General features: G+C 44.8%; 4 protein-coding genes across 26 annotated transcripts; 2 read left to right on the top strand and 2 right to left on the bottom strand.

The window, feature by feature from the left end:
* Positions 1-13292: 13292 nt before the first annotated feature.
* LOC127308950 (uncharacterized) lies at positions 13293-27867 on the bottom strand. Of its 23 annotated transcripts, none has more exons than XM_071819281.1 (9): positions 27593-27867; positions 22753-25322; positions 22080-22243; positions 20942-21972; positions 20697-20785; positions 18951-19273; positions 16091-16177; positions 14579-15707; positions 13293-14280 (listed from the first exon to the last, which is right to left on the bottom strand). In XM_071819281.1, exon 2 carries the CDS (start codon positions 25216-25218, stop codon positions 23038-23040), a length of 2181 nt encoding a protein of 726 aa, XP_071675382.1. In that variant the 5' UTR covers positions 25219-25322; positions 27593-27867; the 3' UTR covers positions 13293-14280; positions 14579-15707; positions 16091-16177; positions 18951-19273; positions 20697-20785; positions 20942-21972; positions 22080-22243; positions 22753-23037. The 23 variants fall into 23 exon arrangements, 20 of the variants coding, with proteins under 20 accessions (XP_071675382.1, XP_071675417.1, XP_071675418.1 ...); XM_071819316.1 differs by having other exon boundaries at positions 13293-15442; positions 15517-15707; XM_071819317.1 differs by having other exon boundaries at positions 13293-15438; positions 15517-15707.
* An 8378-nt stretch (positions 27868-36245) lies between these two features.
* Positions 36246-37978, top strand: LOC127334672 (uncharacterized). Its single transcript, XM_051361198.2, has 6 exons — positions 36246-36587; positions 36681-36740; positions 36851-36963; positions 37127-37195; positions 37483-37534; positions 37610-37978. Exons 1-6 carry the CDS (start codon positions 36318-36320, stop codon positions 37724-37726), a joined length of 681 nt encoding a protein of 226 aa, XP_051217158.2. The 5' UTR covers positions 36246-36317; the 3' UTR covers positions 37727-37978.
* On the bottom strand, positions 37774-41739 carry LOC127308941 (putative glucuronosyltransferase PGSIP8). Its single transcript, XM_051339879.2, has 5 exons — positions 41209-41739; positions 40078-40339; positions 39287-39488; positions 39045-39192; positions 37774-38954 (listed from the first exon to the last, which is right to left on the bottom strand). The coding sequence occupies exons 1-5, from the start codon at positions 41547-41549 to the stop codon at positions 38411-38413; spliced, it is 1497 nt and encodes a 498-aa protein (XP_051195839.1). The 5' UTR covers positions 41550-41739; the 3' UTR covers positions 37774-38410.
* Positions 41740-47276: 5537 nt separating this feature from the next.
* LOC127334666 (uncharacterized) lies at positions 47277-48692 on the top strand. The gene has a single exon (XM_051361187.1). The coding sequence runs from the start codon at positions 47277-47279 to the stop codon at positions 48690-48692; it is 1416 nt and encodes a 471-aa protein (XP_051217147.1).
* Positions 48693-71822: the final 23130 nt, after the last annotated feature.

Raw genomic sequence — 71822 nt, 5'->3', positions numbered from 1 at the left:
TCGTACCAAACGATGCGCCTACTTTCGAATCTGTCAATAAACGAGTGAATCCTTAGTGAAACCAATATTATTAACCTCGTACCAAACCTCGATGAAACTACTTTGTGAATGCTCTAATTTGTGAAATCATCTTTAAACGAGTGAATGATAAGTGAAACCGATATAACCTCGTACCAAATCTCAAAGAAACTATTGTGAAACATGAAACTTTTGTAAAACTTCGATGCGTCAAACATCTGAATTTCTCGTACCAAACGATACACCTACTTTGCGGAACCATCTATAAACGAGTGAATCCAAAGTGAAACCAATATAACCTCGTACCAAACTACAATGAAACTATTGTGAAACATGAAACCTATGTGCAACCTGGATGCACCAATTGGTTGAATTTTCTCGTACAAAACGATGAACCCACTTTGCAAAACCATCTATAAAGGAGTGAATCCTAACTAAAAACCGATATAACCTCTCCAACACCTCAATGAAACTATTGTGAATCATGAACAATATGTGAAACCTTGACTAATCTTATTCGATACTTAAGTGAAATAGGGAATTTTTGCTACATACCACCGTTATTTTTGAACGTTTGCTGAAACACACCGCCCAATTATATCAGAACACACCACCTTGCTAAAAAAATGGTAAGTGTCCCACTCACAAAATACACAACTTACTCTTCACCCATTCCTCTCATAAATGTCGAGAACTATATAATGGTACTACATGGAGATTTAAAAAACAAATCAACTTATTTTTACTGGAAGTATCAAAATCTAGAAATTATAAAATGTACATGAGCGCATTGACGGATGGACAAATTTGCAAAAACTATTTATGAATTTCTTTCACCGGGTTAATACTGTGAAAATGTCAATTAGGTAATCATTTGATTTTGCTAGCCCCCAGAAGAAAATAGGCGCACGAAGAGATGCACATGTTGGTGTTTGACTCTCAGGTGCCAATTCTGAATCGACAGACATACAAAGGAAACCAAAAGATCGGTGGTATCTCATCTCAAAAAGTTCAGATAAACAAAAGCATGTGGACCTCTGACCAGTATCTCTTCTTTGATTTGCCAAGTATAGCTACGATAATCCCAACTAAAGGGAGGCATTTTGGTGACCGCATGCTGGTAGTGCGAGTAAGCGGCCTTCTCCTCGAGGACCGTCAGGTCGACGGCGGCGAGGTTATGCAGCTGCGAGCCATGCGCGTGGTGGTCGAGGTACATGACGAAGGGCCGCTTCTGGGCGTCGGGGGAAGGGCAGGGCTGGACAAGCAGCAGGGCTAAGAGGAGGAAGACGGCGACGCCGAAAAAAGCCATGAATCGCGGCAACCATGTGGAGGCGCAGGATGGGGTACCGGCGGCGGCGGACCGCGAGGTCACCGGACGCGGAACGCAGGTAGCGGTCTGGAGACGGTACGGCCGCCCAGACACGTCGAGGATGGCCGCGGAGAGGGTGCGCGGAGACCGCGGCGGGGAAGAGGCTGGAGTGGGATCTCCAGGGGAGAGAACAGAAAAAGGAAACCTGGATCTCGGGAAGAAGAAGACCATCGTGGGTAGGGACCACAACACAGGTTGATGGGACCTAACGATAGAGATACACGCGGGTGGGAATTGAATACACGCACTGGAAAGCTAGTACCGTACATATTGCGAATTCACCGCACGAATCTTAAAACAGAGGGATGGTGGATTCAACGCCTGCACCTACCGGCGCCGTTAAAAACAAGTTTTCGTTAAGCGCAGCTGTTGCAAAGGTGGATCAATGGAACACATACGTAAGACAGCACAAGCGTGCACACACGTACGTACTCGTAGTCTCGTACTACTTTGCCAACTTCATAAAGGCCTGGGCTTCCTAGCTACCATGCCGGCTTGACAAGTTGACATGCATAGTGTTGGTTCATGTCCATGTCACAAACCAAACAGGGGAAACATCTTCAGAAATATAGTTATGACAGCTACCGTGACAGTGCATACATCATCTTGATACCCGCTGGCGTGTGCCAAGTAGGTAAGAGGTTTCCAAAAGCTTTGTTGTTCATGTAGTACCCTATCACTTGGCTTTTGTTGGAAATAGACTTACTCTTTCTACAAACGCAATATAATAAACTAATAAAATGCTTATGCATCGATTGATGAACATGCCGGGCTGCCTCTTTTCAAACAAAAAAACTCCTTTCACAAAAAGGGTACTTAATTATTTATTTGGATCTCAGCATTCTACAAAGAGAAAATTCCTTATTTGACACTACCTTAAAATCGTCTTCCCTAGTTGGCCTTGGAAAAAAAATTCTTCCCATTTTGACACTTTGTCTAAATTTCTTTCCCTAAATGACACTATAGTGCATTTTGAGGACCAACGGTGTTAAACGGGAATATGAAAAGACTCTTTTACCCCTGATAAAGAATGTGAGAGAAAATCTCTGAATATGTTGCGACACACTGATCAAATGAGCACCATATGAGTCAGCTATTATACTTGCACCGATGGAAAGCTGCCTCCTGCTCACGTAATCAATTTGTATGTTGAAATTTAACAATTGGGCAGAACCTCCACAGTCGAGCCCGAGATCGAGTCCGCAGCATTCAACCTGGAGCCACACGCGTCGCAGCTGCGGCTTATAGCTGAACAACACAGCCACCCTTTGCCAGCCGCCGCATCCGGGCAAGGGTCACCAGCCGCCGCAGCCGCCGAGCCACGTCCTTGCCGCCCGCCGCCACGGTACCTGAGCCGCCCGCCTGGGCCGCCACCTACAGCCGCCCGTCCGTCGCCCTCAGCTGACGCCGCCGCCGCCTGCCCACTGCTCCGAGCCAGCGCGCCGTCCTCGGGTTCAGCGCCACGGGGTCCAAGAAAGGGAAGGGAGAGGAATTGTGTCGATCCCTTCGTGCTGTTTTGATTAAGGGTACTTCGGTCCACCAAAAAAATGTGATAGACGGAAAACATAATGATACCGACGGCAGTGTCAATAGAGGAAAGAAATCAAATTTAGATGTCAAATTGGGAAGATTTTTTTTCCAAGGGCCAAATAGGGAAGCTGATTTTAAGGCAGTGTCAAATAGGGAATTCTCTCTTCTACAAATGCTTACCGGCACAAGGAAAGAAACAGCGAAGATTAATCAGCTCCACAGGACTTGCTTCGGAGCTCAAGGAAACCAACTCATGCAATATGCTCTGAGGACCGAGGTGATGCGTTGTGAAGCCTTACTTTTCATCAGTACCATCCGGCACATTGGCAACGACATCACAGCTACTGTGCTACAAATACCATGATGCTGGCAGAGGTGGGGGATGTCAACGTGGTTCACTCGGAAGGCTAGAGGGTCTCGATGGCTCATGTGGACACTGCTGGGTGATGATGAAAGTAGGGATTTCGATGAGATGAAAACATTGTTTCACAAACCGTTGTGTTAATATAGTTCTGTTTGTGGGGCACTATACATATCAAAACCGTACGCATGATGGTTGTGACAAGGGGCCATTGGGTGACTTTGTTTTTGGTGATGCTCTTCATTACCGAGCTTCGATCTCTAAGGTGCAAGTAAGTCTGAGTTTTATTGGTTGTACTTGCCAATGACAGATTTCTTCTCGTTTTTCTTGTTGAATGCATGGTTTGGAGAGCTTAGGCTTGCTCTAGCGTGAAAACAAATGATCTGACCTTGTGGTTAGACTGGGCGACAACAACACTTGTACACTGTATGCGTTGTTGGAGAACCTTCTTTGCAATCCGGGTGTTGGAATGGTGGTTGTTTGTTCCTGGTGCTACGAGGCATACTCTCGCAGAATTACATTACATACCCAACTCTTTAGCCCTGGCGTAAGACCATATCACCACCTCTTATTTGATGCTTGCCACTGCCATGACTTTCCTCGATTGTCCTCATTTTCGTGATAAAAGTGCTCCACCATCCTTTTATGTGTTGAACAACACGCCAATCATCGGTGTGACATCATGAAGGCCATGCCAATCCTTAAAATTTCACCACAGCCTCCTTGTGAAGCTGATAAGTGCAAAGGAGATGGGTTGCGGATTCTTGGACTTGGTTGACCTTGCATCTTCCATAATTTTGCCATCCACGGCTTTCCAATTTGTCAACCATTCAAAATTCTATTTTGAAGCACTAACCACGTGAATATTTCGCTCCAAATTCTAGCATTGAAAATGACACAACCTGTCCCTGCCCATGCCAACCCGTTCCGATCGAGATCGGTATTCCCCAAGAAATTGGGAAGGGCCTGATACGATGAGACGAGCAGAGCACATTAGCATCCATCCAAAGCAACCTAACGGCAGGCGCTGCCTCCTGGGCCCTTCCAAATAAAAGCTTAGCTCACTCTGTAGACTGCAGCTAGCACAACGAACGCACCAACCATTTCAGCTCAATTGCCTGCTGGTCATGATCCGAAATACTGTAGCAATTACTTCCTCTGTTTTAAAATAATTTTCTTAACTTTTCTAGATACGAATATACTTATAACTGACATACGTCTATATACTTTCTATCTAGACATACAATTTTACAACCGCAGAGCTAGTCCAATGAGTCAAAAAAATATACCCCACTGCTGCGAGGTGGATTCAGTAGCCGAGAAATCAAACACTATCTAGATGCAGATCGTGCGTCCGGTTAGCTTGATCGAAGTGGAGGGTAACCACACATTGTTAAAGAATGGCGCTACTCCAGTAGTCCAGTATACTATCATGGGAGGTGGTGTGAGCTGCAGGGCAGCAGCAGTACGGATCGTCGTTGGGATGGGACTCTGCGTTGCACATTTGCACGCACGCAAGTTAGTTAGCTGTCGGGTGTCGGCTGGGAGTGAGGTGAAAGACGATCGAGAGAGGGCCGAGCGAAATCGATCGAGTGCAGCGTGCAGGATGGCAACTTTAGGGGTCTTATTGTGCACTCAACCACATCTATCATTAAGGACAGAAACCATCTTAGTGATGCTACTACCAACTCTCAGAACATCATAGCAAAAAATGTCGTTCCAAGAAACAAAGTTGTACAGTGCATCCTGCTTTCAGCTCACAACAGCATAATCAATCAAGCCAAGGATCATGTGCTTCATCATATGGGAAAAGGGTTGCAGACTGCTCTCAACCCGAAGCAATCTTCTTTCACGAGGTGAACTCTAAGAGATCAGATCGAGGGGGAAACCAGATCAAAGAGTAACCGGCAATGGAGTTGCGTGACAGGCAGAGGCGTGTACACGAACTCTCCCGCTGTTGGGAAATTGGAGCCGGCCAAAGGAGGAGAATACATATCGAAATGCTCTGGAATATTGGTTAGAAAAAATGTGGTGAAAAAGATTGAAACTTAAAGATACAAAATCTGATGACGAGATCACCGGGAATCATCACAATTAAAACTTCGAACCATTACTGGACGAAACGCTCATCAACAACAATGTGTGTTGACTTCATGTGCATCGTGGAAGGAAGGCCCAAAGCACTACTAACGATGTGGTTCTCGCATTCCTTCTCAAGCGGGCCAACGCAGCAATTGACCGTTTCGCCGCTACAACGTTAGTGAAACCTGTGTCTGTTAATCCGGTTAGAGCACCTCCACCGTTGTTGCCCAAATAGACGTCGGTAAGTGCATCAGCAGCGCGGAGGCGTCGGCACCTGCTTCACAATTTAGGAAGAGGCTATACACACCGGTGATTCTGATAAGAAACCCTAAAAAGAACAAAATAAATTTTAATTAAGATAGAAATATTACATAGCCTTTATTTTAATATAGGAACGTTACTTATGCTTCATTTTACATAGTTGCAAAATGTGAAATATCAATGAAACCTATATTGGAGGCTGCTGATGGCATTCGACTTCTTCGCTGTAAAGAAAGAACAACCAGTTACCCCAAACTAGTGGGTTATGGTTCCACATCCATGAGGAAGAACATCCAGAAAAGTGACTTTAATTGGCACTCACCATCTTCGCTGTAAAGAAAAGCATCCGGAAACCCAAACTACTGGCTTGTGCTCATCGTCGTTGCCATCGTCACCGTTGTCGCCGTGGTAGTGCCTATGACAGGATGTGTTATCAAACACCTTCACCCTAAGCTCGTCGTCGCCTTCCCATTTGATGTTCACCAAGCAGCCGACCTCGAGGTTGTGGGCGCTAGCAAACTTCTCCCAGCAAGTGTGGAGGAACATGTGGCCTTCCCCGTCAAACAACACCTCGACAGGCCACCGGCAAAAGCCGCAATTGGCTTCCCGCAAGTGCATGCTACCTGGCTCCCGGCCAGTGAGATATTGCGCGAACTTCCCTAGGAGCCTTTTTAAACTGAAATGGTCCTCCTTGATGAGGACGACGAACTTGAAGAACTCGTGGAAAACGTTCATGGGGTGGGGATCGTGCACCCCGGCCTTTGCCTCGGCGGCCACGTCCGCGACCGTGACTGCGGACCATAGAATCGGCCATGGAGCGCTTGGGGGAGATGGTGGACGGTCGCGGTGGTGCTAGGGCTTTTGTGAGGAGGAGCCGGTGCCCGAGCACCCTGTTTTATACCCGGAGGCAAGTGTGGGAGCGCTGGTGCACAATTATCGCTTGTCCAGAGGTAGGTGAAGGTAGGTGGGTGGTGGCGCCATTAATCTATGGCACGCATGGCTAGGTTATTACCCCGGAAACTCATTCAGCGGCTGCCAGGCGGGGCCGAGGGCTTCCATCCAACGTGGCGCGAGGCGTTGGCGCGCCCGCTCGGCAGCCCACGCGAAGGGGCCGACACAGGGTTGCTGGAGATTGTATTGAGCTCTAAAATTGGATGGTTACTTTTGCAGCGCACCGGTGTGGCCTAAAAATCGCGCCAAACCCCCATATAGCTATTGGGGTCGCTATGGAGCGCACCGGTGGAGATGCTCAATGTCCAACTTCTATGTCCACAGTAGTAAGGGTAGGTTTAGGTGACTGGATATACGCATGGAACATTAGTGCTACCAAAGTTAGAGCTCAGAAATATGAATAGCAGAAAGAGTAAATTTCACATACCTTTTAGGGTTGGAGGAACAAAATATCTTAAGAGCATCCCCACTCGTTGGCGCTCCCCACGCCCAAATCCGGCGAAATTTTCGTCCGGATTGGAGGAAGATTTGGCGTGGGGAGCGCCGAAGTTCCAGCCGTCCCCCCGGCAGGAAACCCCCAACCTCGACCATTTGACATATTTCAAACAAATTTAACATAAAATTTAACAAGTTCGGCGACCAAAAGTACGAAAATTGCTGAAACAAATTCGGCGATAATCAGTACAATGTTTAACAAGTGCTGAAACAAATGAAGCACACAATTTCACAGTTTTTCAAACAAATTAAGACAGACTAGTTGGCGTCGGCGTTGGCGTTGCCTCGGAGCCTCCATATGTGCTCCACCAGATCATCTTGCAGCAGCTGATGCATTGTAGAGTCTCGAATCTCCTGGCGCATAGCAAAGAAGGCGGCCCATGATGGAGGCACCTGGTGATTAGGCTGTGCAAGAGGACACTCTCTCTCATATGGTGCTTCTTGCTCAGCCAGAGGAACCGGATGCTTTCGCTCATTTTCAATAATCATATTGTGTACGCACACACAGCAGTTCATCACCTCCCACATCTGATCTTTGCACTAAGTCATAGCGGGGAACCGGACGACAGCAAATCTCTGCTGGAGGACACCAAATGCACGCTCGACGTCTTTTCGGCAAGCTTCTTGTTTCTTGACAAACTCGCAAAGTTTGGGGGTGCTAGGGTTGGAGATAGTCTTCACAAATGTTGCCCACTTTGGATAGATACCGTCTGCAAGGTAGTATCCTTTGTTGTAGTGCCGACCATTGATCACATAGTCCACCGGGGGAGCATGACCCTCAACAAGCTTGGAAAAGACCGGGGAGCAGTTTAGGACGTTGATGTCATTGTTGGATCCAGGCATACCAAAGAAAGAGTGCCAAATCCAGAGATCATGGGTAGCCACTGCTTCAAGTATCACAGTGCAGCCTTTTTTGTGACCCTTGTACATTCCCTGCCACGCAAACAGACAGTTCTTCCATTGCCAATGCATGCAGTCAATGCTTCCAAGCATCCCTGGAAAACCCCTAGCTTCATTTGTTGCAAGGATCCTCTGAGTGTCTTCGACAGTGGGTGATCTCAAGTAATAGTCCCCGAACACTGCTATGACGGCCCTGCAGAACCGGTAGAAACAATCAAGGGCGGTGGACTCCGCCATCCGAAGATAGTCATCTGCAGTATCACCGGGAGCTCCATACGCCAGCATCCTCATAGCCACTGTGCACTTCTGCAGTGACGAAAATCCAACCAAACCAGTGCAATCCGCCTTGCATCTGAAGTAGGGATCAAAGTCTCGGATGGCATACACAATTTGCAGAAATAGCTTTCTGCTCATCCTGAAACGACGCCGGAAAACACTCTCACCGTGCAATGGATTGTCGGCGAAGTAGTCGGCGTACAACATGCAGTAGCCCTCCATTCGCTGTCTCGGCTTGCACTTCCGGCGACCTGGTGCCGACCCACCACGTCGACCAGTTGCCAGTCCGGCGTACATGCTTGCCAAGCAACCGAGGATCATCATGTGCTCGTCGTCTTGGGCGGCTGCTGCCATCTCTTCTTGTATAAGCTCGACGAACATCTGCTCCTCCTCTTCGTCCGAGTCCATGGCCGGCGAGGCAAATGGACGAACACCTGACGGGCGTGGTCGAGGCAACCCGAGCCGCGAGCGATGAGGAGCAGGCCAAAGTCGGAAAACAGGCCGGCGGAAGAGCAGCCAGATAGGCTGTCGTCCAAAGACGGCGGAATATAGGCAGGTGGGGAAGGGGGGGGGCGGCGGAATCTGGGCAACAAGCCGGCGGGGTGGTGCCGGCGGCGAGAGAGATACGAGGGGTGGGGGAGATTTTGAGCGACGTGGCGGTGGGGTTCGTGCGTCGAGTCACCGACAGATCGGGCCCTTCCCCGCTTTTCACTCGTCCGGAGTCCCCGAGCGCGCCCCGGGGGGCCGGGGATGGCGTGGGCTCGCCGGATGGATGAAGGGCCAAATCCGGACGAAAACGAGGAACCGGGGACGCGACTGGGCCGAATTTCGCCGTCCGGATGGGAAAAACGTCGCTCGGGGGCCTCGTCGGGGGGACGAGTGGAGATGCTCTAAGGCTTCGCAACATGAACCAACTATTGAGGCTAGTTATAGCCGTACCCTAAATCTACACGAATTAACATATTGAGGTCAAATATAACATGTGGGCCCATAATGAGCACTTTTGGTCAAAATATGCCAAAAAAATAGAAGTCTTAGAAAAATTCACGACAATACCTGAAAATGAACTATAATGTGCTGAGTAAACTTGGTTTTTAGCTAAATCTGAACATAACATCCAATCTTTTATTTTATTTTGAACATACTAACGTTTTTGTGTAAAAGATGTAGTACGTCAATCTCTTAAAAAAGTTAAAACCTATCTGGAAGATGAATCTTAATGTGATAAGTAAACTGGAATATTTGAGCATCCCAATGCCCAATTATTAGATAAAACTGGTGAACAGAATATGAGTTTCCTTTTGCCCACATGAGCTAATTTGTATTGATTTGGGGTATGTGTTATATTAGGCTCAATGTTGATGTGTTCATTACAAAGTCTCAAGAGTTGTGTTTCTTGCTACTCCATCCCAGCAGGCCTGTCTTTGTGTAATTTACTCTATAGAAAACACCACATAGAAAAACACATGTCATTACCATGTTTCTTTTTATAGAGAATTTCGTCCATTACAACACATGAAAACCTAGAAAGACAGAACTTTCAAAACTTTTGCACAATTAATATACCATAGAAAAAGAATAATTGCAAAAAATACTCATATTCGGCTTGCGATGATGGAGTCGTTTCCTTCTTTGGAGCATTATTCTTAAAGTTGGCTCTAACTAGGGAAGACCAGTGGTTGGTGGCTTGTCAAAGCAGATGCTTAGTCAGCTGCCTCACATACTTGGTGTTGTGACCTTGTTTGGAAGCGATGATAGTAGAGTGGAGTTGTGTGGTGACGTGGCCTTACAATCAATGTGGGTCGAGCATCATAATATTGGCAAGGCCTCGTGGAAGATATTGTATGTAGGCAATCTCTAGCAAGCCTTACAGCATTTTCAAGACATATCGATAGAATCAGAGATGCCTGGACCTCAATGTGATGTGGATTGTTTGGTAAGATTGGTGTGAGTTCAGTCTGACCCATACGTTGAATGTTGTTCGAGATGTAGTCGAATATGTCAAATCTACAAGTGTGGATGATGCTGATGATGATGCTAGACAACCTCAGTATCGTCTCATCTTGTATATGTTTGTGTGGCGACTGTGTTGACGTACATGCCGACCCCAAGTCCCTTTTGTTGTGTTGTCATGTTCCATAATTGTCGCGTGAAGGTATTGCAATCTTGATTTTGGCCCAACTTTACTCTAATTAACAAGACAATATTAGTTTTTAACTTTTAGAGAAAAGGTTTCCACGATTTCATTAATGAAATCAAAATATACATGGTTATTTTTGCACAAAATTATGTAGATTTTGGTTCCAACATGAAAACGCCAACAAATTGGAAGAAACTAAATGCATCCCCCCCCCCCCCCCCCCACCACTCTCTCTTCCTTATATCATGTAGTTTTACCGCCTTGTTCTTTCTCCTCGGTGTTCCCTTAGAGTTCCAACCATGGTATCCATAGCGCCCAGTGCTCAGTTCCATGCATGGAAAACAAAAAAACGTTCTACACGAAACACCAAAATCTATTTATGGAGATGCAATAAAGAGATTGGATCTAGATTAAACTCACCAAGCAAACACTACAAGGAAAAGCCTTATTGCCGGCGCACCAAAAACGGCTATTGCCGGCGCACCAGAGCCCGCCGGTGATAATGAGTTACCGCCGGCGCACCAGCATGTGCGCCAGCAGTAACATGAATTATCCCCGGCGAACCAGGCCTGGTGCACCGGCGGTATGTTTTTTCGAAATTCAAAAAAAAGCCCGATCCAGATCTAGATCTAGATCTAGATCTAGCTCGGGTTCATCTAGCTCGGGTCCTCGAAAACAGTGGCCGTGCGTTGCCTTGTCGTCGTTGCCGCACCGGTGTAGGAGGAGGAGAATGAGGCCGGAGGTGGTGGTTTAGGAGGAGGAGGAGGAGGAGGAGGAGGAGGAGATGGCCGGAGGTGAAGGTGGTGGAAGAGGAGAAGGAGAAGGCGGAGATGGAGGTAGAGTCCCGAGGTGGAGGAGTTTAGCGGAGGAGGAGGAGGTCACCGGAGTAGGAGGAGGTCACCGGAGTAGTAGTCATCTTCGGAGGCTGTCGGTGAGTATTGCAAGGAGAAGAGCAGGAGGGAAAGAGAAGAAGGGGGAGAAGTGAGGAAGGAGAAGAGGGATGAGGGCAGGCTTGACTATATAGTGTGGGTTACCGCCGGCGCACCAAGTAGGGTGGTGCGCCGGGGGTAATTTTTTATTTTTTTCACCCAAATCTTAAATCTCAAAAAAGTCCTGTTTCTGTTTTCCAAATAACGAATCCATTTTTTCTCCAAACGGCCGTAGGCAGTTGGATTCGAATAGGAAATTTCGTGTAGATCGATTTTGATATAAAAAAGTTTTTCATCGAAGGTCGTATGCAACCAGAAAACCCGTTTTACCGAAAGATGGCGCCATTTTGCATAATATATCGAAATTCATTTTTTTCAATTTTCATGAAAGCTAGATTACATAATACATGGGCAGTTCAAAGTATTTTATTTTTTGAATTTTCTTTTATTTTTTCGAAAACTGAAAAGGCGATTCCCGGGAGGGGGGGGGGGGGGGGGTGGACAGAAAAATCTAGGGACCACCACAGAAAAATTGTCTACCACCGGCGCACCACCACAGAGGTGCGCCGGGGCTAAGGTGCCCAGATTTTCTGTTTTCGGCCAGAACTCTTCGAATTTTATTTCCGGCGCACTAAATTTTCATGTGCGCCGGCAGTATAGGTTCTTCCCCGGCGCGGTCTAACATGGCTCGCCGGCGGTATTTTGCCACCGGCGCGCGTCAATGATGGTGCGCCGGGAATGTTCCGTGCAGCTATAGCCCTTTTCCTAGTAGTGAAATTGAGGAAGGATCGGTGAACAATCTAAACGCAGTGATCCCCACAGCTAGGTTTATCCCTCCAAACCATGAGGATCTAGTCATTCTCGCTCCTAGGATCAAATGGATGATCCCTTCGCATGTATCCACGTGTACGCCAATTCAATCCAACAATGTTCCACCATCTCGGGCCTAGCGATGTCGGTGAGAGTTGTGCAACCTTTTGGCGTATATGTGGAGAACTTCACGAGGGAGAGTGAGAGAGGATCCAACACGTGGACTTGTGTGATATAGGAACGGGAGTGCCTCTCTTTTCATAGGAGGAAGGGGAAGGGGATCAACTTGGAAAGGTGCTGCCCTTAGGCATCGCCCTCCCCTCCTTGGCCACCCCAAAGTGGGGTTGGCCAGCCTCCTAATTCATAGGGGCCCTCATTCATAGTCTGCCAAGGTGCAGCCATAGGGGAGGGCTTTGGGGCTCTAGCCGCCAGCCTACATGGGCCCTCCTAGAGAATTGTGGCCTTTTGGCCACCCTTTCAGCGTCCCAACACTCATCCGGTACTTTCTAATAAAGCCCAGAGTTCAAATTTCTCATAAAATTTCCTAGAACAATTTCAATGAATTTCAAAACAATTTCAATAACTCCAAAATGCTTCCGATATTCTCTATCAACCCTATAGATGTCCCGAAACAATTCTGATGCTTCTCCGAAACTATTGGTGTAACACCATAATTGCTCTAATGCTTCCCTGAAACTATTTTGATGTCGCAAAACTATTTCAAATAATTCTCTCTACCACATACCATAAATAAAGCTCACACAATAGATTGGATTTCTTCAAGTGTGTGACATAGCAGGCTCGATAATATGTAGACATGACTCTAAAATCCTTTAGGATCAATAAACAACATTGGGACCATGGACGTCCTTGATTGCTCCCACGTGTAAACAAATAACTTCCGGACATACTCGGTTATCAAGTGAGATTCCGGGCTACGTGGCACAGCAAACATCAGACTGGTGTTCTTATCAGTCGGTACCGGGAGGAGCGGCAGCCATGGTTGATTTAAACTTCAAGGAGTCTATCCAGGTGTACACAATGGAGCACGGATTGTTGTTTATGCCTAGACTTTGCAAATTCTACAATGGCTTTTAGGTGTACCAGTTTGGCACAGCGAGTATCTACATAGACTCGGTCAAGGGGCTTCATTTGCACAACATCGAGAGGGAAAGGACGGTCTACAGAATTGTTAAAAATCAGCTGGCAAAACCATGCTAGTATAGCTTGCCAGAGCTTCAAGTTTCAAAGCATTACCCTTTTTACACTTGTGAAACTAGAACGCCACACAGCTGCCTTTTAGATGGCTGATGTGATACTCTTTTGTTGCTTCATAATTGACCTGCTCTTGAATATTGGTGGCATTTCATCTTGACTTGGACATCTTGTCTTCTTCAACCTATGGCTTCCCCGCAAAATGGACAAGGAAATCTCGAAGTGACAGGGATCTGAACTCTGGGAAGGGCAACAAGGCCAGCCGTTGGACACAGGCACACAGCAGAATGGGCGGGATTATCCAGGAAAGACCTGAAGGACTGAAGCTCTCAACTATAAGAGACATTCACAGTTCCAGTACTTGTCCAGGAAGCGTCGTAACTGGGTTTGCTATCCAAATCAACTACCCGCGCATTTTCCTTTGTACATCCTTTCTTTTCAAACCACTCAGCCTTTGAACTGCTTGAATGATGAATATCTTCTTTTTTATAACAAAATCAGGTCATGGCACTAGCTAAATCTCTTATGCACCGTGTATTTTACCTTCAAGTAACCACAGTTCCAAAAAAAAAAAGGTAGGCAAAACACTGCAACCACTGCATTTAGCTTTCTGTGCTGTGTTGTATATAACATAAATCGAGGTCACCAGTGAATATGGAAGAGCTGAAAATCCCCTCTGTTGAAGGTAGTTGAAACACGGTACTCTTAAATATTAACCTTCATACAACTCTACAAAACCCCCTTATGCGAAGCTCGCAGCCAACAAACCAAAAGCCCTTGAGAACGCGGCAACTCGACTCGTTTCCCAGACTCCCATGATCACAACTGACACATCACCTCGCATGTGAGGTTATTGGTGTACAGTGCCTCTGACATAAATGTTTTAAGGGAGAGGCTTAGAGCTACCATCCAGATTGTTGCTCAATGAACCCAATTAGATATTCTGGAAAGGGATCACCCAACTGTATTAAATCAAGTAGTGTTTCGGAACGGTTCCTTAATACAGTAAAGATTGAACACAATGTAATGGCGAGTAGCAAAATGAATATGAATATTTAAGTTTGGTGTTGAACGCTAAATTCACCATGACAACCTGCAACTATTGTTAAATGGAATGAGCTAGAAATCAACATGTACCATGGAATTTAGACTATAAATCTCACCTATATTATTTACAAAAAAGTATGTTATCTATCATGAATGTATCCACATGATGCAACATCTTGAAGAAATAGTGGTACCTGGAGAATTCATCAGTGTTTTGGGTGAATGTATCCACATGCTGCAACATCTTGAAGAAATGGTGGTCCTGGAGCATTCATCAGTGTTTTGGGTGCACTTTGGAGTAGCAAAATGAATATGAATATTTAAGTTCGGTATTGAACGCTAAATTCACCATGACAACCTGCAACTGCTATTAAATGGAATGAGGTAGAAATCAACATGTACCATGGAATTTAGACTATTAGTCTCAGCTATATTATTTACAAAAAAGTACTTGGACCTAGAACATAGCAGGCACATGTTATCAATCATGAATGTATCCACATGCTGCAACATCTTGAAGAAATGGTGGTAACTGGAGCATTCATCAGTGTTTTGGGTGCAATTTGGATGCTGTGTGAACAGTTGGTTTGTTTGTTTCGTTCTCTTTGATAGTGCAACCTGATACGGGTGCTCCTCCCTGGTGTGAATGGCTCTGCTCCTCCATGGTGTGAACTAGAAGAACCTGGCGCGCTCTGCCGCGCCCATTGTTTTGTTGATGTCTTTTTTCTTTCGAGCAATTGTTTTGTTAGGGTGTTAGCGGATGAAAGGTACAAACTTGATATTTATACTGAGAAGCCGAAGAATTAGGCACTTCACTGGACATTACATGACCAAACTGATAACGTCTATGACAAATTTACAATGTACATAAATCATATGAAAATATTCTTAATATGCATATAAAAACAACACATATTATCACTCCCATGGCCTGAACCATGTTGTATCTTACATGTAATCAAAGAGTTGTATTTCCTATGGGGCTCACTGCATGATATCCATCTGTGAAGGGAAGTAATCGATTTTCACATGGCTTCTGCACTGCATAATCACTCTACCTGAATGACATAGTAGTTACGAAGACCAGGAAATACCATCCATCGATTGATGCTAAAATTAGGAAACAACATACGGGGTTTAGAGGTACCATCAGCACAGAATGGATCACCCCACAGTAGAACCAGCAATGGTGGCTGTGGCCCCGGAAAGTAGAGCACTGGAGGCGATCACAACCGATCAGATCAATGACAGCTCGACAGAAACGATCAAGCGGCTCCTCCTTTTCCCACCCCTTCCTCTGTAGCCTTATTTGATGTTACAACACTGTCCTGGTCAAGATAATTGTCTTCTTAGGAGCACATGAGTTGTGTATGATGTATCATACTATTTCATTGGTCACTATCTATGTACATCCACCGCTATGTATCGTTTTGGAAAAATAAATGCTTGAACAAATCAAGATTAAAAATAATTAATGTAAAGAATGTAAAGCTTGACTGGGAACAAACTATCAGTCTATAATTAGCTTAGTAACATGTAGATCTGTTATGTCCAATCTATACTTGCCACAAATCATCCAATAAATGAGAGGAAAGTTTCAAAAAAGGAAATGGCCGAGCTGTTTTACAAAGTAATATGATGTGCCGAATCATCCATTGCTAGATTCAAATAATATACTAAACAGCATGTACTGGATCAACCATCACCTGATTGTAACCCTGTAGATTTGTCACGGCCTACTCAACAACTCATACCTCGGGGTGGAAGGCTCATGAAAGATGGAGCATACCCTCCTTATGCATAGAAAGAAACATACATACTTTCAGTTTATTGACCATGGTGGCTATCTAGCGGAGTAAAATCCAGCAAGGAAAAGCAATGAATGAACAAACCGAAATCGCTGATTCTCTAACATGTAGAACTATCTAGCAGACAAAAAGGCACATAGATGTGCTAACGATGTATTCATGATGGATGAAGTCAACCACATATGTCTCCCTATATTTTCGCACGCCTTGTAAGAATGATTGTTACACCATGGACATCAAGTTGATGGCGTACGTATGACCAACTCTTTTGTTTCTACCTATGAGAAAATGCAAGGCCTATGTTCATAAAAAATATTTTGACACCATACCTGATCTAAGACAAAACCAAGCGACCATGTAATTTGACGGACCTATAGTGTGTTCGTACCATGTGAAATTAATTAAATTAGGAGAGCTTAGTTTTTCAAAAGGGATTAGACATCCTACAATAATGTTTTTTTTTCCATCAGCCACAACCTAACATCACTGATAGATAGAAAAACATTCCTAAACTAAAGAGACCAACTCGATGCAAATCCAGCATACCTTTTAAGTATGAGAAAGTGCCAAACTGGCTACAGCAAGGAAATGAGAGGACATCCACATGTACTTCAAGATAGCCCATTGGAACATATACTGTAGTACTCTTCACCATCCACACGTGCGCATGGTAAACATCAGAAAATACATGGGCAAGATAGTTGATGTAAAATTAGGGAAACAGTACATGTCATGGAGTAGTAGATGACTACATGTTCCAGTACCAGAAATATAGATGAATTTTATCAGAATCTTCTCTATCTTAATAGATGGCCCCATTTTAGAGCCCTCTCATGCGTCCACGTCATCACTAATTCTGCCTCCCGTTGCCTATCGTTCGACCGTGCTCGCTCTCTGCCTCTCCCGATTTTTCTCGACATTGGGCTAGACGTCACACATATCTGTACGTGGCCTGGGCATGTCCACTTGAGCTTCTATTTGGGCTAGAAGAGACAGCCGTACATGCCGCTCGCCATTAAATCTTCTTTAATTTTCCACCGCCGCAGAGATTCATGGTCATAATTGCTTGTGAAACCGCTCTATGGTGCCCATCATTCATCAGCCATCATTAAATACAGAAAAAGCTGCTTCTAGATCAAACTTAACCGGAGCGCAGCTAGGTTGAACTGAACCGGCGCGCCTTGATCTTTAAGAAGCTCCCCGTGGTTCCATGTAGATCCCGAGCGCCGGCCTGCTCACGTCCGTCTTTGGTAGAGGTCTCCGGTTTGGTTGCTGTCCGGCCAGATTCTCCTTCTCCCTTTCTTTTTATCCCCTCACTTATTTTGTCAATCTGCTAGGTTGACCTCCCGCTCGAAACCTGCTCAAGGTTTTGCCTGCTCCGATTTGATTGGAATTTTATTCATTCAAGGTTGGTTCATGTTGGTTGGATTGCAGGTAGTCTAGCTGCTGGCCTTTGAAATGGTTCCCACTCTTCTCTGCTATCAATGGCGCTTACTCTGCCTAGAACGTGCCACCTCAAGGTTAGATTTTCTAAATCAGATTTGAAAGTTAATGTTCAATGTCCTTCCTTTGTGAGCAGGGAGGTGGAGCTATGCAAATGTCAATTGCCTGTAAGTGCGATCCTGGCCTTAGATCTTATTCTCTAGATCGTTCTCTTTTTTCGAAACAAAATTACTTCGTGGTATAGAACTATGATGAATAGTATTTTATTGTGGCAGATCTGTTGTAAAGCTCAGAGTATAGAGATATAGAGCGTCCAGATGTGCATTCACTATTATTATCAATTTGCGGCAATTCATCTTCAGGTCTATACAAGCTAAAATAGTAAAGTTACAGTGTTTATATTGTGATGAACACTGATATATTATGGTAAGCCAATTGGTCAGTCCTGCAGCTATTGATGCCCTGGCTTCCAGCACCCGATCTATTTCAGGAATAATGTTTCTTGCATCTTGAAGACTCAAGAATATGAGCTATTGGTTCTTAAACTAATAATGGTCAGTTGATTTTACTTCTAGAATCGGATCTATTTCATGAATCCTGTTTATTAAACTAATGGTCAATTAACTTTAGTAGAAGAGGCTATAAGAATTCACTTCCCATTCACTCATTATGCAATAATAACATTTTGGATCTGAAAAATAAGCATCCACTTCTTTTTTTTGCATGATCCTATTATTTACTGATGTCATTGTTTCTCACTGCAAATATTACAGGTGAACTCGGGACATAGACAATGCCAGTTTGCTTGGGAGCATTATGTCTGTACAGTAGACACACAAAAGCAGAAATTCCAAAGATATGTACGATCATCATAGAGCCAAATAGTATTTCGTTCCCTTTCCTATTCCCGCATGAAGTTTGTAGCCACTTGAAGGACATCCTTCCCAGCCAAAAAATAAATATTGAAAGGACATGCTCTGTGATTTTTTCTAGAAGTTTTTTATGTTGAAGTTTGTGATGTATTTAGGCAGCGATTGTTAGATTCTTATATGGATTTTTATGCATGTGCTATCAAAAACGAATTATATACATGTTTGCTCTAAGCATCTCTTAATTTAACAATTTCATCTAATGTTTCCGCAGCAACACGCGGGAAATTATCTAGTTTAGAAACAATGGCCCCCTGTTCTACTCACTCTTACACTCTCGTAGAAGCCGGCTCACAAAGCAGCACAAACACAATCAGAAACCATTGACATGACCACAAGCCGTTTTATTTTAAAATCAACATATTAGCTAGGAGCAGAGGACTTACCTATGGCAATGGCGATGCAGACTTCCAGTATAACCTCTATAGTCGCAAGAAGCAACAATAAAATTCTCAAATAATAGAAGACAGTCCATCAGACTGAGAATTGTATACTTGCAACCATTGGAGGATCTTCCAGCAGCTGGATTGTCACCCTCTCAGTTCTTAGCACTTATTGCACCGGGGCTGCTATCGTGGGCCTCGTCGCCGTGGAAGGCATACATGATGTTCACCAAGCACACGCTGCGGAATTACTTCCCATGCCCTTCCTTTCCAGTCCACAAAGCCAACTTGTCTTGGTACACCAGCGTGTCCGGCAGCAGCTTCACCTGAGCATAAACATACAGATCATAGTAAGATCTACAGCCAAAAGCTTGTCTGAAATCATGCCTAAACGTTGATCAACAGAAATCGTGCATAACTAAAATATTTTTGTGCAATTTCTTGCAGGGGTGCCCTGGCCGACTAAGTGCTTGATGGCTTTGTTGATGATCATGTTCACTGGTGCAAATGCAGGTTATGCTTCCTACGCACAGAAAGATCATGCTCTTGTGAGGAGCTCAAGTTTCAAAGAAAACAAAACACACACAAAATAATGAGAGTAAGCACCACGTCAACAACCAACCCGAGTGCACACAAAGGAGCAAAGCCAAATTTAATAGCAGCCCAAGACAAAGCAGTCCACCGCCTCCCCAATCGCACCCAAATCATATCCTCAACAATGGCAACGACCACCTTCTCAACAAAACAAAAATAACACCGACTTTCCAAAGCGCCCTAATCATGGCCAAAACTGGTGTAACCACCAGAGCCTCCATGCAGCAGGTACGATACAAACATAGTATTGCAGATAAATTAGAGGAGGAAATAACAAAACAGGAAAATAGACCAGATAAAAATGGGGCGCTAGCGTGGCAACAGCTCAGACGAACACAGCAGAAGGAGTCAGGACTAACAAACTGGAAGATGAAGATGATTCATAAACCCTTGACAATGTTGCAAATATAATTTTCCAAGCACAACTGCAACAAAAGAATAAACCTAGGCCTCAAGCAATTAACACATATGCTAAAATAGGAAAACTGCAGTAAGCACATAAAAATGTATCAAAGTGAACTGCAAGACAACATTTATTTTACAAGGAATTCAGAACCCGTTAAAAAATCATGAAGATTTCTAGAAAAATATTGTTATTCAGTAATCAGTATGCACTACATTAGTAGTCTACTTTGAATATAGATCTGTAATAAATGAATAGATTAAGTAGCACATAAAAAATAGTATGAAATTCATGTGAGGATCCAGACATTACTCATGATAAAAATGTCGGTCTACCTCAAAAAACATAACTACTTGATTCTGAAAGATCGGCCAACTAAATACCGATTATGTACTGGACATTAGTATTTACATAGATAGCAACATGTACTTTTAATTTCCTTGCCTGGTGCAACAGATATATAACTGAGTAATGCTGCTTGCTAAATAGTACTATACCTGGTGAAAAAACAACCAGGTTTAGAGAATCAAACAACCCTATTTGGTAACAATTTATTCATCTGATTCCAAGTAAAGGAAACATGCATTTCATTTCTGAATATTAGTGCAGATTGCAAAAATGTTTATCACGAATTCTATATACCAACAATTTTGTACATGTATGGGAGTGTCTCCCATATAAGAAACACTTCCAAAACCATCGATAATCCAAGTAAAGGTCACAAGGCAACCCATATATATCTCACAAATTACCGATATGAGCAGAAAAATAAACCAATCATTCACCATGGTAGTGGAAGAAGAGCCCGCAATCACCAGGTGTTAGTGTACCATCATCCATTCTGAAAAAAATGTAAGTTCAGTAATGCATTTACAAAGATCACCAATTTCTTCTACTCCACCGAAGCTCTATCTTCCAACGCAAAACAAAACCTGGTAAAGGTCTGCGGCCAGAGAGGAGATGCAAGATAGGAAGAAGGTGAGAATGTGAGAATCACCTACTCGCTTCGCTTCACTGCTCCTTCATCTTCTCCGTGACAGACCGTCCCAGCATCCATTTGCTGCTCATCGTCGCCGGCGTAGTCAAGGATGCACAACCTCGCGACCTTGTTCCCAAAATTGGCTAGAGACGTCGGCACCGGAGAGGCTTTGCCTCTGGATAGATTGCGATCGCTATCACCGGTGCGTTGCCGCTAGGTCACGCATCCTCGTGGATCCGGGGCTCCGGCAACAGCACGGCCTTTCACGGCCTCGCCTATGTCTTTGACAGATCAGGCGCGGCTCCGCTACCTCCACAAACGGGAGTGGCTGGATGGTTGTGGCAATCAGTAGTTAGGGGGGAGGGTAGAAGAGGACGTGGCGCCCTTCCCTTGGGGAGCGGAAGAGGAGGCTGGACTGCCGGCGGCCAGACCTGTGGGAGTGGAAGAGGAGGCTGCAGCGCCGGCGGGCAGACCTGCGGGGGTGGCCATCTGTGGACTGAGCGGAAGATTTTGCTTCTTTTTTCTTTTTTCTTGTGATGATGGAAAGCAAGGGTGGACCAAACGGACAGAAGCTTTTACGTGTAGCCTGAACCGACTGAATGTATGCCTGACACTCGTCCGATCTTGATCGAACGACTACAAACATGTAAAACCTGTGGAGCAACCACAAGCCTTCGGAACCCTGGGAGCTTAGAGCTCTTATAAGATGGCTCTGCTTCAGGGCATGGCGTGGAGATGGACTCAGTTTCCCTGCACCTTCTCAAGGCAAGTTACTGAAAAAAACATCTGCAGCTGAACCCGTCTTTCTCAAAGCCTTCGGGATTTCACCCTCTGAGCTCTCGGTGGACGATGGCGCCGCTCAAGAGTTCAGGGCACTCTTTGACTCTCCGCTATGGGAGCAACATCTATGAGCCATCACGGCCAGTGTTTCGAGTGGACTTTGGGTGCTGGGTGAACAGTTGGTTCTTCTGTTTTGTTATCTCAATGATAGTGGAACCCAACCTTTTCAAGGTCATATGGAGAAAACAAATCCCGAGCATGCTCATTATCTGCAGCACCGAATTTAGCTTTAGATACAAGAAAGAAGCTATATTGCCAAGTATGCATCAGTTAATGTACACTGGAGATGATGCAGAATGAAGACAGAAAGACCTGCCTTAGCATCTTCACATTCTGAAATCTGCCCACTAAGTGGGCTTTAACAATCAAGAGAGGCTACCTCTCTGACAGTATGCCTAGTGAAAGAATTTGAACACATAGGACTACCAGCACTACATACTCATGCAATCTACTCGGATTCTTGTCGACTTCTTTGACATCCTGAAATCATTTTTTACATGCACATCAGGTAACGAAAATGGAATCAATAAAGGGCAGACAAAAAAGAGGCAACTAGATGCACAAGTACTCTTGCTCCCCTAATATATTATATTGTAAGTTCTCTGTGTGAGGAAATGGTTCCAGGATATATCAAAATGCGCGGAAGTGGGGTTTGCAGTAGTGCTGAAGTTCTATTTTGCAAGGACCTATATTCTTCACTATAGCAGTCAATATGTGTGGTGCCCTGTAATGGTTTTCTGCTTCTTTCCATTGTTTTCTTTCTTAGTAAGGTGGATGTGAATGGAGTGGATGTACATTGCATACCAGCCAAGTTGGTCTTGATGGATGCATGTGAACGTTTCAGTTGATACTCAACCAAACTTGCAAAGAAAACAAGAAATACAAGACCATAATTGTGAAACTAATCATACATTGACTTCAAGGTAGTGCACTGCAGAGGAACTTCTTGAAAACCATGAAAAGGAAGGATAAATGAAATGGTGGCATACCTCTGATATGGCTCCATCTCAACTATCAATTCATAACACAAATTGGCTTTATACAATCATCTTTGTCATATTCAAAGTAAGCATTGCAATGTTCAACACTTACTCGTGTAACAAGAAATAGCTTCATCCTTGGAAGTTCTCATTCTCTTCATGGACATAATAGCAATGAAGTACATCAGCACCAACAACTCAAAAGGGCTAGGTTCAGCTTGACTGATTATTAGAGCTCATCGCCATTATGAAATCAGTCTGTTGATCAAGTTAATATATCTTTATTTGAAAAACCTATAATACGCCCTTCTGTTTCTGAGAATCCTCAAAATCATCTTCACAATTGTCAAGGCCCAGTATACACATCATCTTGGCATCCGGTGTAATGCCTGCCTGGAGCATACTCTTGTACATCATCTTAGCTTTCCTCTCATCTCCAGTTTTGTAATATCCTATTATGAGATCTGTATAAGTTACTACAGTAGGTGTAAGCCCCCTATTTATCATTTCTTCCATCAACATGTTTGCACCATCCATTGCAAGCACTTTACTGAAGCCACCAATTAAACAAGTATAAACAAAAGCATCTGCTGGCAAACCCCCTTTTTCCATCTCTCTGAATATTTCCAGAGCTGCCTTCATGTTTGAGCGCTTACAATAGCATGCAATTAGAGACGTATATAAAATCATGTCCGGTCTTATACCCTTCCCAATCATATGATTAAACAATGTCATAACTTCCGGAAGTCTATCATCATGGCACAGACCATTTATCAGGCTCGTATACGTAAAGATATTAGGTTTTGTCCCCTCATCCACCATTTTATGATACAACCTGAAAGCCTCATGCAGATCCAAAGCTTTGACAAAACCATCAATAATAATACTGTAAATCACAGTATCAGGAACATATCCCCTTTTTATCATATCCCCGAAAATTCCCCATACATCATCAGATTTGTTGACCTTACACAGGCCATTGATGATAACCCTGTATGTACAAAGGTTGGGGACAATTCCAAACTGACGCACTTTGTCCAGGAATATGAAGGCTTCAGCAATCCGCCCAGTGTTGCAGAAGCCGTTGACAAGAATTGTGCAGGTCACAATGTTGGGACTTATCCCATTATCGAGCATGAGCTCAAATGCCCTCAATGCTTCTTCAAGGTTCCCATGTCTACAGTATGCAAATATCAGACTAGTGTAATTGTAGACATCTGGAACAAAATTATGATGAACCATGTCATTCCAAAGGTCACAGGTAATGTCTAGATCCAAATGTTGGCAACAACCATGAAGAACAATGCTGTACACAATGTGGTCAGGCTTGACGCCATGGTCTTTGAGCCTCTTAAAAAGCTCAAATGCCAATTCAATATTTCCAACTCGGCAAAGACCATGCAAAAGCGAACTGTAACTCGCCAGAGTAGGGGCAATTCCATTATTTGCCATTTCAACAAGCATGTAATAGCCTGTCAACAGATCCCCTTGTTTGCATAACCCATCAAGTAATATGCTGTAGCTATGGGCATCTGGGACAAACCCACCCTTCTTCATCACATCAAACACCTCTATAGCTTTCTTAACCTGATTCTGATGACAGAAACCATGAATCACTGCATTAAAACAGTAAATGTTGCAAGGGTCGCCTTTCTGACAAATCAGTTGAAGAAAGTTCCATGCAGATGTCACCTGTCTGGCACGGCAAAGCCCATAAAGGTAAGTACCAAAGATTACAGCATTCGGCCTCACGCCTTTTGTTTCCATTTCACAAAGAAGCTCAAAGGCTTCCTCCAAGCATAACTTATCTCCATGCGTATACGCACTCATCAAAATTGAATAAGAGTAGACATTTGGTGAAGGACCAGAACTCTTCATATCATCAAACAAACTCCTTGCGTGCAGGATTTGTTTCTTTTCAACTAAGCTCTTCAGTAAGAAGTTGCAAACTCGCAACTCAAGTCCAACCTTCTTGGCCTCAATGTAAGTGAGAAGAGCATCCTCAAACATTGACAGATCTACAAAAATCCGCATGATTGTGGCATAAACTTGTACCAACGTCATCGACCCACCCATATTGCTGACCAACATAGGTGCCAACTCAAACAACTCTGGCCCGGCATCCCCGCAGTAATCAACAATGCTCTGAATCAAGCACCGGATCTCTGTGATTCCATGCGGCAAGAATGACCGCATAAGCAATGCAAACAACCGAACTGACTGGGATAGCCCATATAACCTGACACACTCCCTGAAGGTGATCTTTCTGGCCTCATCCAAATTCGATGTCCGGACTGCTAGTGTGATCAAAGGATGAATGCACCGGCTTCTATACTCGCTGCAAAAAGGGCTTCGACTGGGTTCTTGATAATCTAAGCTCTTAAAGCAACAAGCCAGAGAGGAAAGGCACAACACCGGGGGCCGATTTCTGTTTATAAGAACTCGGTGCAGGAACCCTGGCACTGCTCGGTGCATAGACGATGAATGCCAACCCGTCTTTACATTGATGGCACCAGTCAAAGAAGGAAGATCCCACAAAAAGATTGCACTTCATATACCAAGCTTCCTTTTTCAGTTCACTGAGAGGAAAACCAAGAAAGAATAAAATAAGCTTACAAGTTTATATCAGAATTTCCTGCAAGAAACAATCAAAATTATTTTCCTCTTTTTCTGTCCAGATAAAAAGGCAGAGCTGCTGCTGTTGTTCAAAAAGAAAAAAAGAAAAATCTAACTGGGGAGATACAACATCAACATAACACCAAAGTACAAATATCTATCAAACGTATGCATTGAATGAAACTTCGAAGAACAAATCAACATGAATCTTTATCTAGCATTGCTTCTGAGTAGAAATTATAAAGCTCTAGTAAAAGAGCACAGGGCAATCACACTGGTAACGGCGGCGCGGCGCCCTTCCAAGTTGTACGCGCTGGATGGAGGTAGGGTAGGAGGGAGGGAGCGTGCAGCAGGGGATCTGCGGCTGCAGGGTCACGGGGAGCTGGGAAGAGAGAGCAAGCTCGCAGCGGCGGCGCGAGGAAGGAAGACGGCAGCGAGTGGTGCGAGGCAGAGTGGAGGTCTGATTGTTCATTCTGTTTCAAGATGGGAATGGGCCAGCCCGGACCTGGCGACTGGTGTTGGACTTAGTCCCATGGCCTCAAGTCCAATTTTATGGGCCACGGGTCAACCCATTTCGAGAAAATCATGGTCTCGCTGGCCCATTGGGTACCGCAGGGCCGACCCAAAATCCAGCTAGAATACACAGTTTTTCAGCTCTGTATACTATACACACAGAATATTTTCTAAAAGATATTATTACAAGATAACATATCAGATCGACTTAAACAGAGGTTGCAAAGGAAGCACCCGTCCAATTTCAACTCATTTACGCGGCAATCATCTAGATTCATTGAGATATTACAGGTCAGCTAGGGAATCAACTCACAGAGCAGTACTTACATAGTTGGACGTTCTCTCATCAAATAAAACTAAAAATAAAGAGTGGAGAGGAAATGGGCTAGTATCCTGCAATCGAGTGTCCAGTGTTTCCTTTCAGTGAGTTGGCAATCATACTATCCAGTGAGAAGGCTTACAACTTTCCTTGCAATGAGTTGTTAATCAGGATCTTGATGCAACTTCTGAGTATGATGAATGTAGAGGCATATGAAGTCATCATCCAAATCAGACACACTGAGTTTTAGAAACTTCAGAATAATGTGTAGGACTCGAAAGAGGCAGTTATTATCAGCCTACTGGTACTGACACATCGTAGGTTAAGTACTACCATAAAGCTTGTAATGCTGGTGCCAGAATTTGAAACCTGATTTTTTTTAAAAAATTAATTTGAAACCTGATTAAAAAACATCCGAGTCTGTGTGAAAAATACTTGTGCCAGAATTTGAACCCTGCCAGGAGCCGGTGATTGTTACTGGCAGGAGCCACAGATTGCAAGTATGTCTAATAAAAAGATATGCTACTGATCTCGGATATGATCAATTTTATTTAGTTGGTCCATATGTACACAGCAGAAACAAGTGTTGGAAAGTCAAGGAATGCAATCGATCGATGTGACTAACACAGGAAGCACCATCTCCAGCCATGCAATTTTTTCCTAAAAGCATCAAGCTCCTAACAAGCGCACACGCACATATACTGACTAGCTAGAGCACTAACCAAGAACTAATCGTGGGGATTAGCGAGGATTGAAGCACTAACCGTGGGGAATGGGAGGAAAACGAGCAAGCCGACCAGAGAGAGAGCACAATCTTGGAGCAGGACGATCCAGAGAAGGAACAGGACGACGACTAGGACAAGCTGGGCGACCGCGGAGACGTCGAGATGGATGGCGACCGGGAGCTGAAGGAAGCGCCGGCGGCGGCAGAGGTGGGCAGGGGCGGCGACAGAGAACTCGCTCAAATATTTGGGCATGCCTCTGAAATTTGAGGTAGTCTATGATTCTAGAGAGAATAACCAAAATACCACTAGTGAAAACCGAACATGCCAAAATACCACTAGTGAAAACCAACTTGCCAAAATAACACTCACTTCAGTTTTTGTAGCCAAAATACCACTAGCGTTTAACTGAGACTAACATCATTCAAGAAAGCCCTATGCCCTTGTCTCTTCACAACGTTTCAACAACAGATCAACAGAAAACAATACTCCGTACAACACTATCTCAGCTCACTTTAACAGCATTTCGACACAACTTTCAAATAAGATTGGACGTCTATTTCTACTTTGAAATCGTCCATCAGATCGACTCTGAAACACATAAACACAGCAAATTCTGAATTTGCTGCAATTGCAATGAATATATTGGGAACAAACAGGGGAACAAGGGCCGGCTCACCAAGGGAGGGTTCCTGTGGAGGTGTGCCGGAGCTTTGCCACACGGCCACGGCTCACCGCGGGCAGAGGGCGTCGAGCGAAGGGCGGCGCGCGACGGGCGGAGGGCGGAGGGGCGGCGCGCGGTGGTGGAGGGGGTCGGGCGGAGGAAAGCTAGAGGGGGAGGGGAGTGGCAGGGAGGCGCGGGTGTGGGGTGGTTCGTCCCGCCGCCATGGCTGCTCTGTGCGGCGGCTCTGCTCGTGAGGAATTTGGACTGGAGGAGATAGAAGTTTGCAGGGGTAATTTTGGAATACCAAATAAACTGATAGGGTACTAACGGTTTGACTCACTGAGTTTCTTTGACATATGACGGTAGTGTTCAGTTTTGACTAGTAGTATTTTGGCTATTCTCTCTCACTTAAACACACCGCTTCATTAGTCAGTACTATGTACTACGGCTTCTTCCTCCCTTCTAGATTCTTGGTGCAGTGGGTACGATCCTCCTTGTAGGACGGAGGGAGTAGGTCCGTAAGTTGTTTTCCATAGATATTAGCCCATAGGTGTAGTGTTACTCGAGTAGAATTCTAGTCCTACACGGACTATGTCTACAACACACCACCTCAGCCCTCTGATAGAGATCTCAAAATTTAAACACGAGTCTTCCCAAGGCCTAGCAATAATCATGGTTTCCATAGACAAGCAGCAGTCTAACAGATTTGTCCTCCGATCTTTGAGTGACTCTCTTTCAAAAGTCCATGCCGATGGGTGGTATTCGATCGATTTCATTCCATGATGAACTCTTTTTTTTTTTTTTTTTTGCGATAAAGGACTGATGATATTAAGCCAAAGTTCTTACAGAAAGGTCCCTAACAAACTGAAAAATTACAGATAAGGCCAACAGGACCCCGACTGCATCGACGACGACGAGGACGTATGACGGCGCGCCGCCGCTGCTTCTCCTCACTGACCCTGGAACGGGAGAAGACCCTCTTGCGGCCGGGAAGTCGACAAACTCAGCTCCGAGGAACCTCCGCCCAGCACCGCCGACATCGTCGCTTTGCTCAACATCACCAAGACCTTCAAGCTCTTCAGACGTCCGGCTCCACCGCACCATGGACACCGGCGAGGGAACGCCATGCAGCACAGCTCCAAGGACCTGCACACATGGCCAAAGTAGTCGATCTGCAGAGAGGCTCCACCGAGCCGCACTGCCGGAGAGGCCGACCGCCACCACAAAACTCCGCCCCGACCGCGCCGCCCACTCCTCGACGCCGCCGGCAGGAGACCTACCAAACCCTACTCTATACACACTGCAAGACGGGATCCCCAACCTCCCGCCGCCGGAGCGGCCGACGGAGGCGGGGATCCGGCGAATCGACGGTGGCTTAGTGGATTGGCCGGCGGGATCCAGAAAATCGCCCCTGCTACAGTGACGGTAGGGGGAAAGCGTCCAGGCTCGCTTTTTTTTCTCATTCCATGATGAACTCGATAGGCGTGCAACCGCGATCTTGGCCATGAGTCCACAACCTTCATGGATTAGGGTGGATCCTCATGGGCACGAGTTGACCTTCGTCGGTGGTTTCTTTGAATGCAGCCACATCGTCACCGCTGGGAGTGTGCACTCGCTCACCTTGTTGTATACATGCGACAACCGCCGCAAACCCTTCTTGCTACTGGCGGGTATCGTCAACAGGTGGATCACGTCTCACAAACAGATCAAGAGAACTCAATAGGAAAGTAGCGCTCTAAATTATTTTAATGTTGTATGTTGGTGGCTTGTTTTTTTCCTTGCCGATGTTATAATCTCGGAGGCAGATGCTATCAAAAATTTATATAAATTTTACTTCCGAAAATATAAGTTTTTTTTTCAGAAAGTGAGCAATGTGAAAGTTATGTGTACTGCACATCGCTAGATGAGAGAACATGAACAAAGGAGCAATCAAAAGTAATATGAAAAATAATGAGAAACCCACTAGCATCCACAGAGGCTCTCATTCCCACCCCCTCTCTCTCTCCACCCCTCTCATCTGAGAGCGTCCTTAGTCGCCTCGGCGCTCCTCCCCCTTTCCTCCGGTGGCTCTGCCGACCGGAGTGGATGGGGGAGGAGAGGCCGACCCTCTCTCATGTATAGCTGTAGGATTAGGTGGTCTACCTATCTGGAGTCTGGCGTTATGCCATTAGAGTGAAGCGGTTTGCTGGATCTGTCCAGCCAGATCGGGTGTTGTTTAGGGTTCCTCCTTCTCGTATGGTTGCTCTGGTGGCCGGAGTTGCTTGAGAGGAAGAGGAACACCGTCTCCTTCAATAAAGACAGTGTTTGTGGTGGAGGTTTTTCGGAGAAGGGGGAGCTGTGCTCTCTTGTTGTCGATGTCCTGCCGGGTTGGCGAGGGGAGACGGGAGAGAGGAGTTTTGCTCTTCTTCAGGCGGCACCTACGTACACGATGGCGGTGGTTCTGCTTCGATGTGTGCATCCAAGCTAGAGGTATCTCTACCTCTGCTATCCATGGCCGGCATGGCGGTCCATCATAAACAACCTCCAGATCGGAGGCCCTGCTTCGTCCTAGTTGCTGGATCTTAACGCTTTGTTGCTACCAAGTGATGCGTCCCCGGTGGCCTCAAGGCGTCCAACGGCGACGGATCTACGCCGGAAAGGGGTGTTCGAGTGTTTGCGCCCTGTTCCTCGGCGGCGACGCCTTGAGGACGCCGGTGTCTGGTGGCGGAGGCACCCAGGGACTCGACTGCATTTCTATCTTAAGTTCTAGGGTGTTTTTTGTATATTGGCAGGCCTTATCCTCAAATTTTTAGTTCTTTAGTGCGAGTGTTGTAAAAGGGTATGTCTGTAAACTTACCTGCCACGTCTTTCAACAGAGGTTCTTTCGGGGTCTTCTAGACCCCTTCTTTGTGCAAAAAAAAAGAGAAACCCACCAACGAAAAAGTAGATAGTAAAGTTCCCCAAAATAAATTGATCCATTTACCGAAAACACCTAGAAGAAAGTGAGCAATGAGAATTTTAGACATTCATGTAAAACTAAAAATAAATTGAATTTTCTGAATTAACTAAGTTCAGATAAATTTCTTATAATTTTTAACAACCGAATCTACATCTCTTTCCCTTGGTTTGGATGGTGTTGACCTTGTCATATCCTCCACATTATTGTGTTTTTTTTTTACGTTTATAGAACGAAATTGAGCGTCCGTAACAACGCACGGTCATTTACCGTGATCGCTCTGTTACTGACAACATCTGATAACAACCAAAGTACACCTTCTTGAGCATAATCGATATTCTCATGGGCTAAGGATTTATACATAAAACAACATGATGTACTAAAAACACATGACGATACACTACTAGAAAAAATAGCTAGCCATCGGTTTGCTAGTGGCACATAGTGTTAGTGGAGCACCACTGCTATATTGTTGTGGCCCACCACTAGCATGTGTGCCGCTGCTAGAAACTTACAGGTGACACACTAGGTTAGGGCGTGCGCCACTGCTATATAACACATCAGTGGCACACCTAGATATGGTGCACCACTGGTATGTCTAGCGGGGCTAGAGATTTTTGTCCCCCGTGGATCGCCTTTTCATTTTAAAAATAAAATAAAAAATAATGATAGAAATTTTAAAATCATTTGAGATGGCTATGTGTTATGTGTTCTAGTTGTTATAAAAAATAACAAATCTTAATTTTTATTATATTTTTCAAAATGGCTCCATGTTTCGGTAAAATGGTTCTAGATTTTGCATACGACTTCCGATGAAAAAGTTCTTTTTAGATGAAAATGTATCTACAATAAAAAAATACGTCCGATTTCAACCCCTACAGTTGTTTACCGTTTTTTAGATTCCTCAAAATCAAAAAGGAAAATATAGATTCGGAGGATTTAGATTTCTACGAAAAGATTCACAAAAAATAGAAGTGACGCATCTAGTACCGGTGTGCTACTACTAGGTTTGAAATTATCGGTCGGCCACCTAAGCCCGCTTCCCTTCATCCTTAACCACCCTCCTCTCCTTCATCCTCCCCCACTCCCCTCCTCACCTCCTACAGCTCCCTCCTCCCTCACTCCCCTCCTCACCTCCTACGTCTCCTCCCTCCTCTCCTCCATGAATCCTTCTCCCCCTCCATCCTCACCTCCCTCTTCTCCTCCATGAACCCTCCTCTCTCCTCTCCTCCCTCCTCACCTCCCTCCTCTTTTCCCTCCTCTCTGGCCGCCGGCCCATCCCTCCTCACCGGATGTATGTGGAGCTCCCCTTCACAGATAACATTTAATAAAAAATCGTTAAAAGAATCGTAAAAAATGGTGCTAGATCTAGATCTTAGATTTCAAAATTTTACCAGTGGTGCACCAAGTTTTCTACCAGTGGCGCGCCACTACTAGTTGTTAGCAGTGGCACACCACTAATAGCCAAAAGTGGTGCGCCACTGCTAAGCATTTTCCTAGTAGTTATACTATCTCGTAGTATATCATAGAATTGGATCGGAGCGAGTAGTACCTATAAGCTTGGTAAACAAACTAGTCCTAGTGGGCCAGGCCAAAACCGACAAGTGTTTTTTCCTACTGAGCTCCACCAAAAAAATCTTGGGACTAATCAACTTTGGCCAGACCGATTTAGAACTAATTGGTTTTAGCGAGGCCAACTAGTAATAGTTGATTTTCAGAAGCTGATAAGTTACAGCCGGCTTCGGCCAGCCCGAGGTCGTATTATTTTCAAAATTTTGTAAAAATATGCATTTTCTCTAAAACTAAAGAAAATAGCAATAATATTTTAGAGAATTATGTTAAAATGAATTGACCCATGGCCTCTTAAATTGGTGTGGAGGTCAATAGGGCCAAGTCCGACGCCAGGTCCAAGCCGGCCAGTTCCCATCGGGAGCAGCTAACCATCACCCATTAGCTATGGTTATAAACCATTGCTAATGGGAAACAGTTAATGGGCCTGGCACATTAGTTCGGTTGTTTCAAAAATTCCTAAATTCAAAATTTCTTTAGATTTGAAATTTGCTCGAAATTGAAATTTTCTAATATTCCAAAATTCTTAGATTTCAAATTTGCCCAGATTCCAATTTTGCTTAGATTTAAAAATTGCCCAAATTCAAAAGATGGTCAGATTTGAAATTTGCTCGGATTAAAAATTTTCTTACTTTGAAATTTGTTCAAATTTGAAATTTGCTTAACTTTAAAATTTGCACGACTTTAAAATTTGTTTAAAAGGAAAAACAGAAAAAAGAAAAATCGAAGACCAAGAAAAATCGAAAACCAAGAAAAATAGAAAAAAACTCGACAAAACCAGAAAAACCCGAGGCCTACTAGCTCCCTGCCTGTTGATGGGCCGCGGCCCAAAACTCCCCGTTAGCTCAAACCACGCAGCATTGTGTTATTGATAGCGGTAATTAGGTGCACAACACCGAAAATACAAGTACGAACACTCGAACTCAAGCGGGCTGAGAGCTATCAACAGCTCACTACCACGAGGGTGTGCCTTGGTTCACTTCCCATCCTAAATGTAGGCAGTCCCGTCCAGGTTGATGGTGGGTGTGTGGAGGCCCGCCCGTCCATGTGCAGCTTGCCCCTGCGCCCGTGGTTGCAGCCCCTATTGCAATCGATGTCGATGAGGTCGAAGAAGTGCTCGCCCCGCCGATGGTGCGGCCTGCTGCTGACGACGGTTAGGCCGGTGAAGGGGCGCTGCCACTTGCTGCTGTGCCCTGGCTTGCTTCTTGGGTGTCCGCTGCGGACAACGACGATGAGGACGACGAAGATGAATTGGTTCCCCGGACACCGCCAGCCACCAAGTCCTTCGATGGTGCTGCTGTTGACAAGGTTGTTCGCAAGGAGGTGGAGTGTGTGGTGGACGAGCGTGATTGCTGGAAGGAGGTGATGCCGCAGCGCGGCCCGCGCCGCTCGGCTCTGCCAGCCCCGCCATTTGTTCGCCGTGCTATCCCTGCTTGGCTCAGGGGTAGATGTTGCAGGTGCCTCGCTCGTGGTCACCGTGACGTGGTCTGCTGTAACCCCTTCAAGTGCTCTCGATGCCTCGAGGACGGTCATTGGGCACGTGACTGCCGTAATGCTTGGCGTCCTCTCAGCTTGTTGGAAAGCCCTATCGTGTCGCCGCCTCGCCATGCGAAGGCTTCTCGCCGGGCCCAGGTTGAGGTCTTACTCTCGTCCGATGTGCCTCGTCGTCGGTCCTGGGCGTCAGTTGTTTCTGCTCCTATTGGTTCTTTGGCCCCAAAGGACATGCAATGCGCATTGGAGAAGCAGGCGGAGTTATTTCAGTAGGCCGCCCGTCCTCTTCACGAGGCCGTTTTCTCCTTGCACGGCTGGATGTTAGCGATTGGAGGCTTTCTGGAGCGAGCGGAAGCTGCGTTGGGTAGGCTCTCCCGGATGCTTGCCGATCCTGTGGCTCTGCCTGATGTTGGCAAAGTGGGTGCGAGTGGAGTGGGCCTTCATGGTTGTTTCTCTCCTCGTGCTAGGGTGAGCTCGGCTCCGGTCTTGCATATCATGCCTGAGCTTCTGGAGTTGTGTAGTGGTGTGCTTATACCTCCTTCCGTTGAGGAAGTGAGGCCCGACTCGCATGGGTTCTCGGATGTGGCTTCACCGCTGTGTCAGACACCTGGCTTTGAGAAGTCTGGTGTTGATGACGCTTGCTTGTGACGGTAAAGCACACGTCCGTTGGGAACCCCAAGAGGAAGGTGTGATGCGTACAGCAGCAAGTTTTCCCTCAGTAAGAAACCAAGGTTATCGAACCAGTAGGAGATGAAGGCCACGTGAAGGTTGTTGGTGGAGGAGTGTAGTGCGGCGCAACACCAGGGATTCCGGCGCCAACGTGGAACCTGCACAACACAATCAAAATACTTTGCCCCAACTTAACAGTGAGGTTGTCAATCTCGCCGGCTTGCTGTAAACAAATGATTAAACGTATGGTATGGAGACTGATGTTTGTTTGCGAAGAACAGCAGAGAACAGTGATTGCAGTAGATTGTATTTCAGATGTAAAAGAATGGACCGGGGTCCACAGTTCACTAGTGGTGTCTCTCCAATAAGATAAATAGCATGTTGGGTGAACAAATTACAGTTGGGCAATTGACAAATAGAGAGGGCATAACAATGCACATACATATCATGATGACTAATATGAGATTTACTTAGAACATTACGACAAAGAACATAGACCGCTATCCAGCATGCATCGATGCCTAAAAAGTCCACCTTCGGGTTAGCATCTGCACCTCTTCCAGTATTAAGTTGAAAACAACAGACAATTGCATTAAGTACTGTGCGTAACGTAAACAATACAAATATCCTTAGACAAAGCATTGATGTTTTATCCCTAGTGGCAACAGCACATCCATAACCTTAGAACTTTCTGTCACATCGTCCGCATTCAATGGAGACATGAACCCACTATCGAGCATAAATACTCCCTCTTGGAGTCACAAGTATCAACTTGGCCAGAGCCTCTACTAGCAACGGAGAGCATACAAGATCATAAACAACACATATATGATAGATCAATAATCAACTTGACATAGTATTCCATATTCATCGGATCCCAACAAACACAACATGTAGCATTACAATAAGATGATCTTGATCATGATAGGCAGCTCACAAGATGTAAACATGATAGCACAAGAGAGAAGACAACCATCTAGCTACTGCTATGGTCTCATAGTCCAAGGATGAACTACTCACGCATCAGTCCGGAGGCGGGCATGGTGATGTAGAGTCCTCTGGTGATGATTCCCCTCTCCGGCAGGGTGCCGGAGGCGATCTTCAGAAATCCCCGAGATGGGATTGACGGCGGCGGCGTCTCTGAAACTTTTCTTGTATCGTGGCTCTCGGTACTAGGGTTTTCGCGACGGAGAGATTATATAGGCGAAGGGGCGGAGTCGGGGGACGCTCGAGGGGCCCACCCCATAAGGCGGCGCGGCCAGGGATGGGGCCGCGCCCTTCTATGGTGTGGCCGCCTCGTCGCCCCTCTTCGTCTCCTCTTCGGACTTCTGGAAGGCTCCGTGGAAAATAAGACCGTGGTCTTTTGTTTCGTCCAATTCCGAGAATATTTCCTGTGTATGATTTCTGAAACCAAAAACAGCAGAAAACAGAACTGGCGCTTCGGCATCTTATTAATAGGTTAGTGCCGGAAAATGCATCAAAATGGTATAAAGTGTATATAAAACATGTGAGTATTGTCATAAAACTAGCATGGAACATAAGAAATTATAGATACATTTGAGACGTATCAACGCTCCAGTCTCTCCCTCGCCTGAGTCCGCCATGCAGGTGGTTCCTATTGGTGATGGAGTTGCCAAGTCTGGGCTATTGCCAACGGTACCCGGAGCTGTCGTCGCCAGAGAGGTTTGCGATTTTCTCGCCACCTTGGCTGCTGCCTTCCCTGGATCCGCAGTTGGTTGACAGGTGCCTCCAAATATCATGGCATGTCTTTTTTTGGTGTGGTGTTGGAGTGTCGTGCTCGACTATTTGTTAGTGTTGCCTTGTGTTCTCTGTTAGGTTTGGTTGTGGACGTGTGTGGGCGCGGTGTTTGTGCGAGCTTGTTCATGTAGGTTTTCTCCCGATTTTCTCCTAAAAATTGACACCTCGAACGAGGCACTTTTGCCTCCGTTTTGAAAAAAAAAATGTAGGCAGTACAGACGTAGAGCCCAATGCTAGGGCCCCAGCCTCAGTTCCCTATCCGAAAAGTTAAAAAAGCGCAGGTCGCATTGCCGCACCGTTCCTCTCCGCGGCTCCACCATGGCAACCGCGAAGCCGGTGGCGCCGGTGCCGCTCACCCGAATTCTTCCCCTGCGCCCGCCACGCCGCTGGAGGGCCGAGTCCGCCAGGGCCGTACCTCCTTCCATCGCCTGCAGCGCCGACGCTGGTGGCGAGCTTCCTGCCCGGCTCCGGCCGAACGCGCGGCGGCCGCTCTGGCACGGCGGCGGGTTCAGCCTCGGCGTTGACCTGGGCGCCGCCCGCACGGGGCTCGCCGTAGGCCGGGGCATCACCCAACCCCGCCCCCTCACTGTACGCGCCCTCGAACTCGCGCTCGAAATTTGTTGTCGTTCGCCTCAGTTTGGGTGACTTACGATCTGAAGATGCGTCGGTGGATTCCGCCAGGTTCTGAAGCTGCGGGGGGAGAAGCTGGTGCTGATGCTGCTCGATGTGGCTCTGCAGCAGGTTGAAATTTACTTCATGTTTTTTTAATTGGTTATTATTATCTTCTCCGTGACCTGAATCTGTGCGACATTTCAAATTTGTGAATTTACCATGCCTGCTCTGCTTCGCAGGAGGCGGACGAGCTGATCATCGGTCTGCCGGTCTCGGCGGATGGGAGCGAGACGCCACAGTCCAACAAGGTGCGGAGCGTCGTCGGAAGGCTCGCCGTGCAAGCGGCCGACAGGTGCGTGCGCTTCTTTGAGTTTCAGATTTCCAGTCACACAATCGTCAATTTGTCAGCGCAATAGTAATCAGGATAAGAGACAGTGTTCTTCAGGCTGGTACACAGGTGGTTCAGTGTTCATCAGTGAGTGAGTCGTCTCAGTGCGTTTATTTGAACAGTGCAGGGGCTTGAGGGTTTATCTGCAGGACGAGCATGGAACGTCAATTGATGCCCTTGGCTACATGATCTCAACGTAAGTTCTACTCTGAACATGGAACATGGAACATGGACGCAGCTTGGCCTTGTTAGATATTTCTGTTTACTTTTAAATTGGATCACTGACTCAAGTCTCTACTGAAAACAAATGCATTACCATCCATACAAAATTATTCTGACTAATTAACCTAATTGCTCAGATTGGCTTATCCTTGACAATGCCAAATTCATTGAACAGCATGCTGTTGACTATTTGAACTCAACTTTATTTCGAAAGCAAAGTTCAATTGGGAAATTCTCTCAGTCTGAAACCTATTTTTTCAGGGGTGTTAAAAGGTCCGCCCGCGACGTCAAATCTGACGCTTATGCTGCTGTGGTATGCATCACTCTGCCACATTCTACACGTTAGTAGTATATGTGTTGGGACTTCACTAATTTACTTTGGTTGCAGATGATTTTGGAGAGATATTTTTCTTCATCGGGTCAAGGTGCTCAGATTGTTCTTCCTAGGCAGCAAGAGCTACAGGATAAGTTAATACTAAAATTGAGCAAATATGCTGAATTTTAGGATAGCATGTCTAATTTTTCCAACTTACAACACATTACCTTGTACTAGTGGCGTTAAATCCTGAATATATAGTGCGATCAGCTAACTTCCATTGTTTGTACGGTTGTACCATCTCATCGTCAGGTCTTATATGTATCGTTGGTACATATCATCTTCCACTTCCAGATATCTGTGTATCTGATTCATAGCTCTGTAATGTATGTTGTTGCTGTACTGTTATCCACTTGAAATTGGATATTCTGAGTAATCAAATCAGTGCTGTCCGCGGCCCCTCTCATTTTGATTTAGAAATTCACTAACAAGCTTTCAACTGGACGGGTTATGTGTGTAGTTCTAACCGATACAAGAAATGGCTTTTGAATTTTGATCAAATCAGAATATAACAGCCAGAGCTAGCAAGAAAGGCAATTTTTACAACGGTCCCTTCACCACTACATGCAATGAAAAGATGTCCCTCTACAGTTCACTACAACTGATCTATCTTTCCTGTATATGCATCAAAAATGATTGCTGCAAGCAATGTTTACATAATACTTCTTCTGATACAAACTGCATTGCCTAAGACGAAATTATCAAAACGAATAAGAACCAACCAATCTGGATTAGCTATCCATATGAATGATGATGGTGCATCTCAAACTCCATATGAATCATGATGATGCATCTCAAACCTATACAAAAGAATCAGAACAGCTTGCTGAATTCAGTCTCCTGTGCTGGCTCACTAAGTCTGGGGAAGTATGGATCCCTCTCGAGCATTGTTTGTAATGAGTCTATCACCCTCACGAGGGATGCCCACAAGAATGGTGCAGAGCAGAACGCGTATGCGACGACTACCAGAATCCTCGCGATGCCATCATGGTACCATGGGTATGCCATAACAAAGAGCATCCCAACCATCCCGAGCCAGGCAGTCAGCACCGCAAGCGGCGGCAGCAGGAATGCATTGATCACAGCCGATGAGAAGGCGAGGACACCAAACAAGTACAAGGACCAGCCAATAATTGGATGAACCGTGCATGGGATTATGAAGAATGGGATGGTATATGCTGCCACCATGGCCACAATCGCAGCCAGCTTGATTAGTCCCTGTACCAGGGCGCCTTGTTTCTCAGGTCGCCGATTATAGCACAGTTTTGTCATCTGTGGCCTTGCTAATCTGGTGATGGCTATGATCGCAATGTACATCAGCAGCTCTATAAGGACCACCGGAATCTCAGCAGCATAACTGTGAAATATGGACAGGAGAAGGTAACGTTAGGAAGCAGAAACTGAATGCACAAAGATATGACATACGGATTCTGTTGCTTTTACTCACCCAAGATCATCCCATCGTTGCTTGTGCCATGAAAGGCCCAATGGCAAGATTGGCCAGGACCACCAGTACCAAGGTTTGAACCAAGGGGCACTAGGGAATGTGATCACGCTGTTTGGCCCGCATGGAACATGCCAGTGAAGCTTGAGATCTGCAATGTTTTGGATAAATCGGTGTAAAAATCATTTGAAGAATAAACAACATATGAAGTTCAGAGACTGGAGCTGAATAGCAGCAATGCTCACAGTAGTATGATGCGTCCATCTGATAGCCGAGAGGAAGGCGATATGTCCCGTTGAGTTTGGTGCCATTCTCAGGAGGGTGGAACAATGGTTTGTCAAGCAAGTCTGGGTAGCAGCCGACCAGGAAGCCTTGGTCTGCACCATCAGAGTTATCACGGCCGATTTCCAGGTCATGAAGCATGCTCTTGAATACATCCATAGAAGGCTGTAAATTGGGGAAAAAAAACATAAATATCCGATACTTATTTGGGTACAAGATATTTTCAGGTAAATTAGCAATCAATGGTGTTGCATATTGCATAACTTCCTATGTAAGAACTTGGAAGCACCCATTAGCGAGGTATGGTTTTGTGCATAGAATGCACAGGCCTGACCTGGCATTATCCGGTGCTTGCACCGTTTAACAAAAACTTCCAACTGGAGACATGTAGACGAGTATGCAAGAGAAACCTATTCCTATGTGCTGCTGGTGGTTTAGTGGAGCAATCATGCCAACGACGCGTATGGATAGAAGACATGCAACATGTAATTTTTGGAAAGAGTCAATGCAAACTCCATCTACTAATATGCAAGATCAACTGGCTTTTTTTTTTTAGTGTTTTGCCAGTATAGGTCAACAGGAAACAGCTAGCCATATGGCTCGATTTTGGAAATGTACAATCAGCATACTAAGAACATTCAACAAAAGTCGTCTAATAATCAACTCAACAGGCCCGTACCATTTTTTTTTTAAAGCAAGATAAAACAGAATTTGACGTTTTGTACAGTACAGGTGCTTGTACTGTGAGCCATACCTGGAGCACGAAAAGACCCGTGTGGAAGTAGCACGGATTGATGAAAACGGCGCAGAACTGGCCGCACTGAAAGAGCTCATCGGTGTTGTGGAGGAAGATGTTGTCGGAGTCGATCATGACGACGCGCTCGTAGTCGACCAGGCTCCACGCGTAGAGCTTGTTCAGCGTGAGCTTGAACCTCCTGTTCATGCCTCCGAGGTTGCCCTCGTAGGGGTTCCTCAGGTTCTCGACTATGACAACCCTCATGCCGTCCTCCTCCCTCCTGTTCCCGTTCACCACCGGTGCAACAATGTCAGTATTTCAGTTCATACTACTGACCACAGAATACATATCATTGTTAGCATTGCACTTTTTCCCCCTTGTCTGGAACAAATTAGCCGTTGTTGGGGTGGAGGAGAAGTCATAGTTTAAACCAATCATTTGGGATTTGACCATCTGAAAAATAAATTGCATTTTTCCTGTGGAAGGAAAGTTGACCCCTCTGCTTGGAACCAGTCAGCTGCATTTCTGCAGAGCGAGGAGGTAGTCCAACCAAAGCAAATAAGAAAAAGACTAGTCAAAGCACGTGCGCCCATAAACACATGAGACAGTTTGAGAGCGACATAGAAGCACTCCACGGTCTCACAAAATACTACTGTATGTGGCGTTTTGACCAAAGATTTGATAGCGAGGATGAAAGCATTTAAAATGCGGTGAGCAGCAGCCGAGGTCCTTAATTTTAACCAAAAGTAGTAGTAGTATGCTGAAAGTCATTTTGTGCGAAGTGGAGGTCACACAGGCTGTAATGTGACTGGCAAGAAGATTAGTTTAAGCAGACCGAGTACCTACCATTGTTGATTAAGAAAAGGAAACCATAGGAGCTGACCAGAAAAGGCTTCCTAAAATCCTAGCAGTATGCTGCAGGAGGTAAGGTAAGGTGGACCCGGACCCGCCGGCGAAACCTCGTCCTCGGATTTGTCTTGTCGCCCGAGGAAAGGCAAGGGATAGAAACGCCTGCCCGATTTGATACGCTACCAATTAATGAGGACCCGCAAACCATGGCCCGAGATATAGCAATACTGGAGGAGTAATTCCCATTTATTCCGTTCTGCGTCGAAACGAAATCGAAGGAGAAAGGTTCGGGGGACTCACATTGCGCGTACCCAGTCGCGCGGCACGTCGGCGGAGGCGATGAGGACGCGGTCGGCGTCGGCGCCGAGGCTGGCGAGGGAGCGCATCATGACGCGCACGGCGACGTAGAACTCGTAGTCCCGCGGCGTGCCCATGTACATCATCGCCGCGTACGCGTGGCGGTGGTGGCGGCGCGGGCCGAGGCCGCCCTGGGTCGTCGGCTGCGGCTGCACGGCCACCAGCGCCCGCTGCTGCCCGTGCTCCGCCGCCGCCGCCGAGGCCGCCCAGGCCGACGCGAGGAGCAGGCACAGAATCGCCGCTGCCGCCGCGATTCGCGACGCCGCAGCCGGCGGCCACCCCATCCCCGCCGCGCGCGTGTTACCGGCGACAATCCGGCCGGTCCGCGTGGGGTGGATGGATGGAAGCTTCTTCTCCCGCGGCGGGGATACCAGTTGTACGCACGTTTGTGGAGGGGCGGCGTGGTGCTGGAACTCTCGACTTGATGATCCTTTTGGTTGGCAAAAGCAAAGAGAAAGAAGGGTAGTGTACGGGAGCGGAATCGAGGCGGGGTGTATTTATGCGTTGAGGACAAGACACCGGCCGTTCTTCACCGGGCCCGGTCGCAACCTAGACGTCGTCGTAGGCCATAGTTACTCCTACCGTAAGTAATGCGGTGCTCCGGTGACTGCCAGGTGGGGCAGCCTGCAGGAACGTTCGGGCGAGCCAGCGCGTGCGTCCCGTGCAGCCGGGCTAAAGCGAAAGGGTAGCACAGCTGCGGCCTGTCGCTGTGAAACGTCAAGTAAACGCCTTGGGTAGTACTGTTGCTGCGGAGAAGCACAAACCGGGACGCGGTTGGTTGGTTGGTGGGGTAGTGCGGGGGAAGTGGACGACCCGGATGGACTTGTTCTATGCGTTGAACGGCATTCATTGCTACAGCATATGGCTTCAAACTCTTCCACCAAAACCTGCCTAAAATGGGACAATCAAACCTCTCGGTTTCTACTTCGAGGGTTACAAGAGGACAGTGACACCCCCATCTCATATAGTACCAAATATTTGTGAGGCGGAATATTGTTTTTCCAATGGAATCGATGTTCCCGTCAACAACAAAAAAACGTCTGTGGTGATTTTGTCAATCTTAAAACTCGCACCATCAGTTTCTCAAACTCAGTATGCTGAGGATGCTTACATGAAAAAAGGGGTAAAAAAAATTCCATCACCTCACGTCGAACCCTACCCCTATTTTAACTCTCCCAATCCACCCTCCCCCCCTCGAGCTCCATTGCAGGGTCAGAGAGCAGGTAAGCATCGCAATCATCTCCACTCGGTGATGGCAACATGCATACTACCTCATCCTCATCGAGTCGTCCTCCACCGATGACTGTAGTTAAACCCTCCAGCTTTGTATGGCGGGGTAGATGTGGCTAGGCATTGCATGTGTACCGCTTGTTCATCTATGGTCATGGTATGGTCGAGCCAAAATCTAACACTGGTAGGGTTCATGGCCTTCATATATGAATGTAGGTATCGATGTGTGACAATGTTAACCAGGCCATTGTCACCGTTGGCAACTTGCAAATCCCTATGTACATGGACGATTCTCAGCCCATACATGAAAATGTAGTGGTGCCACCATTCGGTGCGAAAATTACCTTAACTGTTAGCACACTGTATTTCACCTTTGTTGCACTTCAACACTGAAAACCACCATGTAGAACTAACACACTATTTTATAGTCTTAGGATCACCCGAAGGATGCATAGTTCCTCAACAAGCCCATCGCCAACTATATATGCGGAGATGCATGCCATCTTTTCCTTCGGTATGGCCACCGGAATGTTCTCCATGGGTTAAAGTGAGCCCCTTGGTAAACCTTCACCAGGATGCAGAGACCCATGAGTCGAACATGGTGATTCTCGATGGCCCTAACAAGGCTTGTGTAGGTAAGAGCGAGAGGCGCACCCTTGCTAACGACGAGATAATGGATAGACATGACCGACGTGGTCAAGGTATTCACACAGGCTATCAAGGACAACAAGCCTTTGACATGCATGGTGAGCTCTACAAGGCAATCATGGAAATAGTTGCCTTCACCGAGAAGTCACTGATGGCGGCTCTCAGCCACCTCGTCAATAACAAGGACCATGGTACCAGCTTTCCCACCATGGTTGAGATACTGATGCATGTAAAATGCACACATGGACTTTGTCCTTTATCATAATGAATTCCCAAATATTTGCAACATATATGATGATAATAACATGTTTTACATTGATTTATGTGGATTTTCCAATGATCCCTTTTATTTGGTTTATAGTGCAGAACATGAATTCCCTGTTTCGCGTATTTTTCACTTTCAGAGACCTATACGGAGTTAAATTGACCTGCGATTTTTTTATTGTCACTTTTTCATCGGGAGAAGCACCCTGGAGCTTTGGAGGAGGCCTGGATGGTCCTGAGGCCCAAAATAGGGTAGGTGGCGCGCCCAAACATGTTGGGCTCGCCACCCAACCTCTTTCGACTGTCGATCACCCAATTGACCTAATTTTTTCGCCCACCAACGTATTTTGACCTAAAAATCACTATATATATGGCCCCGAAGAGTTCTCGGGAGGGGAGCGTCGTAGAAGACAGAAACATGAAAACAGAGGCCTGCAGGAGAGAAGATTGGAGGGGGAAACTCCACCGGGATCACCGTCGGAGGGATCTCCACCTTCTCCAACGTCTTCATCACCATCACCATGATCAAGGGGGAGTAGTACAACTCTGGACTACAGATTTGTGGCAGTAGCTTGAACTATTTCTCTCATGGTCTTCATAGTTCTTAGTGCCATATGAGTTGCCCTACATGATTATGGCCATATTTGTAATACCTATGTGGTGGATCCTTATTGTATGATATTATGCCATGAGATCTGATCATATTATGTGTAAGATGTATTTATAGATGCATATTATGTACCCCATTCTTAAGTATTTGTTATGATACAACATCTATGCAAGAGTGTGTGTGAGGTGATGTGTGTATTAGATGGAGTGGCATGGTTTTAGTGATTGAAGCGTGACAACAAATTCATGATCTATTATGGTTTTGCCTTTTCTTTTGCTACCTCACTAGGGATAAAGTGAATGCATGTGCTATGTTCATCACGTGATAAAAGTGATGATCTTATTTGTTCAAGGTCGCATATTTGATATTCAAACATCATGTCAAAGTACTTATGTATATGCTCTGTTAATTTTTAATACAAGATAGTATGGAGTTTTTCCTTTCTTGTGAGTATAAGAGAGATGTGTTCCATCATCTATGTTAGGATGTGCTACCTATATGAATGCGTATCTTTGACATGTTATTATTTTGTATCCTCATATCTCATTGATGAATTGATATTTGTCCACTACAACTAAAAAAGAGAGAATAGTCAAGTGAACCCATGAATCCTGGTCCACTTTTTATCATAAGAAATACCGTTATCTTGCTTTTATCTTGTTTTCTATTTGATGCAGTATTTTAATCCGAAAATACAAAAATATTTACTTTTCTTATTTGCATCCAAAACACCCAAAACAATCAACCCCTTTATAGTTTTTTACTTAATTACTATATTTTATCTAGTTTTACTCGCTTCATTTTTACTTATGTTTTATTTACTTACACGAAACCTTGTGGTTGACAACCACATGGTGGAGTTGGGGACACAAGGCTTTTATTTTACTTGCAAGATTGCTAGAAGAAGAGAGAAGAGAACACTCTTTTCTCAGTTCCCCGAGAGTTCGATATAAACCCTCGAGTCACCCTTGTAGGGAAAATACTCTGCTGACACAACACTCTGGACTTGGAGTCCCAACATCATCAAGACATATTCTAGCATCGTTGTCGGGGAGATGAAAAGAGTTACATCATAGTGGTTGTTGCGTAAGAGGTATTTTATAGAAGAATCTTCTTACAACTGCGTCTCACCTAAGCTTGGGGAGGTAACACCACTGCGAGCTTTCTTATCTCTTTTAGATTTTGCATCGTATTTTATTTGTCTTGTTTTTAGTCGTTGTTTGTTAGTTCTTTTTCTTAAAAAATTGAAAAACTCATAAAAGTAGTACTAATTATCTTCTGAGAAGCATGGAAAGAAGAACTCATTGGATCTTTAGTGTGATTTTTTTTCCTAAAGATAACGATATTGCTATAGAGTCTTTTGAAATTGATCCTAAGGTAGTAAAAGCCATTTATGAACATCGATTTTATGGTAGACCAAGTGATTGTCCTATGGAGCATTTAAAAAGATTCAATGAAAAGTGCAAAACACTTAATGTGAGGAATACAAATAATAATATAATCAAGGTTGAACTTTTTCCTTACTCTCTTGGTGGTAAAGCTTTAGATTGGATTTATAAATGGCCACCTCTAAACTTCAGCTATTGGTTTAATTTTCAAGTTTCCTTTGTAGAAAGATTTGGATCTTCTGAAGTAGTAAGCCACATTAGAGAAATCATTACTTCCTTTAAGCAAAATAAAGATGGATTATTAGTAAATGCTTGGGAAAGATTTAGCGGGCTTGCATATGGAACAGAAAGCGGTTTTAAGGATTGGATGCTAATATACCTGTTCTATAATGGTTTGGTTAGCACCTGTAGAATGTATCTTGATAATCAAGGTGGTGGTATCTTCATGAATTTAACAACCCAATATTATTTTGTGATGCTAGAAGGTTTCCTCATATAAGTAAAAATTATAAGAAGTCTAGTAAAAGCCAAAGTTCCTAAAGATATTTTGATGATAGACATAAGATCTTTGATCTATATAATAGGGAAAAGAAAATTGTAGAAGTTAAAATGCTTAGTGACGCAAGGGAACCACTCTTGTATCTTGATAAATGTAGCTTTCATGAATTGATTGCTATACTTGAGAAATTTGCTAAAATTCCCACTATTAATGTCAATCAAGCTAGTTTTGGTTCCTATATTTCTAACTAAGGCATTAAAGAAAATATTCAAAGATACAATAATGAGGCTATGGTATCACCTAAGCTTGGGGATGCGTGGTCCCCAAGATCTTAATTTCTATTGATAAAGAAACACATCATGACATTTTATATTTAGGATCTAGTGATTATGTCATATCAAAAGACCTATATGAATTACTTGATCTAAAACATATGGAAAAATGCTCTATTTATTTATTACTTGCTGATGATTCAACAAAAAAGGCTTAGGAAAGTAAATGATGTAATGGTTGAATTGCATATGACAGATGTGACTGTTGATTTCATTGTTATGGACATGGGTAGAAATACCTCTAGTCCTATAATCCTTGGAAGACCTTTTCTGAGAACAGCAGGAGCTATCACTCATTCTAAAGAAGGGAATTTAAAATTGCAATTCCCACACAAGAAGTGTATGGTGCACTTTCTGAGGAAGAAGGAGGTAGCATTCAAGCTACCACATAATTTCCATGACACTTGAAACAAGTAAGTCTAGCTATATGGCTATAAAGAAAGCGCTTTACGGGAGACAACCCGAGATGTTTTTATATTTGGTTTTTATTTTACATGCTTGTTGTATCATGTTAATTTTCTTTTAGTTTACTCTCTAGTTTTTAAATAAAGTATCAAAATTGTACCTATTTGGATGTTTAAAGTTGCAAACATAATATGGAGTTGCTGTTTTTTGCGCTGCACTATTTAGTTCACGATTTTTATATTTTTTTGGTAACTCCTAAAATCTTTATAAATTCAAAGTAGCATTAACTTTTAATCCTCTATATGCACGTATATTGGCTAAAATTCCTGACATGTCTAAGTCGTGCGAAAAATTCAGTTTTGCTGCAGCAAAAATTCTGGACGAATTCTACCTTTCTATGTTAGATCCATTCTTTTGAGTATCAAAATGATTTTTTCTTAGAAATTTTGATATGATAGAATTAGTAGAACTTTATGTGCTCTCTCGTTCATGAAGATATAATTTTATTTATGATTATAATGGCAGCAAGCATGAACTCCGCCTATGTTGTCTCAACATAGCCGGTCCCAAGCCCGGATAAAGGAGGAGGGTTGTGATAGGCGAGGCGAGCCAACGTAAAAAACCCAGGCACTCTTATGGAGATGAAACCCAAAGGAACCTCGTTGGGGCGTAACCCTCTTAGCGACGCGCCACATCGGAACCCGGGTGTGGTGTCAAATGGGCAAGGGCCGGGCCATCACCCCCTTGGTGGCGCGCCGTATCTTGATCTGGATACGGTGATAAGTGAGCAACGGTCGGGTCGCCGCATCCTTAGTGGTGCGCTGCACCGACGCCCCGGTGTAGTGAAAAATGAGCAAGGGTCTCCGCATTTGACTCGACGAGTGCGGAGGGTAAGGAAGTTAGCCGAGCCTAGGAGGATACGCTTAGGTAGCTGGAACGTAAGGTCCCTGACGGGTAAGTTACGGGAGTTAGTTGATACGGCGGTGAGGAGGCGTGTTGATGTCCTATGTGTCCAAGAGACCAAATGGAAGGGACAGAAGGCGAAGGAGGTGGAGGATACCGGTTTCAAGTTGTGGTACACGGGGACAACTTCAAACAAAAATGGAGTAGGCATCTTGGTCAATAAGAGCCTTAGGGATGGAGTTGTGGACGTCAAGAGGCAAGGGGACCGGATGATCCTTGTCAAGCTGGTCGTTGGGGACTTAGTCCTCAATGTTATCAGCGCGTATGCCCCACAAGTAGGCCACAATGAGAGCACCAAGAGGGAGTTCTGGGAAGGCCTAGAGGACTTGGTTAGGAGGGTACCTATTGGTGAGAAGCTCTTCATAGGAGGAGACCTCAATGGCCATGTGGGTACATCTAACACAGGTTTTGAAAGGGTGCATGGGGGCTTTGGCTATGGCATCAGGAACCAAGAAGGAGAAGACGTCATGAGCTTCGCTCTAGCCTATGACATGATCGTAGCTAACACCCTCTTTAGGAAGAGAGAATCCCATCTAGTGACGTTCAGTAGTGGCCTACACTCTAGCCAGATTGATTTTGTCCTCTCTAGAAGAGAAGACAGACGCGCCTGCATCGATTGTAAGGTGATACCTGGAGAGAGTGTGGTCCCTCAACATAAGCTGGTGGTTGCTGACTTTCGCTTTAGGATCAGTGTCCAGCGGGGTAAGCGCGCCAAAGTCGCTAGAACAAAGTGGTGGAAGCTCAAGGGTGAGGCATCCCAGGCTTTCAGGGAGAGGGTTATTAAGGAGGGCCCTTGGGAGGAAGGAGGCGATGCGAACATGATGTGGACGAGTATGGCGACCTGCTTGCGGAAGGTCGCTGTAGAGGAGTTTGGGGTGACTAAGGGAAGTAGAAGGGAAGCTAAGGATACCTGGTGGTGGAACGATGAGGTCCAGAAGGTTATTAGGGAGAAGAAGGACTATTTCAGATGCCTATATCTGGACAGGAGTGCAGCTAACATGGAGAAGTACAAGGTGGCGAAGAAGGCTGCAAAGCGGGCGGTGAGTGAAGCAAGGGGTCGGGCGATGAGGACCTCTACCAACGTTTAAACACGAAGGAAGGCGAAAGGGACATCTATAAGATGGCCAAGTTTAGGGAGAGGAAGACGAGGGATGTCAACGAAGTCAAATGCCAAGGACGGAGAGGATCAACTTCTTGTGAAGGATGAGGCGATCAAGCGTAGATGGCGGGAGTACTTTGACAACCTTTACAATGGAGAGGTTGAGAGCTCTACCATTGAGCTAGACGACTCCTTTGATGATACCAGCATGTGCTTTGTGCGACGTATCCAGGAGTCTGAGGTTAAGGAGGCGTTAAGGAGGATGAAAGGAGGCAAGGCGATGGGTCCTGATGGTATCCCCATCGAGGCGTGGAGAGGACTTGGAGACGTAGCGATAGTATGGCTAACTAAGCTTTTCAACCTTATTTTTCGGTCAAACAAGATGCCCGAAGAATGGAGGCGGAGTATTTTAGTACCAATCTTCAAGAACAAGGGGGATGTTCAAAGTTGTACTAATTACCGTGGAATCAAGCTGATGAGCCATACTATGAAGCTATGGGAGAGAGTCATTGAGCACCGCTTAAGAAGGTTGACAAGCGTGACCAAAAACCAATTTGGTTTCATGCCTGGGAGGTCTACCATGGAAGCCATCTTCTTGGTTCGACAGCTGATGGAGAGATACAGGGAGCAAAAGAAGGACCTTCATATGGTGTTCATTGATTTGGAGAAGGCCTACGATAAGATACCTCGGAATATTACGTGGTGGGCCTTGGAGAAACACAAAGTCCCAATAAAGTACATTACCCTCATCAAGGATATGTATGATAATGTTGTGACAAGTGTTCGAACAAGTGATGGCGACACTGATGACTTTCCAATTAGAATAGGGCTACACCAAGGGTCAGCTTTGAGCCCTTATCTTTTTGATTTGGTGATGGATGAGGTCACAAGGGATATACAAGGAGATATCCCATGGTGTATGCTCTTTGCGGATGATGTGGTGCTAGTCGTTGATAGCCGAACGGGGGTTAATAGAAAGTTAGAGTTGTGGAGACGAACTCTAGAATCGAAAGGTTTTAGGCTTAGTAGAACTAAAACTGAATACATGAGGTGCAGTTTCAGTTCTACTAGGCACGAGGAGGGAGAGGTTAGCCTTGGTGGGCAGGTGGTACCGGAGAGAGCCACTTTTCGATATTTGGGGTCCATGTTGCAGAAGGATGGCGATATCGATGAAGATGTGGGCCACCGAATCAAGGCTGGTTGGATGAAGTGGCGCCAAGCTTCTGGCGTACTCTGTGACAAGAGAGTGCCACAAAAGCTAAAAGGCAGGTTTTATAGGACAGCTATCCGACCTGCGATGTTGTATGGCGCGGAGTGTTGGCCAACGAAGAGACGACATATCCAACAGTTAAGTGTAGTAGAGATGCGCATGTTGAGATGGATATGTGGCCACACAAGAAAGGATCGGGTACGAAATGACGATATACGGGAGAGAGTTGGGGTAGCGCCGATTGAAGAGAAGCTGGTCCAACATCGTCTCAGATGGTTTGGACATATCCAACGGAGGCCTCCGGAAGCGCCAGTGCATAGCGGACGGCTAAAGCGTGCTGAGAATGTTAAGAGGGGTCGTGGTAGACCAAACTTGACATGGGAGGAGTCCGTTAAGAGAGACCTGAAGGTTTGGAATATCGACAAAGTTTTAGCCATGGACAGGGGTGCGTGGAAGTTAGCTATCCACGTTCCGGAACCATGACTTGGCTTCGAGATCTTATGGGTTTCAACTCTAGCCTACCCCAACTTGTTTGGGACTGAAAGGCTTGGTTGTTGTTGTTGTTGTTGTAATGGCAGCAAGCATGATTTTTTTGTACCTCTAATGTCACCCCATAGAAAAGAATTGTTGAAAGTTCTTTCACACGGAATGGATGAATATAACACTAAGATAATTCAAGTATGGTGAATATCATAAGCTTGGGGATGCACATGACACCCAACTAGACTCATTCTACAGCTCCTAGTTTGAGCACCTCTAAACTCTGTTTTTTGAGCAACACAGAATGTTCGCAAAAACTTGGCGTCCTTATTTTATATGTGTCTTTTTTGTTTTTAAATAAAAGGACTATCATATTCAGTGTTCACAATGCATATGCATGAGTTAATGGACCAAACTCTCTATCTATGAATGGTTAAAGTAAAGTAAGTTGCATAGTTATAAAAGAAAAGGAGGAGAGCCTAAAGCTAAAATTTATTTTGTGTATGGTATTTCTAGTTTCACATGCTCTATTGAGTGATGATTTGATGTGTGCCTTATTCAGTGATACTTATTTCTAGTATACATAGATGTTTAATTTTAGGTATCATCGTTTGATGATGAATGAATAGATCTATGGATACTATTGCATGCTTTTAGACCTCTTGCTAGCCAAAAAAAATTGAATTCTTACAAAAGCATAGATTTGTTTCCAAGATTAACTCAAATCCAAGGTTTGGAAGGAAAATACTGCTATGCATGTTGTTGGTTTGACTGATTATGAGTAACGAGCTAGACCATAACCACGTTTACTGCGGCCCCGAAGAGTTCTCTGGAGGGGAGCACCGCACAAGACAGAAACACGAGAACAAAGGCCAGCAGCAGAGAAGATTGGAGGGGGAAACTCCGCCGGGATCACCACCGGAGGGATCTGCACCTTCTCCAACGTCTTCATCATCATCACCATGATCAAGGGGGAGTAGTCTGATACGTCTCCGACGTATCGATAATTTATTATGTTCCATGCCACATTATTGATGATATCTATATGTTTTATGCATACTTTATGTCATATTTATGCGTTTTCCGGAACTAACCTATTGACGAGATGCCGAAGGGCCGCTGTCTTTGTTTTCGCTGTTTTTGGTTTCAGAAATCCTAGTAAGGAAATATTCTCGGAATCGGACGAAATCAACGCCCAGCATCCTATTTTTCCACGAAGCTTCCAGAACACCCGAGAGTCGCCAGAGGGGAGCCCTGGTGGGCCCAGGAGGTAGGCCGGCGCGGCCCAGGCCCTAGCCGCGCCGCCTTACCCTCTCACCGCCTCTTCGACCCTCCGACTCCGCCTCTTCGCCTATATAAAGGTCCCTGACCTAAAACCTCGATACGAAAAAGCCACGGTACGAGAAACCATCCAGAGCCGCCGCCATCGCGATGCCAAGATCTGGGGGACAGGAGTCTCTGTTCCGGCACGCCGCCGGGACGGGGAAGTGCACCCGGAAGGCTTCTCCATCGACACCACCGCCATCTTCATCAACGCTGCTGTCTCCCATGAGGAGGGAGTAGTTCTCCATCGAGGCTAAGGGCTGTACCGGTAGCTATGTGGTTCATCTCTCTCCCTATGTACTTCAATACAATAATCTCATGAGCTGCCTTACATGATTGAGATTCATATGATGATGCTTGTAATCTAGATGTCATTGTGCTAGTCAAGTGGATTTTACTTATGTGATCTCCGGAGACTCCTTGTCCCACATGTGTAAAGGTGACAGTGTGTGCACCGTGTGGGTCTCTTAGGCTATATTTCACAGAATACTTATTCACTGTTATGAATGGCATAGTGAAGTGCTTATTTATATCTCTTTATGATTGCAATGTGTTTTGTATCACAATTCATCTATGTGCTACTCTAGTGATGTTATTAAAGTAGTTTATTCCTCCTGCACGGTGTAATGGTGACAGTGTGTGCATCGTGTAGTACTTGGCGTAGGCTATGATTGTGATCTCTTGTAGATTATGAAGTTAACTATTGCTATGATGGTATTGATGTGATCTATGCCTCCTTTCGTAGCGTGAAGGTGACAGTGTGCATGCTATGTTAGTACTTGGTTTGGTTATGTTGATCTGTCATGCACTCTAAGGTTATTTAAATATGAACATCGAATATTGTGGAGCTTGTTAACTCCGGCATTGAGGGTTCGTGTAATCCTACACAGTTAGTGGTGTTCATCATCCAACAAGAGGGTGTAGAGTCTAGCATCTATCTATTTATTCTGTTATGTGATCAATGTTGAGAGTGTCCACTAGTGAAAGTATAATCCCTAGGCTTTGTTTCCAATACTGCTATCGCTGCTTGTTTACTGTTCTACTGCATCTGTACTGTCCACAATATTACCACCATCAACCACACGCCAGCAAAGCACTTTTCTGGCGCTGTTACTACTGCTCATACTTATTCATACCACCTGTATTTCACTATCTCTTCGCCGAACTAGTGCACCTATTAGGTGTGTTGGGGACACAAGAGACTTCTTGCTTTGTGGTTGCAGGGTTGCATGAGAGGGATATCTTTGACATCTTCCTCCCTGAGATCGATAAACCTTGGGTGATCCACTTAAGGGAAACTTGCTGCTGTTCTACAAACCTCTGCTCTTGGAGGCCCAACACTGTCTACAAGAATAGAAGCTCCCGTAGACATCAAGCACTTTTCTGGCGCCGTTGCCGGGGAGGAAAGGTAAAAGGCACTCATACTCCGGTTCCGTGTAATGATTTTTCTCGGGCGCCATTGTGTTTGTGCTCAAAGCTATTTCCTTTAGATCCTGCAATTGCATCTTTTTGTTTCTTGTTTACACTAGTTAGGCATAATGGAAAACAACAAAAATATGAGAGATCTTTATGAACTTTATCATGAATTAGGACATGATGTGTTTGAAGAGAGAATTAAAAAACCCATGGAACTTTATATGCATGCTAATGGGAGTGTTATTAATATGAATGCTTTGAACACTATTGTTGCTAATGCTATGGAAAATTCTAAGCTTGGAGAAGCTGCTTTTGATGAGCATGATATTTTTAGTCCCCCAAGCATTGAGGAGAAAATTTACTTTGATGATACTTTACCTCCTATTTATGATGATTATAATGATAGTAGTCTTTTAGTACCACCTGTTATGGAGGATAAATTTGATTATGATTACAATATGCCTCCTATATTTAATGATAGCTACATTGTTGAATTTGCTCCCACTATTACTAATAAAATTGATTATGCTTATGTGGGGAGTAATAATTTTATGCATGAGACTCATGATAAGAATGCTTTATGTGATAGTTATATTGTTGAGTTTGCTCATGTTGCTACTGAAAGTTATTATGAGAGAGGAAAATATGGTTGTAGAAATTTTCATGTTACTAAAACACCTCTCTTTTTGCTGAAAATCTTGAAGCTGCACTTGTTTTATCTTTCTATGCTTGTTGCATTATGCTTCTTGAACTTGTTTATTTACAAGATTCCTATGCATAGGAAGCATGTTAGACTTAAATGTGTTTTGAATTTGCCTCTTGATGCTCTCTTTTGCTTCAAATACTATTTCTTGCGAGTGCATCATTAAAACTGCTGAGCCCATCTTAATGGCTATAAAGAAAGAACTTCTTGGGAGACCCATGTGTTATTTTGCTACAGTAACTTTGTTTTATATTTGAGTCTTGGAAGTTGTTACTACTGTAGCAACCTCTCCTTATCTTAGTTTTGTTGCATTGTTGTGCCAAGTAAAGTCGTTGATAGTAAGGTTCATACTAGATTTGGATTACTGCGCAGAAACAGATTTCTTTACTGTCACGAATCTGGGAAAAATTCTCTGTAGGTAACTCAGAAAATTATGTCAATTTACGTGAGTGATCCTCAGATATGTACGCAACTTTCATTCAGTTTGAGCATTTTCATTTGAGCAAGTCTGGTGCCTCAATAAAATTCATCATTACGAACTGTTCTGTTTTGACAGATTCTGCCTTTTATTTCGCATTGCCTGTTTTGTTATGTTCGATGGATATTTCGATTCCATTGACTTTCAGTAGCTTTGTGCAATGTCCAGAAGTGTTAAGAATGATTATGTCACCTCTGAACATGTATATTTTGATTGTGCGCTAACCCTCTAATGAGTTGTTTTGAGTTTGGTGTGGAGGAAGTTTTCAAGGATCAAGAGAGGGAGATGATACAACATGATCAATGAGAGTGAAAGCTCTAAGCTTGGAGATGCCCCGGTGGTTCACCCCTGCATATATCAAGAAGACTCAAGCGTCTAAGCTTGGGGATGCCCAAGGCATCCCCTTCTTCATCGACAACATTATCAGGTTCCTCCCCTGAAACTATATTTTTATTCCGTCACATCTTATGTGCTTTGCTTGGAGCGTCGGTTTGTTTTTGTTTTTGTTTTGTTTGAATAAAATGGATCCTAGCATTCTTTGTGTGGGAGAGAGACACGCTCCGCTGTTGCATATGGACAAGTATGTCCTTAGGCTTTACTCATAGTATTCATGGCGAAGTTTCTTCTTCGTTAAATTGTTATATGGTTGGAATTGGAAAATGATACATGTAGTAATTGTTATAATGTCTTGGATAATGTGATACTTGGCAATTGTTGTGCTCATGTTTAAGCTCTTGCATCATATACTTTGCACCCATTAATGAAGAAATACATAGAGCATGCTAAAATTTGGTTTGCATATTTGGTCTCTCTAAGGTCTAGATAATTTCTAGTATTGAGTTTGAACAACAAGGAAGACAGTGTAGAGTCTTATAATATTTACAATATGTCTTTTATGTGAGTTTTGCTGCACCGCTTCATCCTTGTGTTTGTTTCAAATAAGCCTTGCTAGCCTAAACCTTGTATCGAGAGGGATTACTTCTCATGCATCCAAATACTTGAGCCAACCACTATGCCATTTGTGTCCACCATACCTACCTACTACATGGTATTTCTCCGCCATTCCAAAGTAAATTGCTTGAGTGCTACCTTTAAAATTTCCATTCTTCACCTTTACAATATATAGCTAATGGGACAAATAGCCTAAAAACTATTGTGGTATTGAATATGTACTTATGCACTTTATCTCTTATTAAGTTGCTTGTTGTGCGATAACCATGTTCCTGGGGACGCCATCAACTACTCTTTGTTGAATATCATGTGAGTTGCTATGCATGTTCGTCTTGTCTGAAGTAAGGGAGATTTACCACCTTTATGGTTAGAGCATGCATGTTGTTAGAGAAGAACATTGGGCCGCTAACTAAAGCCATGATCCATGGTGGAAGTTTCAGTTTTGGACATATATCCTCAATCTCATATGAGAAAATTATTAATTGTTGCTACATGCTTATGCATAAAAGAGGAGTCCATTATCTGTTGTCTATGATTGTCCCGGTATGGATGTCTAAGTTGAGAATAATCAATAGCGAGAAATCCGATGCGAGCTTTCTCCTTAGACCTTTGTACAGGCGGCATAGAGGTACCCCTTTGTGACACTTGGTTAAAACATGTGCATTGCAATAATCCCGGTAATCCAAGCTAATTAGGATAAGGTGCGGGCACTATTAGTATACTATGCATGAGGCTTGCAACTTGTAAGATATAATTTACATAACACATATGCTTTATTACTACCGTTGACAAAATTGTTTCTTGTTTTCAAAATCAAAGCTCTAGCACAAATATAGCAATCGATGCTTTCCTCTTTGAAGGACCTTTCTTTTACTTTTATTGTTGAGTCAGTTCACCTATTTCTCTCCACCTCAAGAAGCAAACACTTGTGTGAACTGTGCATTGATTCCTACATACTTGCATATAGCACTTGTTATATTACTTTACATTGACAATATCCATGAGATATACATGTTATAAGTTGAAAGCAACCGCTGAAACTTCATCTTCCTTTGTGTTGCTTCAATACCTCTACTATGAATTATTGCTTTATGAGTTAACTTTTATGCAAGACTTATTGATGCTTGTCTTGAAGTACTATTCATGAAAAGTCTTTGCTATATGATTCACTTGTTTACTCATGTCATATACATTGTTTGGATCGCTGCATTTATTACATATGCTTACAATAGTATGATCAAGGTTATGATGGCATGTCACTCCAGAAATTATCTTTGTTTATCGTTTACCTGCTCGGGACGAGCAGAAACTAAGCTTGGGGATGCTGATACGTCTCCGACGTATCGATAATTTCTTATGTTCCATGCCACATTATTGATGATATCTACATGTTTTATGCACACTTTATGTCATATTCGTGCATTTTCTGGAACTAACCTATTAACAAGATGCCGAAGTGCCGATTCTTTGTTTTCTGCTGTTTTTGGTTTCAGAAATCCTAGTAAGGAAATATTCTCGGAATTGGACGAAATCAACGCCCAGGGTCCTATTTTGCCACGAAGCTTCCAGAAGACCGAAGAGTCAACGAAGTGGGGCCACGAGGTGGCCAGGAGGGTAGGCGGCGCGGCCCCACCCTTGGCCGCGCCGACCTATCTCCTGGGCCCTTCGCGACGCCTCCTGACCTACCCTTCCGCCTACAAATAGCCTTCGTTGCGAAACCCCCAGTACCGAGAGCCACGATACGGAAAACCTTCCAGAGACGCCGCCGCCAATCCCATCTCGGGGGATTCAGGAGATCGCCTCCGGCACCCTGCCGGAGAGGGGAATCATCTCCCGGAGGACTCTACACCGCCATGGTCGCCTCCGGAGTGATGTGTGAGTAGTCTACCCCTGGACTATGGGTCCATAGCAGTAGCTAGATGGTTGTCTTCTCCTCATTGTGCTTAATTGTCGGGTCTTGTGAGCTGCCGAACATGAACAAGATCATCTATCTGTAATTCTATATGTTATGTTTGTTGGGATCCGATGAATAGAGAATACCATGTTATGTTGATTATCAATTTATATCTATGTGTTGTTTATGATCTTGCATGCTCTCCGTTATTAGTAGATGCTCTGGCCAAGTTGATGCTAGTAACTCCAAGAGGGAGTATTTATGCTCGATAGTGGGTTCATGTCTCCGTGAATCTGGGGGAGTGAGAGAAACCTCTAAGATTATGGATGTGCTGTTGCCACTAGGGATAAAACATTGATGCTATGTCCGAGGATGTAGTTATTGATTACATTACACGCAATACTTAATGCAATTGTCTGTTGTTAGCAACTTAATACTGGAAGGGGTTCGGATGATAACCTGAAGGTGGACTTTTTAGGCATAGATGCATGCTGGATAGCGGTCTATGTACTTTGTCGTAATGCCCAATTAAATCTCACTATACTCATCATAATATGTATGTGCATGGTCATGCCCTCTCTATTTGTCAATTGCCTAACTGTAATTTGTTCACCCAACATGCTGTTTATCTTATGGGAGAGACACCTCTAGTGAACTGTGGACCCCGGTCCAATTCTCTATACTGAAATACAATCTACTGCAATACTCGTTCTACTGTTTTCTGCAAACAATCATCATCCACACTATACATCTAATCCTTTGTTACAGCAAGCCGGTGAGATTGACAACCTCGCTGTTTCGTTGGGGCAAAGTACTTGGTTTGTGTTGTGCAGGTTCCACGTTGGCGCCGGAATCCCTGGTGTTGCGCCGCACTACATCTCGCCGCCATCAACCTTCAACGTGCTTCTTGACTCCTACTGGTTCGATAAACCTTGGTTTCTACTGAGGGAAACTTGCCGCTGTGCGCATCACACCTTCCTCTTGGGGTTCCCAACGGACGCGTGTCGAACGAAAAGACAATACGTCAACCACGCGCATCAATGACCCCTGATGCCAGGATGGCTTGGTTCAACGCCTTTATGACGAGGTATTACCTTTGAGGAGCCGGAGCATTGGTTGATTGTTTTCTTGGTGTTTTGTTGCTTATGATGAACACCGCATCCGTGATGTACATTTTGGGAGTAGCTAGGGTTGATCTGCACTGATGACACGTTTATATATTTTGCGTGGTGGTATTTACGTAACCCCTAGGTTGATGTACTTAAGTTGTATCATGAGCTGCCTCTCGTGCCCTCGTGGTGCAACTCCACCGCTAGAACTAATCTGTATGCTAGCCTTGCTGATTATGTGATCTATGTGATCTATGATTGTTGTCCTGTTATTTCCTATTTCATCGAACACCTTGAGGGCATCTTCGGTGAACTGGGTCACCAAGAAGTCTAGGAGGTGATCGTACTTCGCACGCTAGACGTAACCGAACAGCCGTGCATTTGCTCAAACGTGATTTGTGGGCAACCAAACACCAGGAACTTTGCTTCTAAGAATTGTTGGCAATCAAACAACTTGCACAACATGGATTAGAGGTTGCATTACGTGAACAACATCCACGAAGCCATGTTCCATATATGCGAGCAAAAGTTATGAGCAACCAAACATGCCCTAAGCAGCCCCATGGCCATGATCTAGGGAGCTCAAAACCAGTGCAGGCTACAAACACGCCGTTTTTTTCCAAGCGACCCACTAGGGGATCGATTTTCATTATCAAGGATAACAAAAACATAGCAGTATTCCAAAAGCATAAAGAGAGAAAGGGGGAGGGATGCCACCTACTGCTAGCATTTATAGAAGTTATATTACAGACCAGGAGCTACGACATTTGATACATAAAATGGAATTGGCAACATGCCAGGACGAGGCCAGCAAATGCCTAAGCCAAACTACCAACAGGAACTCAAAACGCGGATCCATCTATCCACACTTCTGGGGAAGGAGATTAGTCGCAGCAATATCAAGCGACATCTCCAGCATCGTCATCTACAGGCTTCTTGTCCTCCAGGTGAAGCGGGCCAGTATGGTCGGCATTTCCAGAAGAAGAGCTATTTCCTACCGTGGCCAACCGCATAAGGCTGTCAGCTCCAGCCTAAATGTTAGGTGTCCTTCTCTCCATGAAGAAGCCATGCCCAATAGTTCATAAACACAACCGCATAATTAATTAGCTCAAAAGGCGAGTTAATCAGTTTTTTTCAAAGCAAACTGTATTTATTAATTTCCAAACAGCCCAACAAATTGCTGCCAAGCAAGCCAGCTATCTGAGTGTAGCGGCTTGCAGGGACAAACTTTGGAAACCACCAGAAAAATTGGGAGAAAATCCTAGGGCGAGTAGGAGAGTTTATGGCAATAGCAACAACGCTCTAGACGAACTTAGCAGCCACACAGCCAAAGAACAAATGGTTGATTGTCTCCTGTTCTCTACAGAATTGGCAGAGTGGATTTCTTGCCCAATTGCGCTTGATCAAGTTGTCTTTGGTGGCAATGACATTGTGCCAAATTAACCAGAGCCAAATCTTAATTTTCAAAGGGATTCTACTCTTCCACAAGTGGCGAAAAGATCTACCAATACCATTTTTGCACAGGTGTTTGTAAATAGATTTAACAGATAATTTGCCATCTTTAGACCATTTCCAGCGTGGAGTATCTCTTGCCTGGGATAGATTTATTTGATTCATCAGTTGTAGCAGACCAACTTCTTGCAGAATCAGGTTAGGTGTCAACCACCTTCTGAAGGAAAAAAGTCCATCCCATAGCAGCTGCACCAGCAATAGTGATCTTTTGTTCATTGCAGATATTGTACAAGTCAGGGAACATATCTTTGAGAGGACTAATACTACACCAAGAATCACCCCAGAAATTAGTTAATGTTCCACTCTCAACCTGCATCCTTCTGCCACACAGATATATATCTCTTACCTGTAGCATATCTGCCCACAAGGAAGAGTCTCTAGGTCTGTGCTTGGTATAATAAATCCCAGTGTCTTTGAGATATTTTAAATTCATAAAATCTCGCCAAGGGCCAGAATCATGTTCTAATTTCCACCACCACTTGCACATCAAGTTGATATTGAATTTGAGTAAGTCCTTCACACCCAGGCCACCTTTTGATTTTGGTTTACATATCCATTTCCATTTTCACAAAGTGATATTTCCTCTTGTCAGCATTACCGGCCCAGAAAAAGGACCTGATAGGTTTATCTATTTGTCCTATATTTGTTTTGTGCAAAAGTCTCAAGGACATTTGATAGACAACAGTGCTGGACAGGCAAGCATCAATTTTCACCAATCTCCCTCCAATATACATGGAGTTCCTATCCACCCACTCATTTTCTTCTTTGTTTTTTCCGCAAGGAACCCCATTTCTGCAACAGTAGTCCTCCTGGCACATACTGGAGTCCCCAGATATTTGATAGGCCAGCTACCTCTCTGGCAGTTGAACAGGTCAGCAAAGAAGTTCTGTTTGGTGTCATCCTCCAAAATCATCATCATCTCACTCTTCTCAAAATTGATTTTCAGACCAGACATTGATTCAAAAATGTACAGAAGGAGTTTCAAATTGACAGCTTGTTGAGCATCATCTTGGATTAGAAGTATGGTGTCATCAGCATACTGTAATACAGCTACTCCCTGATGAATCAAGTTACCAGCCAGCCCTGTGATTAAACCATTTTGTTGTGCCAGATTGATCATTTTTGCCAAACTGTTTGCTGCCATATTAAATAGGAATGAGGCAAAGGGATCACCTTGCCTTACTCCCTTATGACTAGTGAAATATGGGCCCACTTTATCATTCATTTTGACACTAAGGGTCCCACTAGTAACAGCCTTCTTGATCCTAATCATCCAGTTATCACTAAAGCCTTTCTGTTTACATCATTCAAATAAAAAATCCCAGTTCACTTTATCATATGCTTTTTTAAAAATCAATTTTCAGCACAACCCCCTATTGTTTTCTGAATTTTCTTTCTCTCAAGACTTCCTATAGCAGCATCACACCATCAGTAATATACCTTCCTTTGATAAAAGCAGATTGGTAGGGAAGCAACAACTTTCTCATTACAGGGTTTGCTCTGACAGTCAAAGCCTTTGTTACAATCTTGAAGAATACTTGTAGCAGACAAATTGGTCTGAATTTCTAGATGACATCGGCATCAGCAGGTTTAGGGATTAAAGTAATAATCCCATAGTTGATTCTATCAAGATCAATTCTATGTTCAAACAAATCATCAAACACATCCATGATGTCATACTTGATAATATCCCAGCAGTGTTGGTAAAATTCAATGGGAAAGCCATCAGGCCCTGCTGCCTTGTTTTTCTCCTTCTGGACAATAACGTCCTTGATTTCTTCCAGGGAGAATCTCCTATCCATGTCCAAACGATCTTGGACATTAAGCTTTTCCCCATCTGTCCAGATTTCACTATTTAATCTGATACTTGTGTCAGCTACATGCCCAAACAATTCCTTGTAAAAGGAAGTGGCATGCTCCAGCAAAGCAGCATCCCCTTGGATAATAGTATCTCCTTTTTTTAAAGAGAAAATTGTTCTTTTTCTTTTGCAGCCATTGGAAGCTCTATGAAAGAAAGCAGAATTGCTATCTCCCTCTAGCAGCCATTTTTCTCTTGATCTCTATCTCTAGAAGCATTCCTCATTGTCAAGGATTTTTAGTAACTCCTGCTGTATCAGGATCTTCCTTTTTCTTTGGTCTGGAGACAAATTTCTATTTTCTTCAATATTTTCTAGTTCCTCCAGCTCCATGGAAATATCCCTCTTTTTCTTAATATCAACACCTCTTAGGTTAGCACCCCACCCTTTCAAGGAATTATTTACATTTTTTAGTTTCTTCCGTAATCTGTGCAGGCTATATAATTTTTGCCACCACATGTTGATACCAACCTTTTGATTCTATCCAAGAAGTTTTCTTCTTTGATCCATCTCTTCTCAAATCTGAACTCTCTGTTTTTCAGCCTGATGTCCATTGTATCAAGAATCAAAGGATTGTGGTCTGATATCTCTCTCACAAGCTTATGAACTGTAACTAAAGGAAATAAATCTTCACAAGAGCTACTCATCAAAAATCTATACAGTTTCTCTAAAGTGGGGTCAATATGATTATTGGACCAAGTGTATTGACCACCAGACATATGAACCTCTCTCAAAGCACAGGTGTTGATGATGGAGTTGAAAATATCTGTCCATTTATTATGGGGCATAGGCTTATTTTTTTCAGAGGAAAATCTTAATAGTTTGAAATCTCCCCCAACCAAAATTGGTAGAGTTTGATTGGTGCAGATATTCCCTAGATCCACAAAAAATTCTTATTTATCACAATTCTGTGCTGCCCCATAGACAATAATCAAGCACCACTTTAATGACAGCTTCAAATCAAGCAAAGTCACCTTGATATGAAATTTACCAACATAGGTATCACAAATGGTAAACCTGGATAGCCTAAAACCACCCAGGATACCCCCACTTCTGCCAACAGAACTGATCCATTTCCAATCAAAATCCCCTCTAGGGCCAATTCTGCTGAAAAAAGCAGGAGAGTAATCTTTTTTAATGGTTTCCTAGAGACCAATGAAGTCCAACTGCTGGTCCTTCAATAAATCTGCCAGAAACACACTCATGACTTTCTTGCCCACCCCTCTACAGTTCATGGAGGCTCCTATCATAGATACTTAGGGTTTTTCTTCCTTCTTCTGGTTCCAGCTACAATGCCACTCTAAGGGTAGTCATTGCTAGCTTTCACCCGGGCAGCACATGATTTTGATTGTGCTCCCATAGTGGCATCACCTGATTTTGAATGTGATCCACTCCTTCATATTTTACAGGCAGACTTCTTTGCTCTCTTCTTCCTTCTGGACATGACAGGAGTAAAACCATCCTCATCCTCTCCCATATCACTATCACTCTGCTCAGCACCAAGACCAAGCAATAGAATCTGACTTGTATCAGCAGTATCTATATTAACATGATTATCCTGCACTTCAACTATAGCATGTCTAGCAGATTCAAGATCTTTCAAGTAATTGATTTTCTCAAGGCTAAAAGAATCAGGTATAACACCCATCTCTAGGGCTCTATTTAAGATTTCCTCATCATCAAGTAAAGCAAAGGAGTTATGAGTATTTAAGTTTGCACCTGGGATATTTCTAGCTTCAGTGCTTTCCATGGCCCTGATGTCAATCCTTGTATTGTGCACACCAAGAGAATCCAGCCTAGAGCTCATCCTGGGAGCTTGTTGTTGATTCCCACCACCAGCATTTAGAGAATTTCCACCACCTGGAGATTCATTGTCAATAGGAGGATTATCAACCTGTGAGAGAGGGTCCTCTTGAGTGTCAGGTTCAGGTTGTGAGCCATCTACAGGGATAACTACAACAATTAATTCATGCCTCGGAGAAGGGATAACAAGAGCAAGGATCCCCTCTCCCTGTGTCAGGAATGGAGCTTCAGAGGTTTGGGAGCTGTCACTGCTATCATAGTCAACCAGTTCATCAGAGGGCCCAACACCTCCATTCACATTTTCAACAATTGGATCAAGCAGCCCACTGTAAGCTTTTTGTATCATGAATGCCTTATCACTGTTTGATTTGGCTAGAGAGTTGATAAACTGTCTATAGGACTCAGCTTCTTTTTGGGTGGAGGAGCCCTCACCATCTTGCAGTGGCAAAGAGGCCAAAGCATCAACAACTTCTTTGTGAACCTCATGGAGAACATGGGTGTTTTTGTTAGGGATACAAGGGGGCGACACCAAATTACTATCTAGGATACAGGGGTTATCTGATTCCAACTCAAACCGCTTCCTTTTGCCAGTGTCTTTGGTTCTTGGGGAAGGAGAGACATGCAAGGAATTCTGCCTGTAGGAGCCAGGATGATTATTCTCAGTAATTTTTGGAGGAGCAGATTGTGATCCAGCATCAGAATCTTGCAGTCCAGTTCTCTGTCTCTTTGGAGTACCTTGGTCACCTTCTTTGCCCTGGGCATCATCAGGTATAGTAACTTTGTTGCCAGCATTTGAGGATGGATCAAACAATTCCCTGGAATATTGGAACTCATAGAAACCTTTCTTAATCTCCCAAATCCTAGAATTAGGGACCAGTGCCAAGTCTTGGCAACCAATCTTCACTCTCACATAAGCAAAATGCCTGAGATAGTTTTTACCCAAAGCAAGTGGTTTGCCAACAAGACTAGCTGCATAGTAAGCTGTTGATTTGTTCCTGAACTTCATGGGGATCCCTTTTATCCTGAACCAAGCTTCCTACATGATGGAAATTGGTTCAATTTCACCAGCCCACTTCTCAGACTGATGATTGCACCAGGTACAGTTCCCATGAATAGTTTTCCAAAGTGAGCCAGTTCTTCAATAGCTTTGGCTGAAGGGAATCTGGTTCTGAACTTTGTGGAAGATACTTCTTTGGCAAAAAATCTCCAGTTGATCTTCATTGACTGCCCATACATTGAATTCATGTTCAATGTTTCTGCAGTTCACTTCCCCTTTATCCACAGTGATATGTGCATAGTTGAGTTGCTCTACAGGGTAGTTGTCTTCCTCAGGAACAAGAATGGAGTAAAATCTAGACCCTAATTCGTCACTACCAAAGAAAGGAGCCTTGTATTCCCAGGGATCACATTCTTGATAGACAGACACATGATGGTTGCCTCCACAGTTGATGCATGAACTAGTGCTAGGATTTCTAGAAGGATTATCCACTCTTCTGTTGACTGGAACCAGGGAGGCAGGAGCAGACGGAGATAAAGAGGACCCCGCCGGCTCCGGCAGAGAAACTAAAGACTGCAAGCTATCAGCAACTACCGTTGATCGATTCTAAAGCTGGATCTGAGGGGCGACTGCTAAAGCATCTGCAGCTATGGTGTTAGAGGATGGTAGGGATGAAGCTATTGGACTTACATCTGCAGATCGAGTAGATACAACGTTGGATGTGGCACCAGGGGCCATCTCGGCCCGATGAGCCCACCGATCTTGCGCTCTCAGCTCTTCTTCTTTGCTATTCCTCTCGGCAAGGGCACGATCACGCACCGTCTTCTCTGAGATGTGGGTCGCCTCCCAATGACGCTCCTCATCAAGGCGCATGCGCTTGTCGATTATGCGGCGTTCTTCGAAGCGGAGGCATTCTTGATTTGTCTGGCGCCTCTCTTATTCTCTACGATGGTTCTCTTCATCATGCTGCCATTCCTCTTCATGGTGGCGCTCATCCTCCCAGTGGCATTGTTCGTCCCTTCGATCTGTTCAGATCCAGCCCTCGGCCGGTATCCGAAGTAGCTGCGTGGAGAGTTTCTTCTTGGAGGGGAGCGATGCGGGCCACCAAACCTCCGATACATCGAGGGCTGTGCAATGATCTGTGCGAACGATCTCTGATCTCCGGCGATCGTCCCCGACCAGCGGCACGGTGGTGGTGTATGGGAGAGTGTGGATCTGGGGGACGGAGGGGACGAGATGAAGACGACAGCGCCCGTCGCGACTGATCTAGGGTTTGCCTGAAACCTTCCCGGTGGAAAGGCTAAAATCATCTCACCTGGTGGAACAAATACTGGGCTGAGGCCCAGCAGAAACCGCCTTGGACGACTCCGATCGAGCTCTAGATCCATGCCGTTGGTTAATTACCGCACACTCACTCATTTATGTTGGGCGAACAAAATCGGTGGGCTCGGCCCAGAAAAACTGGGTCTGACCCACTCCCAATCTCTAGGCCAAACGTAATTTGAATCCCGTTCAGCTCCCGTGCAGCACCGATGCCAATCTCTGAAACCCTGCAATCAGATTCAGAAATAAGAACATTATTCAGATCTAGCAAACGGGTGATCGTAGAATTCCAAGCCACCAATCCTGGTACACGAACGATGAAACTATCACGGGCAAAACGAAAGACCGCTGCGCGCTCGAATAGCGGCCGCAGATCTCCCGAAGGATTTGAGGGTGGAGGAGGCAGGTGTTGTTGAGCTCTTGATGGCGTTGATGGCGGCGGCGGGCATGTCGGGGGGGGGGGGGGGGGGCGGGATCAGTTGGCGAGGCGGGTGGCGGCGGAGCTAGGTTGCTTGGAGGGGACGTCATCATAGGAGCCAGGTTAATGGTGATGACTGCTACTCTGAAGGCAAAGCAAGCTACTCACAAACACACCATTGTGTCCGCATGTCCTCCTGCCACTGCTCCGGTCACCGCATGCCTCATTTTTTTGACATGTGCATGCCTCATCTTTGGTAGACCAGTCTCGGGTAACCTCTTTGTACCTCATACATTTGCGCTAGAAGGTCACATATAATCATGTTTCTTCTTAAATTTTTGTACCAGGGCAATGCTTGTGCACCTTTTTTTTTTGTAACCTACAATATGAATTTGGCCGATTTTCAAATTCTGTTTTAGAAGTACCCGCGCCCACTCGTGTATTTTCCTTAGTGGACCTTGCAAACCAAATTTAGTGTCTTCTTTATATGTTAGTCTGCTAGAGTTGCTCAAAGTGTTTAGAGAAGCTGGGAAATGTTTAGGAGTATGCAAAGTAGACTTGTGCATATTATTTATACATGTGGCGTGTACGGCGTTATGCAAAAAACATATAAACCTGCACACCAAGCAAGCTCTTAACCAGAGTTCGAAAACGTGGCGACTTTTCCGTGCGAAAAACACTTAGTTCAACAAGCTGATCACGTCCCAGGGCTAAAATTGGGACAGAGACCCTAATCAGGACAGTCCCCTTAATCAACATTCTAGAATACGCACACACTACACAACTGAACATGATAGGTGCAATTGAAAATCCCTTGTCTAGGACCTTTTCATGTTAGGAAAAAAATATATAGAAGTCATAACCTGCAAACCAAGCAAGCCGCAGAGTTGGAAACCGTAGCAACTCTTTCCGTGCGAAAAAACATATGTGGGCGATCAACGAGCGGACTTGTTCAAAAAAAATCAACGAGCGGACGGTGGCAACTCACGCGTCTGACATGACTGTGGTGAATGGCCATTCGTGCAATCCATTCGCCATGCATAGTCCTACAGTCCTACTCTCGCCGCCACCCTGGCCAGCCCTCCCTTTGGCCGATACCCTGGCCGCTGCCATCGCTGACGCCGACGTAAGTGGCGCCTGTCGTCTCGCCGAAAGGCTGAGGGCCGAGGAGGCACGCAATGGCGGTACGGAGCGGAGATGCATGGTGTCGGGCGTGTGCGGACGGTGGATGGTGGACGAGAAGGCGTTGTGGCGGTGGCGGTGGGGTGTGCAGATCGAGCGAGATGAATCCTCGGCGACGCCATCCGAGGCGCTGCTGCCATGGCGGGTGGCAGGGGAAGCGGGTTCGTCCTGCATCAAACTTGGGCCGATGGGTCGTGGCGACAACCGCGCGCATGACTAGAGGGGCTACTATCCGCGGAGGTGGTGGTGTGGACCCTTTTGGGTCTAACACAGGATTCAACAAGGTTGGCAGCACCCAGGATCATCTTCTCCTCTACTACTGGCTGGTGGTGTGGGGGCTGATACGTCCAATTTGCATCACTATTTTATATCATAATTTGCTGTTATTCATTGATATATTTCATATTTGGGGATAATACTTATGTTATTTCATCTATTTTGCATGTTTCATCATTATTGGAGGATCGAGCACCGGAGCCAGGATTCTGCTGGAAAAAGCGCCGTCAGAATGCAATATTTCGGAAGATCAACAGTTGACGGAAATTATACGAAAAATCCTATTTTTCCAGATGACGGAGGGAGCCAGAAGGGGGAGCCGAGGGGACCCGAGGTGGGCCCACCCCATAGGCCGGCGCGGCCCAAGGCTTGGCCGCGCCGCCCTGTGAGGAGGGGGCCCACAGCCCCCTCCCGCCTCCTTTTCTTCGCGTATGCCTTCGTCCCGAAAACCTAAGCTCCAGAGGGTACCTCGCGAAGGGTTACAGCCGCCTCTGTGACACGCGTACAGCACGCGTCCGTTGGGAACCCCAAGAGGAAGGTGTGATACGTACAGCGGCGAGTTTTCCCTCAGTATGAAACCAAGGTTTAATCGAACCAGTAGGAGCCAAGAAGCACGTTGAAGGTTGATGGCGGCGAGATGTAGTGCGGCGCAACATCAGGGATTCCGGCGCCAACGTGGAACCTGCACAACACAAACCAAGTACTTTGCCCCAACGAAACAGTGAGGTTGTCAATCTCACCGGCTTGCTGTAACAAAGGATTAGATGTATAGTGTGGATGATGATTGTTTGCAGATAACAGTAGAACAATTGCAGTAGATTGTATTTCAGATGTAAAGAATGGACCGGTGTCCACAGTTCACTAGTGGTGTCTCTCCCATAAGATAAATAGCATGTTGGGTGAACAAATTACAGTTGGGCAATTGACAAATAGAGAGGGCATGACCATGCACATACATGATATGATGAGTATTGTGAGATTTAATTGGGCATTACGACAAAGTACATAGACCGCTATCCAGCATGCATCTATGCCTAAAAAGTCCACCTTCAGGTTATCATCCGAACCCCTTTCAGTATTAAGTTGATAACAACAGACAATTGCATTAAGTATGGTACGTAATTTAATCAATAACTACATCCTCGGACATAGCATCAATGTTTTATCCCTAGTGGCAACAGCACATCCATAATCTTAGAGGTTTCTCTCACTCCCCCAGATTCACGGAGACATGAACCCACTATCGAGCATAAATACTCCCTCTTGGAGTTACTAGCATCAACTTGGCCAGAGCCTCTACTAATAACGGAGAGCATGCAAGATCATAAACAACACATAGATATAAATTGATAATCAACATAACATAGTATTCTCTATTCATCGGATCCCAACAAACACAACATATAGCATTACAGATAGATGATCTTGATCATGTTCGGCAGCTCACAAGATCCGACAATGAAGCATAATGAGGAGAAGACAACCATCTAGCTACTGCTATGGACCCATAGTCCAGGGGTGAACTACTCACTCATCACTCCGGAGGCGACCATGGCGGTGTAGAGTCTTCCGGGAGATGAATCCCCTCTCCGGCAGGGTGCCGGAGGCGATCTCCTGAATCCCCCGAGATGGGATTGGCGGCGGCGGCGTCTCTGGAAGGTTTTCCGTATCGTGGCTCTCGGTACTGGGGGTTTCACGACGAAGGCTATTTGTAGGCGGAAGGGCAGGTCAGGGGGCCACACGAGGGGCCCAGGAGACAGGTCGGCGCGGCCAAGACCTGGGCCGCGCCGCCCTATCGTCTGGCCGCCTCGTGGCCCCATTTCGTTGACTCTTCGGTCTTCTGGAAGCTTCGTGTGAAAATAGGCCCCTGGGCGTTGATTTCGTCCAATTCCGAGAATATTTCCTTACTAGGATTTCTGAAACCAAAAACAGCAGAAAACAGCAACTGGCTCTTCGGCATCTCGTTAATAGGTTAGTTCCAGAAAATGCATAAATATGATGTAAAGTATGCATAAAACATGTAGATATCATCAATAATGTGGCATGGAACATAAGAAATTATCGATACGTCGGAGACGTATCAGCATCCCCAAGCTTAGTTTCTGCTCGTCCCGGAGTAAACGATAACAAAGATAATTTCTGGAGTGACATGCCATCATAACCTTGATCATACTATTGTAAGCATATGAGCTGAGATCAAATCATTCAAAGCAAGTATCTATATTGATATAAGAGATGATAATGCAAGAGTTAGACAAGCTAGAAGTTTTCATGAACTATTGCTTTAAAGACATGCAACCGTACAAAGTTCATTAAGGATGTGTTAAGTATTCAGCATAGAAGTTCTATCCTTCATTCCAAGCATCAAGTAAATTTTCACAACATAAGAAGGATTCAGTCAAGTAAACATAAACATGAACATCATGAATCAACTGTTTCGAAGTCTACTCAACCGGTGAGCACAAGCATTTGGTATTAGCACCAGGATGTTATGGCATAAAGAACGTTAATGGGGGTTTGGAAGGCCAAATGGAAGAAAGGCTTGCAAAGCTGTAAATGACCATTAGAAGAGAGGAAGCCTTATGATCGAAGCTATGCAAGGAGTAGTAATTGCCATGCAACGGATGCACATAGAGCTATATGTGTATGAAAGCTCTCCAATGGAACTAGTGGGGGTGCATCCAACTTGGTTGCTCACAGAGACCTAGAGCACTTTTGAGGAGGCTCATCATTGGAATATACAACCCAAGTTCTATATTGTAAATTCCCCACATAGTTATACTAGTAAAATATGAAAACTCTCTCATATGAATGTAGGTGCTAAACATGAGCACAAATGATGACTATGAATAATGCGGGTGCTAAAACATGAGCACAAGTGTGGATAAAAGATAGTAATGCTGCCCCCTTTTTCTTTATTCTCTTTTTTCCTTTTTTCTTTTTTTTTCTTTTTTTCTTTCTTTTCATTTTTTTTCTTTCTTCTTTTTTTTTCTTTTTGATGGCCTCCACGGCTCTTTTCATTTTTAGGGGCAACATCCTAATATGACAACACACTTTTTGGTACAAATAACTCATAATGAATGAAACATGATGTATGAAACTGTATGCCTCTGCCAGTGTAGCAGGATGTGCAATGATCTAGCGTAACATGGGTAAACCACACATCAGCTGTATATGATCATGCAAAGCAATATATAAATAATAAATGACAACATGGCATGTAATGTAAAATGGATGTTGCATGGCAATATATCTCGGAACAGCTATGGAAATGCTGTGGTAGGTAGGTAGGGTGGCTGTTTTGAGGAGATGTATGGGCTTATGTGTAGGAGAACAAGAGAAAGTTCTCCCACGGGTTTGGATGTACCGGCTGTAACATCCCAACCTTGTGTTTATAAATAAATGAGTGTTCATGAGCATTGCATGCATATAGTTTGAATTTGAGCCAAATTTGCATCTCCATTTTCTATTATGCAAATCCTTCTCTAATTATTTGTCTCAAATTTCTCTCAAGATTTTATAAAATGAGTCACATGGTTTTGTTGTTTTCAATAAAACCCATGTGTGTGTTTATTGTTTTCTGGAAAAATTTGAGTTCAAACAAAATTCAACACAGATTTGAAATTTGAAATTTGAAAAGAGAAACAAAAACTAGAAAAAAGAAAAGGGAAAAAAAATAGAGAGAGAGCCCCTCTCTTCCCTCTCATGGGCGCAGCCCATCTCCCTCTCTCTTTCTTTTCTCCCTGGCTCGGCCCAAGTCGGCCCAGCAACCACCCACCACCGGCCCAACCACCCCGCAGGGGGTTTTCTGCAAAAACGGCGTCTTCCCCGCTGTTCCAAGCAGCTCTGTGGCCGTACGCCGGCCGCCCGATGGCCTGGCCGGCCACGATGAGCCCCGCCGCCCCCGGCGGCTATAAGAAGCTCGCCGTCGCCGCCCCGATGAACCCTAGCTACTTCTCCCCTTCCCCCACGCTCTCCCGCGCCCCCCCAGAGCTAACCCTAGCTCGCAGACGCCGGGCCGGCCGCCGCTCGATTCGCCGCCGGCGAGGCTCCCCGGCCATCGCCGACGCCTCCACTGCAACCGCGGTGAGCTGCTGCACCTGCTGGTGCCCTCGCCTCGCTCCCTCTCCCTCTCTAGCGCCACCGCGTCGAGCACCCGGCTCCGGCCGCCGCAGCACCTCGCCGGAG

The sequence above is a fragment of the Lolium perenne genome, chromosome 1 (genome assembly GCF_019359855.2).
Source record: "Lolium perenne isolate Kyuss_39 chromosome 1, Kyuss_2.0, whole genome shotgun sequence".
Taxonomy (NCBI): domain Eukaryota; kingdom Viridiplantae; phylum Streptophyta; class Magnoliopsida; order Poales; family Poaceae; genus Lolium; species Lolium perenne.
This window is presented reverse-complemented; position numbering and strand designations above follow the sequence as displayed.

Bases quoted from the DNA above. Each gene is read 5' to 3' on its own strand.
- LOC127308941 (XM_051339879.2), bottom strand. From the start codon at position 41,549: ATGGGGTGGCCGCCGGCTGCGGCGTCGCGAATCGCGGCGGCAGCGGCG. The intron at 39,489-40,077 runs GTATGGCTCACA...CCCAATTTACAG, and splicing joins CGGGTCTTTTCGTGCTCCAG to CCTTCTATGGATGTATTCAA. The intron at 38,955-39,044 runs GTGAGTAAAAGC...CATATTTCACAG, and splicing joins CAACGATGGGATGATCTTGG to TTATGCTGCTGAGATTCCGG.
- LOC127308950 (XM_071819287.1), bottom strand. From the start codon at position 25,218: ATGCACCGAGCAGTGCCAGGGTTCCTGCACCGAGTTCTTATAAACAGA.
- LOC127334672 (XM_051361198.2), top strand. From the start codon at position 36,318: ATGGCAACCGCGAAGCCGGTGGCGCCGGTGCCGCTCACCCGAATTCTT. The intron at 36,741-36,850 runs GTTGAAATTTAC...TCTGCTTCGCAG, and splicing joins TCGATGTGGCTCTGCAGCAG to GAGGCGGACGAGCTGATCAT. The intron at 37,196-37,482 runs GTAAGTTCTACT...CTATTTTTTCAG, and splicing joins CTTGGCTACATGATCTCAAC to GGGTGTTAAAAGGTCCGCCC.
- LOC127334666 (XM_051361187.1), top strand. From the start codon at position 47,277: ATGGAGATGAAACCCAAAGGAACCTCGTTGGGGCGTAACCCTCTTAGC.